This window comes from Mesocricetus auratus, unplaced genomic scaffold (assembly GCF_017639785.1).
Source record: "Mesocricetus auratus isolate SY011 unplaced genomic scaffold, BCM_Maur_2.0 Super-Scaffold_100004, whole genome shotgun sequence".
NCBI lineage: Eukaryota > Metazoa > Chordata > Mammalia > Rodentia > Cricetidae > Mesocricetus > Mesocricetus auratus.
Window position 1 is genome coordinate 49131612 of NW_024429189.1, and position 60948 is coordinate 49192559.

Sequence of the window (60948 nt, forward strand, 5' to 3'; positions counted from 1 at the left end):
GGTCAGGTAGAAACCTGGTTCAAGAGAAATTCCCAAGAATCGACAAGGATAACCACAGCTAAGACTCCTATCAATAGTAGATACATAGCCTGAACTGATCATTTCCTGTGACCGGGCAAGACTTCCAGTGGAAGGACTGGGACATCAACCCAATCACATGACCTTTGACACACAGTCTGTCCTGCCTATGGTATATGCTGAGGTAAGAGTGGCTCAGAGATTGTGGGAGTGGCCAACCAATGACTGGTCCAGCCTGAGACCCATGTGATGAGAGTGAGTCAACCCCTGACACCGCCTGGAGTGCCAGGACCCAGAGGCTGGGTGACCCAGAGGAGGATGGAACCAGACACAATTAGAGAAAGGAAAAAAAGTCAGTTTAATGATGCCTAGTGATATTCTGCTATGCTCATAGACCGGTGTCTACCCCAATTGTCATCAGAGAAGCTTTATCCAGTAACTGATGGAAACAGATGCAGAGGCTCACAGCCAAACATTAGGCTGAGCTCGGGGAATCCTGCTGAAGAGAGGGAACAAGGATTGTACAAGCCAGAGGGATCAAGGACATGACAAGAAAATCCCCAGAATCAACTAGCCTGGGATCACAGGGGCTTGAAGAGGCTGACCTGAAAACCAGGGAGTCTGCATGGGACTGACCCAGGCCCTCTAAATGTATGTGACAGTTGTGTAACTTGATCTTCTTGTGGGACTCTTAACAATGGGAGCAGGGGTCATCTCTGACTCTTTTACTGGCTTTTGGGAACCTATTCCACATACTGGGTTGCCTTGGCCAGCCTTAACACAAGGGGAGGTGCTTCATACTACAGTAACTTGATCTGCCATGGGAGGCCTGCCATTTTCTGAACAGAAATAGAGGAGAAGTGCTTGGGGGCATAGGGAATGGGAAGAAAGGAGGGAGGAGTAACTGTGGTCAGGATGTAAAATAAATAAATGAATTTTAAAATATACATTTATTGGGCACATGTAATATGCAAAACACTGTACTGCTTCTAGGGAAAAAAACAATGATAAACAATAGGTGTTTGTTCTTACTGACTACAGCCCAATGAGAGAGATGGGACAGGTACACAGATTCACCTCATGAAATGTGCACATTGAGTTAATACAAGGGTTCAGAACAAATAGGGACACATTGCCTGATTCATCTTAACTACCAAAGTCATGGAAACAACTTTTTATTAGGTAATTATAAGCAATAGATATTAAATTAAATTTTCTATTGATTTATAATTCATATGTCATCTTAATTTTCTGAAACAATTTAATATTACCTCTTTATTAAGAAAGTGACTAAATTCAAGCCTTTCATATCAGAAATAAGATTAGTATGTTAGTAACTTGGATTTGTGCAGATTATCCTGGCTCCCTTCTGATCTTTCAAAGAGGAAAATCACAGAGTACCTTCTGTAAGAACAACCATTATTTTTAAGGCTTTAGTTACAAAGGCAAATAGAGATGAAATTTAATGGCTTGAAATTGACCGTGTACATAAGCTGATTATCAAAGTGGAACGGAACCAGTCAAATTAATCTCAGGGACTTAATAATCAAGACTTCCTTTACAGAGAACTGTGGGACTATTACAAAGTGAGGTCCTGCTTTGTGGTTTAAGGACTCTCCCTGCCTATCATCCCAGCTTCATAAGAAGCATAATTTTTAATCTTTCTCTATTTTTATAAATGATCTGAATTGCAATCAGAGACAATTTAGCATGCAGAGTGCTGACCTTTTGAGACTAATGAAAATTAGTGAGAAAAATATGTCTGCAGCTTCAAAACTACAAACTGTATTTAGTATACCAGGAACATTAAGTGGAAATTTATGTAACAACTTTATGACTCCATTTTACAAAGGTATCAAACTCATGTCATGGTACTGTACTTGCCTCTGAAAAATCCAGAGGAGAAAATAAGGTCACAAAATGAATGGGAAGTCCCTTCTTGCTCACATAGATCCAGAACTAATCAAGCCAGCCTAGGGATCCCCACATTGATGAACTATGCTGTTTCACACAAAGTATTTCATATCTCTCAACCTAGGTTGCCTCATCCTTGATGTGGGGCAATGGTCTATACTTCTAAAGAACCTAAATAATAAACATAAAATGCCTAAGTACCAAACAGAAAGTCATACTTCAGAGTATGTATAAGTGATATATTTCTGCTTTGGGTCAATTTTTGCCCTGGTTGCATGAATACGGGTTTACAGAAATTATTGTTTCCTGAAATTAATATGCCATGCAAGCATGAGAACCTGAGTTTAAAGCCTCAGCTTGCATGTAGAAGCCAGCCAAAGCCCTTGGCTGGAGCAGGGCCAGGAGAGGGGTAGAAACAATCAGCTTCTGGAGGCTAGCTAGCCAGTCAGTCTATCTGAAACAGAGTGCAAAGCTCCCTGAAAGATCCTTCTCAAAATATAAGGTGGAGAGCAATATCGGCAAACACCGAAAATCTCCCCAAACAGCACCACCAACTAGGAACCAAGTGTTCAACTATCTGATGTTTCTCGTTCAAACCATTACATTCTACTCCCTGACCCCCACAAGCTCATAGTCCTACCAAAATGGAAAATACATTTAGCCCAATTTCAAAGTCCTCATGGTCTTTCACAATCTAATACTGTTTAAAAGTCAGAAAAGTCCCTATTTGAGGCTATCGTTAATGTGACCCCCTGTTATAATAAAAAAGCAAAGCACATACTTATAATGGCACAGAATACACATTAGTTGCAGCTTCCCTTTTGATCAAATAACCTTTATCATTCTTCTGCGTTTCTTATCATATAAATGTATGCATATTCAGTAGAGGACTAAGTTGTAAGAAGGTTGAGACACTTCTATGGAACTTGTATTGAGGTCAACAGGTTTTATCTCTAAACTTATTTTGAGACCCTGCTACTTCCTGGGCAGGCAGACACTACACAAAGGTCACCATGCTCCTTGTTGGCCCTCTGTTCTGTTGTTGCCTTCTGGGGTAGCTTTCCAAGTTTAGAGTGAGTTATGGTCAATCAGCGATCAGACAGGAGATCTTAGGAAGCTAGATGTGTAGTCAGTCAGAAGGCTTGTGGGGTCAGAAGAGGAAGGCCTACCTAGGATACCTGAGAAGCAAGATCCTAGCCAGATAGGAAGCTTATAGGTTGGGAAGGAGGAGGCCTAATCTGAGAGGTAGGGATCCTAGAGGAGCCAGGAGATCTGGAAGTACATAGAGGCTAGATCCTGACAGGGCTGGAAGGTGTACAGGGTGTGGATGAGCAATGTCTACCCATTCACTCAAAGAAGCAGTATCCAAGAGGGGACAGACTGTTAGTGGTGTGGGAAGAAGCAGAGACTAGCTGATGGTTCTAGGTCAGGGGACTTCAGACTGAGGAGGAGGTAAGGCTATGGGGTAGGGGAAAGCAGGGCTTTCTTATTGATTCAAGGAACGGCAGTCCAGGAAGAGCAACACCTTTTGGCCTTTGTGTGGTGATATTTTGTTTATGATCTAACATTGGATAAAAAGGGAAAATCGTTGACTCTACTCTGAAAAGAAAAAAGGGAGGATATAGATGAGATAAAAGGGTAGATTATTGAATCCATTTATAAAAAGCAACTAGCTTTAAATATTTTACATTGGATTGGACTTTTGAATATTATATACAAATTTGAAATTAATTTAGTTAAAATGTGCTGTGCATGCATTTCTAATTCTGTTCAAGGTATTGTGCCTACATAGCTCACTTAAGAATGTAAAGCAAATTTCTAGTCCTTGAAAGTTATTATTACCAACTATATAGGATAATAAGGATATGTAGGTTAGTAATTAGTCAGCTATTAAAATTGAACTTGTAATCATATTAGGCATATTTTCAAGGTCAAACAGAGATATATTTTAGAAAGACAGGTTGTCTTCAAATACTTCAGAGGTCTACAGAATATGGCAATTAAGATGTCTTAATAACATAGGTTCTTTTTTTTAATGACAATGAAATATGTCTGCTCCTGGCAGTACCGATTTACTTCAGAGAAGATGATAGGCACTGAAGAAACTCCATATTGAATTTGCTTTCTTTGTGGCAAAAGAAAGTCCCTGGGCAAGTAAGTTCCCTTACCTCAACTGCTGGCTGTATGCTGTCCAAACTAAACAAGCAGGACAAAAAGAGAGTGACTGCAAAACCTTACCAAGACAAGGTGAGACAGTCCTTCAAAAATCGTGTTTTGTAAAAAAAAAAAAGTCTGATGAATATTCTGGGCCTGTAGAATGAATATGAATGCCCCAATGTTACAGAAGACCCTTGGGTGACTGTCCAGGCAGTCAGTTGAAGACTAGATAGTTACATAGTTTTTCTTGTTTACCAGACTCAGAAAAGAAGCTCTTTAAAGACGAGCAAATTGTAAAAGATTGAGAGACAATAAAAGATAATTCGATAATGCAAATTAAAAGAGAAGATAAATTAAGTACAAACTTTTGGCCTCACCAAGATAACACAGGTAGCGGCGGTGGTGGTGCACACCTTTAATCCCAGCACTCGGGAGGCAGAGGCAGACAGATCTCTGTGAGTTCGAGGCTGGGCTGGACCGATAGCCTCCAAAACAATACAGAGAAACCCTGTCTCAAAAAACCAAAAAAAAAAAAAAAAAAAAGATAACACAGGTAATGGAGTATTTTCTCTGAATTTGTCAAATGCAAATACACCAGACATTGTTGATGTACTTATTGACTGCATATATTGTATATAGTTTTTGTACTTATTTTATATTGTTTTTCTTATATTAATTATAACTTGCTTTTCTATACTAGGCAAAAAAAGGGCAAATGTGATGTATTTTGTTTATGATCTAACAAATAAAGTTTGCTTGAAGATCAGGGTGTAAAGCCAGTCACACTAATCAGTCATACAGGCCAGGTAGTGGTGGTGCACACCTTAATCCCAGCACTAGAGAGTAATATAAGACAGGGGAAGACAGGAGCTCAGTCAGTCTAAGGATGCAGTCTGAAGACAGGATTGTCTCTTTGGTCTGAGCCTTGGTGGAGGTAAAAACTCTCTGGTGGCTGGCTGCTTTGCTCCTCTGCTCTTTCAGCTTTAACCCCAATATCTGTCTCTGGGTTTTTATTAATCATGCTACACCATGGAGATCTGAAAGGATAGAGCTGTCTGGCAGTATGGAAGAGGGAAGTCCCAGATGCATGGGGAAAGCCTACAGGATTAGAAGGAACAGGGATACCTAGCAGCATAGTAAAGATGAGCCTCCCCACACTGCTTTACTATTTTTAAAGCAAAATTATTCAATGTTAATATTGCTAATTAATAAACAGAAAACATTGATTAGAACATTTACAAGGAATAGAGTAGGTCTTTGGGTATAAATTCATCTTTATAGGGCTAAGTATTAAAGGAGAAATTCATGACAGTAGAAATAAGTTATATTTAAGAATATTAATGGTTTCATTATCATGAATACTTACTTTAAATAACCCACAGCTAATAACAAGAAACACCAACTTTCATGGTTACCTCCACAAAGAGAATTGTACATCTAAATATGAATAATATGTAAATTAAAACCTTTTGAAAAGTGAACAGGCTAGAAGCTTAGAGCAGAATGTGGGGTGTTGTGCAGTAGAACACGTTGGCTGTTAGATATGACAAGGCCAAAAGAAGCCATCATCAGGTTAGCATTGATGTCCAGGCAGGAACAGTGGGGCAGTGTTAAAGGCTGAAAGAGTCTTTCACATTTGGCTCCTTTGAAATCCCATCCTCTTCTCTATTGGTGGACAATTCTCTCCTTTTCAGGAAACATCTTTACTCAGCATTAAGAAGGATTTATCTGTGTGTTAGTCTATGCTTGAAATTTAAAACCGCTCATTTAATATTAGTTTTGGTTTTATTAATTTGGCAATAATACACTGAGTACTTCTTGATGTTTTATAACATTGAGGAAGGAGAGGGTGAGATTGGGAAGATGGCTCAACAGGTAAGATCATTTGCTGTACAATCATAAGGACCTAAGTTCAAATACCCAGTACCCATGTAAAAAGCCACACATTGTCATGCTTGCCTGTAACCCTAGTGCTGTACAGGGTTTATGGGGAAAAGAAGACCACAAAAACAGGCAGATCACTGAGGCCTGCTGGCCACCATCCTAGCTCCATGTTCAGTAAGAAGCCCTGTTTTCTCCTCTGGCTTCCAGTCACATGTCTGTACACATGCAAAATTAACAAAATAAAATGTCCAAGTTGGAAAGGCTCTCAGAAATGACACTTAAAAAGAAAATTACTTACAGGTAAAAGAGACTTACCAAGAAAGGAAGCCCATAATAGGACCTGACTGAGATGAGGAATGTGTTCCAAAGGAGCAAGAGTAAACTCTTCTGATAGAAAAGACAATCTCAGACGCAACCGGGGGCATTGGTTCAAATTTTATACCCTACCCATTTTCTTGTTCATCATCTTGCTCTGACCACACAGTATGAAACGGCATGACTGATGAAGCAAACAGAAGTTACAAAAGACAAATAGAGGCTCTCTCTTATGGGATGATTATGGAAAAGTATTTAGAAACATTGAACTAGAAAACAATGAGTGTCTCAATTTCTTAAACTCCTTATGTGGTAAAAAAAATTTTTTAAATCAGTTAAGCCAACAGAGTCAGAATCCTGCCAGTTTGTTTCCCTCTAGATAACGTTCAAGGCCCAAATTTCCTGGACTGCTTAATGACCACTAAGAACAGATCCTTAGCGAGACAGAGATACAGTATGTATTGCACTAGGCTGCTAAAGCCAGCCTGCCAATAGGGTGGTGAAGTTGACTTCCTCAGGGACCCTTTCCAGCATGCCCTCCATTCTGCAGATAGAAGGGAGCATGGAAAGCGTCTTAATACTAAGAGTCCCAGTCTACTATATTCTGGATTATTCTGTCCACAGGATGTCTGGACAACCCAGAAGTAAATTGCATTGTCTCTCCAATAGTTCTGTATAGGGAGCAGAGAAAGTCCTCAGTGAGTGAAGTCCTCAAAGAACACGCTGTTGAGACGTGCACAGCCGTGTCAAGGACCCCAGAGCCTCAAGACTTATCGAGGAAATGGTGAGGCCCAGGGACATGGCAAAGCCTTCCTCTGGCCCATGTGTGAGTGATGACAGAGTGTGCAGAAGATGTACACCACAAGTCCTCCAAGCCCTGTTTACAGGCTGAGGACTGCTCCCCTACAGAGACAGCTCTTACTGAGATGAACTAATACCCAGCTGTATACCATAATCCTTGTTGCCTTGTCAATCTGTGTGCCATAAGCCCCTCTTCCCCATTCAGTTGTATGTAATAACCCTGCCTCTGGGCTCAACTGTATGTAAGGATCACTCTGAGCTGCTTCCAGGGTGCTGCTGCTTCTCCATCAGAGAGCCCAGTCTATCCAACCCCAGTTTTTCTCTCTGTTTGTGTTTGCCAATTCTTTATTTCCTCACTGGCCCAGTAAAGTCTCAGACCCTGGATATAGAATGATGGATCCATGCATAGATTCAGCAAAGGGGGACACTTTCTCTGGGACATATTCCTCCAGAGAAGGGCTTATACAGGCAAAAGAAAAATTAAGGCAATAGGAAGAAACAAAAGTAACTAAAGAAATAAGGATAGAGGAACAAATAAAGAAATAAAACAGAGATGCAAGTTCAGTTAAGGTTAGTCTAATGTAAAACAATGGGACAATAGAATCCAGAGACAGTTGTTACATATTAAGCATTATAATCTAGGGATAGATTGTTATAATCCAGAAATAGCCAAAAGATGTAAAATGCAGCCAGGTGGTGGTGGCACACCTCTAATCCCAACACTCTGGAGGCAGGGGTAGGCAGATCTCTGTGAGTTTGAGGCCAGCCTGGTCTACGGAATGAGTGCCAGGACATCCAGGACTACACGGAGAAACCCTGTCACAAACTAATAAGCACACAAAGTAGAAGACTAGAGACAGGCAGTTAGGGTGGTAAATAAAACTTAAAGATGGTAGTTGTATGTTGATGCACTGGGAGAAAAGTTTGGGAACCTAGGAAGTGATGAGAAGGCATTGTAATTCAAAGTTTCTTGTGTGTTCAGGAGGACTGCCTTTGATTTCCAAGGAAGGGAGTGATGAATTTAGCTATTTGAAGTAAGTAATGAGTAGGAAGAGGACTGAGGGGTGGGTACCAGGCAGAGGAACTCGGGCATGTTGTCATTTTTTGCTTTGGATTTAACTGCTTCCATGTTATATTTGACAAAAGCAAGCAGCATTCAGATGACTGAGTGCAGAGGTAGCTGCTAGCTTTCCCAAACACAAAATCAAGTAACCCTGAGATGACACTTAACAGTTATTGCTACTGCTCCTGTCACTGCTGTGTTCACACATACACACTGCTTTTAGCTCATCAGCATGAACCTAAATGGATTAAGATTAAATACAGAATAGTACTTTTCACGAAGCAAGATTATTAATTCCATAGTGAGCAGAATGTGAACATACTAGCTGAAGAACCAAGAATTCATTCCTTGTTTAGTGACTTCTGGTGTCCATCAATACTGTAAAGATCATTTTTCATTTTTGAGAGAAATGTATGAAGTCTCCTTGATCAAACTTTTGCAGATGGTGCACTTTCTAAGGATGGGGCATATTCCTGGCATACTACCAGATGATCACCAGGGGTTAATAGAAACCTCTGTCCATATGCATCTTAAAAATTCATTCTCTCACAATATCTTGAACTGTTCTTCCAACAACACACCTGAAACATCTGTTAGAATTTACTTCATAGCCTTTTCCTCCATAACTTTTCATTTAATGTGGTCAGTTTCCTTCAGTTTTTGAAGATGTTGGCTGCAACATTTCCTTTAACTAAAATGGTGTCAATAGGTTCTCTTTTGTGCAAAGGTATGTTTTTCTATTTCACATCATTTTCCTGTTTAGCGATTACACTAACCTTTAGAATATTATGCATGAATGGAAGGACACATACCAGTTGTCGAAAGAGTGTCATTCTATTCTTCTGATTAGTGACAAGTCACTTTATGCCATTTTTCAGTCTGTCTTTCATCTTCAGCATTAAGGAGCTGACAACATTTCATTAACTGTTCTGTAGTTCTCTCCAGTAGTCAGGGTGAGACACTGCCCTATCCATATTGTCAGGCTTCTGTTGAAGCCCACTTCCAAAGCAGCTTTAACCACATGACTGCATCTTCTGAAGAACTTTCCCAAGACCAAATACACAATTGTAGGGTCAGCATTTTCTTCTTATGGAGTGTTTGAATTCGACAACAGTTGTTCAAGAAGAAGAGAATATCCAGTTTGAATCTTATCAACAAATTCCTGTCCTTCTGTGTATATCAAGAACTCACATCTTGAAAATTATTTGGCATGATCTACCGATGGGTCATGTCCAGATTCCCTACACCTCGAGCCACCATCATAACAAAAGCATTTGACATCATCAGTGTAATTCAGAAAATAAAATCTAGCACTCACAGCTTCTTGGGCTGAACTAGAACACTATATGGCCAATAGATGACATTCTCATTCAAGCTGCATGTGACTGCATACCCAGATCTGAAATTCAACCTGTTTCCTAGAAATAGAGAGTTGAGAAAATGTCTGCTGTGTTCTAAAACAGCATCACTTTTCATTTCTAGTTACAGAGCTCTCCACCACAGGTAAAACAGGCTACCCTGTCTCCAGGGTCTACATAACAGTCTCTAGCCAACTCTAAAGATGACTGAAAGCCTAACAGTCATATGCAGTGATTAAGAAATGTGGAATCTTCCATACTCATTGCATAGCTACAGGGTGTCCTTTGAACATTCTCATTCTCATACTAGATAGAAGACTAAATACCATGTTACGTGACAACATGCATTTCCTGGATTGGGAGAGTGAATTAAAGAAGTGGTAAGTTTATTTGACATTATCTAAAATTCCTTGATATTCTACTAAGTAGTTTTGCCTCTACTTTATTTCTAAGGCCTTGGTGATAGCATGAAAGACTGACAATCTATATATCACCAGGTCTTGATTTCTCAACAAGCTTATTACTTGGGAAATCTGAGGCATCTAAAGGGTAGTTCCTGCATCCTATAAGTAATTAACCCATCTCAACACTTGAATTTGACCATTCTTCCAAGCTTGAATTATCCCATTTCAGTATTGGTCTTTGATTTATGCTACCTGGTATACTGACTCAGACACCTAATCTGTGAGTTTTCCCACGTCAACATTGGCCTTTGATCTGCGCTGCCTGGTGTGCTGTCCCAGCACCTTCCAGGGCTTTAGTCGTGAATAATACTTTTTCTGAGCCTTTCTCTAGAATGTGGTATGCTCTCTTCAACTGTGATGGCATTGACATCGGAAACATCAAAATGTTCTTTTACCACCATAAATCCTAGAGGGAATGCAAATGTATTTGTTCTTGAGAAGGCAGTACAATCCCATCATTCGTTTGGACATCAGATCACAATTATATTAACAAGAACCTCATTTATTAGCTGCAAACTGATATAGACACTCTGAGAACTACTTACTGCTTTCTTTAAAAACTAATTCATTCATTTACCACATAATCAACAATAACAATCCTGGGCATTGCATTTATTGCAGAGAAATAGAAGTCTATACACACATAAACACACTCTGCAACCTACACACAAATGTTCAGAGCAACATTATTGTTATAGTCCTAAATTGCAAACAACTAAGATGTTACATAATAGGAGGCAAGTTAAACTATGACATGTACATGCTATGAAATGCTGTTTCAAAATGATGGGCCTGAGAGGGAGCTGGGTTTGACATGTGATGCAAACTTGTTTCTAATTTAAATTAAATTTAAAAAATTTAAAAATGATGGGCCTGCAAAAATGCAGATCAATTGCAAAGGTTTGCTGCTGAGTAAAAGGAAAACCTAAAAGGCCACATAGTAGTTTACATAACTCCATCAATGATGATATTGTAAAAATGGAAAAATATTCATTCTTCCAGAGATGGGGTTGGTGGGTCATATTTTGAGTAATCTATGACTGAAGGTTTGACATAGGGACCTGTGCCATGATGGTTCTGTATGGTGGCTGTAATGGTTGCACATATATACATGAGTGGTAAATGGCACAGAAAGACAGAAACTCTGAGACAATGTCAGTTTTCTGTTTTAATACGGAGTTATAGTTATGTAAAACACAACCATGGAAAAAACAGAAAGGGGCCTCAGGGAACTCTCTCTATTATTTCCCCCAAATTTCTCTCAATATATAATATTTTTAAATTTTTAAAAAGAAATAAATACATTTAGTGGCCCTGTATCTATTTTTAATTGAATTTTGACATTTAAAACTTATCATATCTTGGAATATAGTTTAGTGAATGAAGTCGGCCTAGGCTAAGAAGGTCCTGTCTCCAAAAAAAAAACTCTAATAAATTCTCTTTTTTTAACATTTACTAAACTCAATACCACTTTTCCTTTTACAGAGCAAGGTTGTTGTTCTCTTTTAATATAAATTTGTTCCTTGGATTCTATTCCTCTAGAGAACCCTGACTAGCTCAACACGTAAATAATATGTTGAGTTATTTCCAAGCAGCAGTCAAATATTGTCTATAATTAAGTATATACCACAGCCAAAGATATATGCTGCTCCTGTATCCTGGGCCTCTCTGATGTTCACAGAGAAGGGTATGCCTGTAATGAGTTCTCTGAGTCTAACATCTCCTACCTAGCAGACCAGAACTATTCTTTGACATCTCGGACAAAACTCATGTCATCCTTGAATCTGTGACTGAAGATACTAGCTCTGTATATCACCTAACTGGGAGGGGTTAGGGTTGGGTAACTCTGTGCACACAGTAAAGCATATCACAGCAAGTAGGACAGCTGCCCTTAGGAGCTGTTCTTGAAGAGTTAGTCTTTGGCTGGTATCTGGAAACTTAGCTGGTCAATAGTTCCCTCCCATGTTATAAAATTGTTCCTTAAATGATAAGGCTGGTCCATAGCTCCTGAAATCTGCAATGTGGCTTAAGCTGAATACCTACTTTCCTCTGGGAGCCAGGACTTTGCTAACTGCTAAGCAGAGAGTTCTTTTGTATCTAGCTCCAATCAAACCTCAGGCATTTGCTACACTATCCAGAATACAACACAGCACACTACAAGTTAAAGCTTTTTTTCTAGAGTGCTGAGCTCTACACCACTTCACTGGGCCAGGACCTTGGGAGCTAAGGCCTGATCTCCTTCAAACTGTGTCCAGACTTCTCTGCCTTCCAGATCTTGTCTTGTGTTACTTCTGTGTCATGAGTATTGGACACAGCAATGATGTTCTTAGTCCTGTGTGCCGTTCTAGTGAGTCAACAAACATGGACCTAGTCAAGGAGATAACCCACAGGAGCCAATCATAAAAGCTACCCTAGCTCCACTGCTGCTCTAAACATTGCCTCAGCATCCCCTTCTTAGTCTTTTTCTCTGTAGAGTATCATCCAGGGCCCTTCTCACAGTTTGCAGCATTCTTTTCCTTTTGCTTTGCTCACTGAGTATTTCTGTAAATTCGACACTTCTGTCAGCCCCATTTCAAGCAATTTTCAAAAGTCTCTAGCCTATTAAGGGCATTTCCTGTCCAACAGCCACAATGTAAAATTAATTTTTAAAACCATAAATGCTTGGACTGGGGAGATGGCTCAGTTCACAAAGTTTCTGGCACAAAACCTAAGTTTCATTCGCAGTAGTCAGGTTTTACAAAAAACTCCAGAGGTGTTTTGAACACTTATACCAGAGCTTGGAAGGTGGAGATAGGATGATTGCTAAGAAAAGTCAAGGTGCACAAGATATATAGATATACTCAAGTAATGTACATATACTTACACATGTGTGTATACACTCCAATGTCTGCTTCAATAGCTTTTATTAGATTACATGTTTAATTACCATATAACACTTTAACATGAAAAACTACAGTGTCAAATTATTTGAGACATAAATAAATGCCCAAAAGTGCTGTTAGTTATACCTAACAGTAGAACTGTTAACTGAAGGTGGAAAATGTGAAATTGCAGTTAAAGCAACACACACAATCCTGCAAACTGAACTGAAATCAGCACATGTATTAGATGCTGTATTGGTTATTTTTCTATTGCTGTGATAAAACATCATGACTGAGGCAACTTATAGAAGAAAGGGTTTGTTTGGAGCTTACAGTTCCAGAGGATGGGAGTCTGTCACTGTCATGGTGGGGATCCCAGAAGTGGGCAAATAGGCATGGCAACGATGATGCTGCAGCAACAGCTGAGAGCTCACTGGATATGCTGGAAAGTTTTTGAAACCTTAGGCCTGCCTCCAGCAACATACCTCTCTTCTAACAAGGCCACACCTCCTAATCCTTCCCAACTATCCACTAACTAGGGGCCAGAGTATTCAAATGCTCAAGACATATAGGAGGCATCTCATTCTGATCACCACAAATGCCATCTCCATTGGTAGGTGCTATGGGTGAATTCTACATACTGTAGTAGGACTTTCCTCTCTCCTGCCAGCTCCCAAATAATGACATGGGGACTTATTATTAATTATGAAAGGTTGGCCAATAGCTTACTTAAATTAATCCACTTATACTAGTCTACATTTTGCCTTGTGGCTTTTGACCTCTTTTCCATCTTGCACTTCCAGTTTCTTCTCCACATCTCCTGCACCCAGATGTATCTCCCCGTCCTCTCTCTCTGCCCAGAAGTCCGACCAATCCTCTCCTGCGAAGCTACTGGCCATTCAGCTCTTTATCAAGCAAAGACACATCTTCACAGTATACAAAACATTATTCCACAACAACATACCAGCAAATAATTTGCAATGCCTTTGCAAATAAGGTCTTACCTAATAAACCATTTCTAACATTCCCCAAGCCAACCATATATGATACTGGAAACAGTTTATGGAAAGAACACGTCATCTGAATTAAAAAGAAATCTATCAGATATATCTATCAATATTTCAGTTAGCTGTTGATATTCTCGTACTTCTGATTGAGACTACTTATGTTAGAATCCAAATTCTATTACTACCTGACTGTGATGAGGGTAAGAGACTTAACATTCTCTTTGCTTTGGTTTCCTCCTAAGCAGAATTGGCAGCAGTGCCTGGAGACAAGTTCAGCTAGTAAGCTCTCACAGAGGACTTGAGTCTGATTTTCATGAGCCATGTTGGGTGGTTCACATATAGGAGCTGCCTATAACTTCAGCAGCTCCAGGAAGATCTGACATCTCTGACCTCCAAAGTCACCTATGCATGTCCCAACACAGACACACATGCATACACATCATAATTGAAAACAAAAAGGGAAATATTTTTAAAGGAATTACCAATAACCGTTTGCCTCAAAGGACTGTTGTGATAATCAAGTGACTTAATGTAGGTAAAGTGTTTTAAGTAGTACCCAAGACATATAAAGGATATGTAAGCTTTAATTATAATTGTCATTTCACACAAGAATGCAGAGGATATAGGTTGTACACCCATTTCATCCCTTTGAGTGACTTTTGAAAGTTCAAATACTTTAAAGAATTCTTTTTATTAGAATCACCCATACTTTCCTCTAGCTCTCTGGGCACTTCACCCTAAAATTCCTATGTAGATCATATTGTTCATATCACTCATGTGTCATTTATTTTTGCCTTGTGACTGTGCTCTTTACCCAGCCCTAAGCAGTAACTTTAGGGACAAAGGTCTACTCTTTCCTCTTTGTACAAACCAAATATTGATTCTTCATTCCACCCTAATGCATGTGCTGAAGAGATGCCAAGCTTTCTCCTAATGAGGCATTGGGGAAAGAAATAAAGCCAAATGCCTGATCTCGAATAACTGGTTCAGAAAACCAACCAATAAAATGCTCTTGCAGTACGTTGTGATTAATGTAATAGTAAAAGGTGAAGTGGTAAAATATACTTTGGCAGTACACAGAAAATGTCTTCAGAAGAAATATATACTGGATCCTGAAAGCTAGTAGCTCCCCAGAAGGAACTAAAAACTAAAAGTAAGTATCCCTCTTATTATAATGTGTCTAATGCATAAATGATGGAGTTATGATATTGAAATTTGATACTTATACTCTCACAATAAAGGTTTTAGTCCCCCTAAAGTGGGTATCTTTGTTGTTAGTTAACTGACATAAATATATGTCTTCAAATATCTCTTTTCATCATGACCAACTCATTATCAAATCATCTATATTATTATTCTTTCATATATATAAAATTATGTTTATACCTTTACTATATACAATAATTAAATTAACATATTTTATATATTATATTCATATAATATACTAATTACTTTAGCTGAATCAATTAACATGTACATACATAAAATGTCCAATATATAAAATAAAATTTAAAGTTTTATATATATACATATATATAGTACACTAATTACTATAGCTGAGTAAATTAACATTAACATGTCTATAATTATCACCAGACACAGTTACTATACATATATATGTATGTGAAAACACAAAATCTACTCTCAAGTTTAAGGTAAACAACATAGTAACTATAGTCAACATTACATTATAGCCCTATAATATATTCATCTTATAACTGGAATTTGTTCCTCTTGCTCAGTATCTCCTCCTATCCTTTATGACTGAGATATTGGAAACCACTGTTCTTTTTCTTCGCTTCCATTAAGATCCTGTAGATAAGTATGACCGTACGGCAGGATTATTTCATTCAGTATAATGTCTTCATGAATGGCAGAATGTGAGTTCCACTTTTTTTTTAAATCTGTTCATTTCTCTTCATCTGCACTGACTCTACCCTAGTCCATTATCTACAACTTGGACCAGTTCATCATTCTCCTCCAGTTGTCCTTGATCAACCATTTCTCTCCTTAAATATGTCCTTCACACTGTAGTTAAAATGGTTAGTTTAAAACAAAAATGCCCTGATAACAGAGAGATGCCACAGTGGTTAAGAGCACTTGTTGCTCTTGCAAAGGATCTGGCTTTTATGCCCAGTACCCACAAGATGGCTCACATCAACTCATAATTCCAGTCCCAGAGGACCTGACCTCTATGAATATCAGATACCCACATGATGTACACACACCCAGGCAAAACAAATATACACACAAAATAAGACAAATAGATCTAATTTAAAAATTTTAAATAATATCATCTTAAATAATTTGAACTACTAAAATCCATTAAATGAGACACGTGCAGTGTCATAAATCAATGAAGATGAGACTTACCTTGATGGACAATGGGGAGAGTGTGTCACTCTATCTTGGGATTCTTTTTCACCTTAAAGAAAATGCCATTGTGAGAAGGCATCCTGGCACAGGTTAGACTTGAATGGATGAGTAAACCATCTGTCAAGTGAGCCATTCAAAATGTAATTTACATGGAAAAATCATAGAAAACTTTATAATCAAGTTATCTAAGGTCACACTACCAAAAATGGAAGAAATAAAAATTTCAGACCATCCAATAAGATGCAGTGAGAACATAATGTCAGTTGTTATATGTCTGTCAAATGTACACGACCCAATGTAATCATGAAGAACCTTCAGTCACTCCAAAACAGAAAAGTGTCTATAAAAGAACTTGCCTATATTCCTTACAAATGTAAGGCCTTGACATCTAGGAAAAACTTGAAAAACATGTTCCATTAAGGGAGTCTAAAACACTAGTGTGCTAGATGGGAATAAAAAAGCTCTTGACTACATTTGTCTACTGGGAAGACTTGTTGATGATTGGAACTAACAGAATTTGGTGTTTGTGGATTAGACAATAATAATGTGTTGACAGACACTAACTTCCTGGTTTTAAGGGTTGTGCTTATAAAGGAAAGTATCTCATCTATGAAAAAACACACACTAGTTTTGGAAAATAATGGGAAAAGACAACTTACTCCCAAACTAGAAAAACAAAGTTATTTGTGCTATACATTAAACTTTTTGTAACTTTGAGGACATTTCCAAGTTTAAGCAAGGTCTGTCTTCTCACTCTCCTAAACTATTCCCTTTGTATCCTCCAGAAGTTGATCTAAAATGCAACTTCAGTTCCTCACTTTGAAGTTTTAAGGAGCTTGCTTTTCTCCTAAAAGATAAAGTTTAAATGTATTCGCTACGGTAACAAAAACCTACTATCAAGCTTTTACTAAATTCTTCAGTTATCTGTTTTGCGTTAAATTTATTCTAAGCAGTTTGGGCTCACAGTGACATGATGATTACCATTACAGACAGTGGAACTAGGTTGCTTAGGTGTGATCCCCATTTTCCTCAAGTTTTACTTACCCACGCGCTCTCAACTTTTGAAAAGTGTATAATAATCAGCAGTATCTGATTGGAGGACTGAGTTAATGCCGTGTGTACTTAGGCCATTTCCTGGTTCATGTTAACAGCTGTCACTTCAAGCTGCTTCTAATATCTCTGCCTTTGTTCCTTACACTTCCTCCTCTTTCCTTTAACTTGCTGGCTTACAGCAGGCCCTTCAGTCATAAAATCATTAGCTGACATCTGGCTTACTATCCAAAGACTCATTACCAATTTCTACTTATTTCAAATTACAACCATCGTCTTCAGTCGTTTCCTCTTTCAGGGATCTTAAGAGTAGCTACTTCGATGGTCACGGCGCTACGACTCAAAAATGCAGTTTCTGTACCCAATGGAGTAGATGTAAACGAGAGGAGAAATACTGTCAGAACGATTAGAAACTTGGAAATCCTGGGGAATGCTCAATATTTGCTGATACACAAAACTGTAAACAATTTTATTTCTGGGAAGTTTTGAGGATTGGGGGATTATTTTTATTTTTTTGCAATTATTCTGTCCGGTTCCTTGTAAACGGGGTCAGTTGAGGCGAGTTCTCCACTTTAGGCTAAACCAGCCTTCCCCGCGTTACCCACCCTTTAACCAAACCTCCAGAAAGGATTAGCAAGCCGGATCTGTCGACCCAGGTTTCCCCGTCGCCCTGGCAACGGTACCGGAAGGGGCGGGCCCTCCAATCTTCCTTCCGCCCGCGGCTGCCTTCCGCCGCAGAACCGCTGTGGGCCTCTCTGCGGGTTGCTCCCCTATCTCCGGATAGGAGCGGGAGCCGCAGCCGCAGCCGCAGCCGCACAGAAAGCCACGTCAACCTAAAACCGTCCCGCCCGCCCCGCCCCGCCGGCCGCGGCCCTACCGACTCCCCCCACGCCTTTCCCACAATGCCGAGCGCCAGGCCCCGCCCTGCCGGCGCGACCCGAGCGGTGGTGCTGCTGCTGCGCGCGCTCCCAGCCGGCGTCCGGTCCTGCCGGGTTCGCAGCTCGGCGGCCTAAGGATGGGGCAGTAGCTGAGGACGCCGAGGTGGGCGCGGGCCGGCTCCACGCACCGCTGGGGCATCGGGGAGGGAGGGCGCCGGCCGCATCCCACCGCCTCCGCGCCGCCGCCCATTGTGTCGGGTCCTCGCCTCCCTCGCTGCCCCCTCCACCTCGCCTCTGCCGGCCACCCTCGGCTGGCACCTCTTACTCGGGTTTCTTCCTCCAGGTCCGAGCTGTGACCTCGGACGCACACTTGCCAGCCCCGTGCCCTCTGTCTTGCCCCTCTGTCCGATCCCGCTCTGGAGAGGTGGCAGCATCCTTCATTAACTTTGCCTTTACCTTCAGTATCCTCACTGGCCCCGGGCTGTTCTGTTATTCCCACGCTGCGGGAGAGCCACCCTAAGCCAAGGGATACCCTAACCCAAATTCCTGATTGAGATCTGCTCTTCATTGGTTTTTCCTTCCTGATAGTTGTCAGTCTGGATATTTCTGGTTTCCTCTGAGTGTATTTTACAAAAAGTGTCTGTGTGGGGGATGAAAAGGAGGGGTTAGAAGTGAGGTGAGGCCTGTTCACAGGTAAGGAATTTTTAGAAACATTTGGATTTAAATGAAGAGAACTGAAATTGAGGGTGCTAGGGAAGTTTGATCCCCCCCCCCCAGAGCATTTTAAGGTCTTAAAGTATACTAGTTCAGCTGTAAGGTGAAATCCTAGGGTTTTATTCTTCACAGGATTTTTCTTTATTCCAGACATAAACTTTACAGTGAAATTGCACCGATTTGCAACTATTGCTCTTTTTTATAAACTAATTTATTTTCTCATGGCAAGCACTTTAGAAAACTTGGGTGGCCTGCTTTGCAAGTTATCCATTTTTATACTGACATTATTGAATTGTTATGTTAAAGGTACAAACCCCTTGGAAAGGCTTTATGCTTCCTTTCACTTCCCGCAAAGGTATCCTCTACAAATGAGATTAGGTTAAAAAGAAAATTGAACAGTTTTTGAGTCGTAAAAGGAGCTAAAGGGAAGAAGTGCTAATTCCTATCCTGGTGGTATCACACTGATGAGAGTCTTTTGGTCTAAGAGTGTGTGTGTGTGTGTGTGTGTGTGTGTGTGTGTGTGTGTGTGTGTGTGTGTGTGTTTCTAGTTAGCTACCACCACTCTACCCTTTCCCTGCTACCTAGAGTGATTTTACATACATGCCTATCTGAATATAGAGGCAAGGGAGGGTTCTTGAGAGTAGGACTCAGGACCATTTACAACGATGTGACCTCAATGGAGATTGTATTGCTGACTGTGTCACTTGGCAAATTGTGTTATTGCTGCTTAGTTTGGAAAGTATTTGAACTGCCTGGTTTGCTCTCTTTAGGTTAACATTCCCGGGTTTGGTTCTGTGATGCTCGATTGACCCTTGAAGTAATGTGGACAGAAGTTCTCAAATGTATATCTTATAACCACTGGACCCAGCATTGTATCTTAATGTCACTTAAATAAGAACTTGCTAAGAAAGAGAATGGGAGTCTGGTTAAACAAAGATGACTTTATCAGAGACTTGAAGAGAATCAGTCTCTGTCTTCTGATACTATATGTGGTCATTGTAGTGGGCACAGATCAGAACTTTTACAGTTTACTTGGAGTATCCAAAACTGCAAGCAGTAGAGAAATAAGACAAGCCTTTAAGAAGTTAGCACTGAAGTTGCATCCTGATAAAAACCCGGTAGGTAAAATTTCTCTTTTAAATATCTGGTTATTTTTCTATGTCTCTTTTTGTTTTAATTATTTTTAAATAAGCATTTCAAATGCTTAATAATATCAAAAATTATAATTTGGCAACTGGAGTATGAAACAGAAGTAGGTAAAGCATTGCCTAGCATGCATGAGGTTCGGGGTTTGATTCCCCACCACCTAAAACCAGTAATTCGCCTGTCACACTAAAACCAGAAGAAGCAAATTGCAATGATTTTTGTCAGTATCAAATACAGTTACCTCTTCTGTAAACTGATTTCCAACAAGTAGTGAAAACGTTAAACCAAGCCATGTCTTTGAAGCAGTTTTCATACTAATGTGGGTTAAGAACGATAAAGACAGACATTCCCTCAGAACTCAAAAGAGTCTTACACAAGTGACAGTAGTAGCTAATCACAGCTTGGTTTAATTTTCACTATTGTTTTCCATACACAGTTCAAGCTATTAACTTACAAACTTACAAATAAAAGCCTAAGAGCTCCAAATGTATTTCCGTTTGTAAAGATTTGACTGTGTACCCAAGAATCTTTAAAAACAAATTTGTTTTGAATGTTATGGTATTCAATTTTTTTTCATTACTGTTTACCTTATCATGAATAAGGATATGATGGAGATAATTTTGTGGGCAGAAATTTATAAATGAGATTATTTTATCCCAGCTACATAAAGCTGAACATTATAAACTCTTGGTTGATTATCTTTCCCAGAGATGTATATTATATTTAGGGATTTGTTGTTTTTCAAGTTTTTGTTTTAAAATTTCCAAGTGTGATTTTTTAGAAGCCAATTCTATGAAACAGTAAAAAAGTAACATTTTTCAGTCCAGTTTTGAATTATTATTCTGGTATTATTTCTTACTTAATAAACTGGTGAATTGAAACATACACTTTACGATGAGCCTGATATGGGAAAATGGCATGCATACCTACTTATCATTGTTACAGAAATAACATATTTTAAAGTAAAGGCTTCAAGAGTCCATTAGTTTTTTTCTTAGTGACTTTTTTTTTCAGCATTTTTAGAAGGGAATTGTTGGTTTTTATCCATTGTTCATGTTTTGCATACTTTATAAAGTAATGAGAAACTGTTGCCAAAACTGTTGAACTTTTTGAATAGTACATTCTGGTTTCCCTTACTTAGGCTTCTTTTGAAAGTGCTTCCTTAGAAATACTTCCTGATTTCATTTGATGATTCATGTCGTACTGCCCTGTTTTTTCTGTTGCTATCTAGTATACAGATATCTGTGATCAGTTAAATCTGTATTTCTGAAGAGATTCAGATTGTATATTTGAAATAACTGTTGTACCTAATATTTTTAACAGAATAACCCAAATGCACATGGTGATTTTTTAAAAATAAATAGAGCATATGAAGTACTCAAAGATGAAGACCTACGGAAAAAGTATGACAAGTATGGAGAAAAGGGACTTGAAGATAATCAGGGAGGCCAATATGAGAGCTGGAGCTACTACCGTTATGATTTCGGTAAGGTGCATGTGAGGTCTGCCCTGTCTGTTCCCTCCCCTGGGCTGGTATTTGAGCCAAAGGCTTTATGTCCTCTACCACCAAGCTGTGTCTCCACAAGTAGAAAAAAAAGTTGGTTTTGTTCTGCTGTTTAATTTATATATTTCATGTATGTCACTTTGATTAACTTTCTAATTTACTCTGAAGTTGAGTTGAAAAGGTAAGTCAGTTGGTATTACAGAAATTATTGTACATATATAAAAGTATATTGGTCAGATTATGCTTAATACTTTTATGTATGGTTCCTGTTAACAATGGTTTTGTGCTATATTTTGTGTTAAATATTGACACCTGTCTCAAAACTGTAAAAAGCATGTTCCAACAAAAGCTAAACTTTCTTTTAAGTGCAATGGTAGATTGTCCTCCTCGCGTGGCACCTCTGTTGATCCTGGTTCTTTCTACGTGTTGGCAGGAACACGCAAGGCAAATGAGAGGAGAGGGAGACACAAAGGCAAAGGGGAGGAGGAAGCAAAGATCACAATCATATCTGGAGTGTGATCACACAATCAGTGTTTCCTATTGTCACTAGGAAACTCCCAATGCAGGCTGAGAACTGGCCTGTACTTTAATTAGACTAAGGAAAATATTTCTATAGTTTGCTCAAGACTGGATATTCTTTTGAAAATAATATTAAGATATATTCCCTACTGACTTTCACCAGCCAGGGCTCGCTTACTACTTGCTAAAAAGAAAATCTTATTAGAATACATTTCTGCTCATCTGTTAGATACTACCTTCTTTAAGACTCTTTATGTTTAAAAACAAAACCAAACATACCCCCACAAAAACTGTGCACTCTAATACCCTAAAAGGCCTAGATATTTGCAAGTGGCCTCTGTAGAAAAAGTTTGCTATCTGTTGGCACTATCCATTATTGTTAATTGTGTGTGTTTGGGTAGTAATGAGGAATTTTCTCACATTTAGTTTAAGCACAGTAAGTAAAATGTGTATTCACTACAAAATATGTGCCTGTGCAGATCTTATGGTCATGGGATTTTAAGCAGTATAACATATTTTAAAATGATACCATATAGTAAACCCTTAATCTAAATGAGTTCTGCAATATAATTAATAATCAAGTACATTCAATTTTGTGGTTTTGAAATTGTAGCATGTTATCTTTAGAAATTAGGTGAATAGGTATGTAAGAATTTGTGCTGCTTTTGCAACTTCTAATGTGTTTTGTAGTTATTTTTTAAAGTAACAAAGCAATATGGGCTGGAGAGATGACTTAGTGGTTAAGAATACTGGCTCCTTGGACCCTACCCTGAGTGAAATGACAGACTCTAGATATCCCCTATGTGGAAGAAATTGGCAATAGGGTGGGAGGCTGGGGGGATGGGGTAGTGTTGGAGGAGGGGAGGGAGAGGGAACTGGGATTGACATGTAAAACAAGCTATTTAAAATTAAAATAAAAAAATAAAAAGAATATTGGCTCTTCCAGAGGAGCTAGGTTTCAGCACCCACGTGGCAACTCACAACTGTCTGTAACTCCAGTTCCAGGGGATCTGACACCCTCATACAGGCATACATGCAGGTAAAGGACCAATGCACATGAAATAAAAGTACATAATTTATTAGAAAGGTAACAAAACACAGAGGTTTTGTATGAGGAATAAAGGAGGTGATAAACCCGATAGGCCTTATCAAGGCATTATCAGTCTTGAAAAGAGTCATCGGTAGTAATAATAACCGTTGGTTTTTCTCTTAATTTGATGTGGATTGTTCAAGTTTGAAATTCAGTATAGCTGTTTTTTTAACAGCTAAGGCAACAGTAAATAATGTTTTAATTGGTGATTCATTTTTATGAAGAATTAATTTTATGATTTTTATCCAATTTTTAAATTAGGTATTTATGATGATGACCCTGAAATCATAACATTGGAAAGAAGAGAATTTGGTAAGTTTCTGGGGTATGACTTTCTGAAAATAGTCAAAATAGTACAAATCACATCTCTTACCCAAAACTCAAAGGTCTAAATGTAATCAGAAGTTAGAAATTGTACAGATTTTTTTTTAAGGAATATGATGTATTTGGGATGTTTAACTCTCCAGAGAAGTGTGTGGGTCGGTGTTTCAATATAAAAATACCAGTATGGGGCTAGACCAGTTGTTTTCAACTTCTTAGTCAAAACTTAGCAAAATGCCTAACTATGAATAGCAAATAAAAATAATAATATGCCATTCAGGTTTAGAGTCCACATTGTTTTGCTACATACTTGCAACAACAGAAAAGTTGCAATTTCAGTCTTTTCCATAACTGTGTTTATTGTGGAAGCAGTTTTCATTTTTTTATGTGAAAATTCCCTACTCCATTCCCATTGCATTTTAGAAGATTAGGAAAATCAGATTAGAATCTTCTACCTTCACTTTTGTGTAGCTAGAATAATGTTTTTCTACTTCATATACGTGTAGTATGTTTATATGTGTGCATGTTGCTGGGATTTGGCGCGTGTGCGTGTGTGTGTGTGTGTACGGCTTTGAACCAACTAGGCAAGTACTCTACCTCTTCTCTTCTACTTCAAAACAATAAGTTGTACTCTGAAAAATTCCAGTTTTATTTTGCTAGGTTATGGTCACATTTAATTTAGAACACTAAAAATGCTAGTTGCAAAAACTAAGTAGATATGCTTCTTCTGTGTTATTATAAAAGATGTGGTAGTTACTAGTTTGTTTTGGGTTTTTTTGTTTTTGTTTTTGTTTTTTTCTGAGATAGGGTTTCTCTGTAGCTTTGGAGCCTGTCCTAGAACAAGCTCTGTAGACCAGGCTGGGCTTGAAATTACAGAGATCCACCTGTCTCTGCCAAGTGCTGGGATTAAAGATGTGTGCCACCACCACCTGGCCAGTTACTAGATTTTTGAGTAGAGTCCATTCTAAGCAAGGATTGCCTTTTGTTTTCTAACATTTTTTATAGGTAACTTCTGGTATAAAAGGTAGCTGTCTATTTAATCTAGTGCTATTATAAGTTGTGTATGTGAACACTTCAACATCTTTCCTACAAAAGAAATAGGGGAATTTCATTTATTGTTAAGTAACAGTAATAACTGTATCACAAACTGTATGTGGTTATGTAGCTCCGTAGCTTTTTCTGTGTGGTTGTTACCCTGACTGCTTGTGAACTGTTGTGGTTAGAAAACAGGAGACTTGAGTATAGAAACAGAGGAGCTGAACCAAACCTATAACTGGCTGCTCTGTGAGACCACCTAGAATGAGACTTTACTAAGTTTTATGTTGCAGATAAGTTTATATGTTTTCAGAAATCACTATGCAGAGAAGACTTCCTAATTAAGTCGCTTAGAACCCCAAGTGATAGTTTTAAATTCAGCCATGAATTTAAATGAGATAATTAGAAATAATTCATAGACAGTTAACTAAAACTAGCACTGTTCTTCATATGAGTAGACTAATATAAGATGATCCTGACACTTTAGTTCAAGAAGTGGAGAAAAGATGGCAAATGTGGGTTACAGAGCTAACTTGTATTTGGACAAATGTCACCAGTGGGCTGGCTTGTGAGTTTCTATTGCCATGGTGATGTGCATATTCTCAGTGACTTCTGGGAAGAGTCCCCAGCACTCAGATCAGCTCTATTCTGATTGAACAGAGTGATGTAGATGCTGTGGTCGTGCTCCAGCTCATCTCTACGTGCAGAACTCTCCTCTGTATCTTAAGTCCTTTCATCCTTCTAGCTGATCAGTCCTTTGAAATATCTGCCCACTTTCTTGCCCCTCAAGCATCTCTTCTTGTGGCCAACACTGATTCTGATTTCCACCTTCCCATATATTGTCAGTGGAGTGCTCTGAGGTTTTCAACATAGGTCTTTTACATTTGGTCCAGTTTTTCAGTTGTTACTTTTGGGAAATTTAGTCCAAATTACATAGTTTGCTTTTACCAGAAAAGGAACCCCAAGTGTCCGACTTCAGTAAAGAAGGGACAGAAGTAGTTATTAATCTCTAATTTCAAAGCTGTAAATGTTGTCATCTTTTCCTAAAAAGATGTCATGTTTCCCATTAAGCATAGCACGTTACGTTGTTTTTTATATATCACAGTACAGGACTATATCAGTTGTGATCAAGTTGTAGCTTGTATTGGAAAGGTAGAAAACACTTCACCAAATAAGGCCACAGTTGAAGCATCCTTTTGAAGATGTCTCAGGAAAGAGGAACTCAAGGCAGTGCTGCATTTTCTGTACTAATAAAAGCTATTGTATAGATATTAATAGATATTTTGGTTCTGTAATTTTAAAGAAATTTGCATTTTCAAATATTATACTCTGTTTTGGGTTACTGAGTTATATAAAAGCATTTCATTGTGCTGTTTTACTACACCACTAAAAATACTTTTAGTCTGGCACAGTGGCCTGCCCTGTGACCCCAGCTGCGTGGAAAGCTGAGGCAGAAGGACTGTGTGTTCCCACCCAGTCACAACAACATAGAAAAACCTTGTTTCTAAAACTGAGTAAATAAGTGAAATGAAATGTATTTTTAATCTTACTGGGCAAATACTCATTGCAAAGATTAGAAGTGTTTCTGACTCGAGGATACATACAGCATTATATACTACATCTCATGTGCTTATATATAACAAGTAAGATAATTTCTTATTTTAGTTTTCATTAACTTTGATGAAGATTTTCCCCTAAATTAATACCAGTTGGTCTAAGCCAACATGACATTTGTTAAGATCATCTAGATAGTGTTTAACACTTTCCAAACTTGGCCAAAGAATGGCTGATGAAAATCCCGTTATGCACTCTTGCCTGCAATGTGTAGATGCACTGTTTCTCCACAGAACTGCCTTGCCACTGAAATGTATTCCTGTGTTTCCAACTAGCCAGTCAGCTAAGCAAAATAAGAATAGTATACATGCCTTAGCAATTATAATAATTTATGAAAATTTCATTTAAAGTCACTGACAGCTGATTTTGGTATGGAACTATATGAAAACTCTTAAGCAAACTGCCCCCACATTTCTGTCAGAATATTAGAATAATCCTTGGTTAAAATTTTAAAGTTTGTCTTCATTGGATCATTTTACAGATATAAGCTGCTGGGTAGGTAGTACATGTTTTGTTTAAAGATGACAGAATTCTTTACATTACATCTTTAAGCAATATGATTTGCCAAAAGAACTTATTTATGAAAAAGATTTAGTTTTTTCACTGTAAACTTTACTCTGTATTGCAGGTCACTAGCACATACCTTTAATTGCAGTACTCCAGGCCAGAGGCAGGAGGATCTATGTGAGTTCAAGGCAAGCCTGGTCTTCATAGAAAGTTCCAGGCCACCAGGACTACACAGTGAGACCCTGTCTCAAAAATCAATTTCAGCATCTGTGACAGGCACTGGCCTCACACTGATCCTTGCTGCCAGTGGTAGAAGAGCTTTAGTCTCAACCCTGGTTCTCCCTGTTTCTCGTGTGCACAAACTGGCAGAAGCCCTGCTACCCCTTGTGTGGCTTCACGACTACAGTTACCCTGCAGGGCTGCTGCTTATTCAAGTTATTTGGGCTTGACATTTTAGAAGAAACACTGCTACTAACAGGGAAAAAAAAACAAAGGAAATAAGCTCACTATGCAATGTTTAGGACCAATTTTTTTTTATTCTGATCTTAACAAAATGATTTGTGATTAAAATGTGCATTAACCTTTAGTAAACGTTTTGTGTTGTGTGCTTTCAGATGCTGCTGTTAATTCTGGAGAGCTGTGGTTTGTAAACTTTTACTCCCCAGGATGTTCACATTGCCACGATTTAGCCCCCACTGTACGTACATTTAATACCCCGCTACTAAAGCCTTCTTCCTAGTTGATGTGTTATCTGGCCTTCCTTTTGTCTTATTCTAATTTTTGAAATTATTTTGTATTAATCACTGTGACTATCGGATCATTACAAATTACTTTTTCCTGTATGTTTTATTTAGTAAAACCTTTCCCCTTTTAGGGTTATATAGAGTGAAGTATGTTCAAGAGGAGAAATGTTATTAGAGATGCTTGTTTTCATTTTCTATCACAGTGGAGAGAATTTGCTAAAGAAGTGGATGGGTTACTGCGGATTGGAGCTGTCAACTGTGGTGATGATCGGATGCTTTGTCGAATGAAAGGAGTCAACAGTTACCCCAGCCTCTTCATCTTTAGGTCTGGAATGGTAAGGGATGTTTCCATTCTTAAGATCTGTGGAACTTTCCCCCCCTAGCATTTAAGAGGCAGAGGCAGGCAGATATCTGTGAGTTCCAGGACAGCCTGAGGTGTCATACAGAGAAACCCTGTGGAACTTTATAACAAGTGAAGTCCTAGAGAAAACAGTATGTAAATTTCAGACTTTTTCTTTTTCTAGGAGCTAATAAACATTTTGTATTTCTTTATGAACCTTTTCCAGACCGTCAGTGTCTGTTTTACAGGATATTTAACACACACTATAACATATTTTAGGTACTGTCTCATGGGATATATCTTTCTTTTTCCCAGTTTCTTGTGATGAAGCTAAAGCTAAAACTTACAAATGGTATTAAAAACAGCATGTACGATCTGTACTATCGGGGTTCCCAGGTGTCATTTGTAAATACACTGTGTTGTTAAGAAGTAGAACTTCCTGCATTATTCACCTTGTTAAAACAGTATTTGGGGGGCTTTTAAAATGACGAAGTAAAAGATGTTTATATAACTACAGGCTGCAGTGAAATACAATGGAGATCGATCAAAGGAGAGCTTGGTGAGCTTCGCCATGCAGCATGTCCAGAGCACAGTGACAGAGCTGTCAACAGGTAGTGATCTCTTCCCCATTGGCCCGCTTCTCAGGATATTTTGAAGTCAGTACTTTGAATTTACAATGATAGTTTTGCATTCGGGTCATGATGATGCTGGTTTGAGGTATTGTTTTCTGTGCTTCTTAGAAAGGAATTGTCATTGCTTTGGTTCCTGCTGACTTGTATGTTGAACAGGCTGATTCTGTTTGCATAGAGACTAATGCAGTTCAGGTGTAGAGGGGTGTGAGGTAAGGGCATCCTTTGAAAGTGCTGACTCTTAGCACTGCAGTGTTGGTGCTTCCACAGCTACAGGCAGAAGTGGTGTCAGCATGTGGGATTGAATTTCCACGTAGAATGACAACAGCTTTAAAGGAATTTTAGAAACAAGAACTGAGAAAAGCATGGGTTCTTGGTAGCAGCATTTTTCTCAGGTGGGCTCTGTTTTGCTAACGACAAGCAGAGACTTACGCGGCTTGCTTAAGGGAGTCTTCCTGACTCAGCATAAGCAAAAAAAAAAAAACAAAACAGCATAGCTGGAAGTGGCAGTGACCACATCTCCAAGCCTGCAGCTTTTGCTGGATGTCAGCATAGACTGAGACAGTGAGCTGGAGTCATGATGTAGCTGCCATAGGGGTAAGATATCCAGACCCTTTCTCTGGTAAGAGAAATACTTAGATTAACAATTATGGGGTAAATACTTAAGTCAGAGCTAGCCAGTAAGAAACAAGCAAGGCCAACAGCTTCATAATTAATACCGCATCTTGTGTGTTATTTGGGGACTACAACGTGGCAGAGCCCAGGCAACTGGTGGGGAAAAACCAAAGCGGCTGGCAAGGAAAAGGCTTCTCTCAACAGGCGGAAAGTTCATTTCAAGTTCAAAAATGCTTCCAATGTTATTAAAATCAGTCACCAAATGATTGTAGGATGGCCATTTGAAGTATCTGGGAGACAGAGTTCATGGCTAGAGGGATGTCTTAGTCATTCATTCAGCACCAACTGTGTGTTAAAAACTGTGTTCAGCACTGTATTTGCTGTAATAATCCCAGCCATCAGCAGTTTAGTGAGTAAGATACCAGTGAACAACTGAAATGCAGTCCAGTAACTTTTACGGCATGAAATTGAGCACACGGAAGCATAAAGGTATGAAGCAACCCATTTGAGGGAAAGAGGAAAGGTTAGAACAAACTTCTTTACAGAAAACGTACTGATTTCTCATATGGTCAAATAGGAAGGCGTCAGAGAGCACTGGGTATTTGGGAACTGGCAATTCACAAATCTAAAAGAAGCAGTGGACTAGAGTTGACTTGTGTAGAAGAATATGACTGGCCAGATAGATAGGCAAAGCCAGGTTATAAGGATATCACTTACCTGTTTGAGTTTTTCAAAATAATCAGTATATCTTTAAAATAATTGGTAATAAAGAGAATTGGAAATAGTTAAGTTTGGAAAGAAATAAAGTATAACTTTTGGAAGAGTATTTTTATTATTGAGCAAGACGTACTCAGAAATTTTATTTTCTTTAAAGGAAATTTTGTTAACGCCATAGAAACTGCTTTTGCTGCTGGTATCGGCTGGCTGATCACATTTTGTTCTAAAGGAGAAGGTAATTTATTGTTTTGTTAGATACAAAGACTGGTACCTAAATTTAGGGGATAGTTTATGCTACTGTACTTGATTTTTTTTTCCTGTCAGTAATCAATCAGTTACCTCAAAGTGCAATTTAAGCCCCAAATAACAAATGTTTACTAAATGTGTATGTCTTCGATCTTTTACACATAACAGGTAATGAAATTAGTGATGTGTAAATGTTTTTTATAATTTCATATTTAGTGGATGAGTTTTATTCTCAGGATAAATTGTATGTCATATAGCCAAAGATAAACTGGGCAGTATGCAAAAGAAAGTAATTGTATCAACTACAATTGCTTCCAAAATAATTTTTGGAAATTCAGTTTGAAACTTACATATATGAAAAATGTGCTCACCACATAAGATTGTGTGTGCCTTTAGAGATAATAATCTCGTTTTCTAGAGCACATCTCTTTGTAAGTTAAAGTTCAGTGTCCTGTAGGTCAAATTTTAAAATGCAAAGTGTGTTCAGTGAGATCAGTTTAAAATCGTTCCAAATATCCACCAGGCAGTGGTGGCACATGCTTTTAATCCCAGTACTCTGGAGGCAGAAGCAGATGGATCTCTGAGTTCAAGGCCAGCCCCGGTCTAGAAAACAAGTTCCAGGACAGCCTATTACACAGAGAAACCCTGTCTCAAAAAAAACAAACAAACAAAAAAAAACCCTATTGTTAAAACTTTTTGTGTCTGATCCCACTGGGGGTCTTTTTCTTTCTCCTTTTGCCTTTGTGCTCCTTTGCTAGGGATTTGTTGTTTTATGACTTTATGACTTAAAGCTCCATTCACCCATTCTCTGAGACCTGTGTTAGGAAAACACAGCCTTCAATTTAGTCTCTCACCAGTGAGTTTCGTGTCAGCCTAACCCGGTGGTTCTCACCCTTCCTAATGCTGGACCCTTTAATACAGTTCCTCGTGTTGTGGTGACCCCAACCATAAAATTATTTTCACTGTTACTTCATAACTGTAATTTTGCTACTGTTATGAATTACTTGCAGGATATCTGATATGAAACCCCTGTGAAGGGTCATTCAACACACGGCCCACCCCACCCTTGGTTGCGACCCACCAGTTGAGAACCAACCCAAGATAAATACTGATTTTTCTATCTACACCTAAGCTTTTGAAACTTTCTAACCTGTCATTTATCTCTAGCCTCTAAGATTTTTGGGATGCCTTTTCTTCCGGGTTTTACCTCATTGTATCCTATCATTTATATTTGACAAAATTTTGTTTAAAAAAAGGTGAAATTTCTATTTTAGGATTAAGATTTATAATACTTTGAGGATTCTGCATATACCTTTTCAAATAGATGTGTTAGAATATGTTTCTTCCAAACCCAGAGGTTTGAAAGGACAGGGTTGCTAAGAGGATAAGACCTAAAGAGATGCTTGCTGCTCTTCTCCATAGATAGAGACGCCAAGGGGAGGGAGTGAAGATGGGATTGAATGTGTGTGACGCAGAGATTGCTTGGTGGTCCCCAAACATAGCTGCTAAGCCTATCCATGTTTACCAGTACAGCTCAGTTACTTGCCTTAGAAACTACATGGGGCGGGGACGGGGGAGGATGATTTCAGAATTAACACTAAAACAGCCTCATAAAATTTTTCCCATCAGATTGTTTGACTTCACAGACACGACTCAGGCTTAGTGGCATGTTGGTAAGCATCCATCCTTTTTATAAAACTGTGTCACCATGTAAGAAATACAGCTAGAAATTGACAACAGATATCTTTTTTGTGGTTTCTTGAACGCTTTATTCTACGTACATGTGATCCTATTTTCTGATAGACATGATTTTTAGCTCTACACATCTTTCTAAATTAGTAGCCATGTTCAGTTAGGGTTAGCATGTGCTTTCGCTGTAACTCACCTATAGTCTTGAGTGTGTATTATTTTGTATAATACTGTATGTTAATGTTTTTGTCATTTCCAACTGTAGATGGTGTTTTCTCAGTTCTTAGCCTGCTGTTTCTTCTGCTAACTTCACATTGTTGTTGGGGAATGTGCTGGGAATGGTGCTTATCCTTTTGGTATTACTGAAACTCCCATTTGTCTGAAGATTGTCAGTTATGAAAGCTGGAAAAGTTCTAGAAAATACTGGTGTTTTTGTTTTGTTTTGTTTTGTTTTGTTTTACGAGACAGGGTTTCTCTGTATTGTTTTGGAGGCTATCAGTCCAGCCCGGCCTCGAACTCACAGAGATCCGCCTGCCTCCCGAGTGCTAGGATTAAAGGCGTGCGCCACCACCACCCGGCGAAAATACTGGTGTTAATTGGGTGTGCTTTTGGTTTTTTTGTTTGTTTGTTTTTTGTTTTTTGTTTTTTTTTATACTAGGTAGATCACTTTTGTAAGTTTTCTGTCTGCTTCACTTCTATACTGTATAGTTTGGAGAACAGGCATCTTAAAACAACTAAAATTGATTTGTATTTCCATTTTCTTGTATATGTATGTGTATACATAGCATAGTCATCTGTTGCTTAAGGATTAGATAATGCCCTGAGATATACCTTAGGCAATTTCATCATTATGAGACAACATAGAATTTACTATATAAGCCTAGTTTGTTCAGGATGCCTCATACCTAGCTGTTATATTATAGCCCATTGCTTCTAGACTTCAAAACTGTACAGCATATTACTGTGCTGGAAATATAGGAAGTGGCAGCACATCACTAAGTGTGTGTATGTAAACATAGAAAGAATATGATAAACAGTAGTATGAAAGCTAAGAATTGTTAGGCCTGTACAGAGCATGTAACATGAGTGTTGCTTATGTGGTTGAATGGTGCTCTTGGGGAGTGAGTGGCAAGTGACTTTGCAGGCCTGGACCCACATTATATTGTAGTATTTATGTACACTGTATGCTTGGGCTACACCAAGTTTGTAAATACATGTTTTTTCCTTCAGTAATTATCCTTAGCCTACTGTCTGTTACCTAAAGAGCAAATACATACGTTGGTCTACTCCCGTTCACGGCAAGGGTCCTCTGCACTGTCTTCCACCTCCTTATCCTGCCCCACTGGAAGGTCGTGATGGACAGCAGCATGCAGGGAGTCATCACCTCCTGTGAAAGCAATGCTGCCTTCAGATCCTTCCTTTTTTTTTGTTTTTTGTTTTTGTTTTTTGTTTTTTGTTTTACGAGACAGGGTTTCTCTGTATTGTTTTAGAGGCTATCGGTCCAGCCTGGCCTCAAACTCACAGAGATCCGCCTGCCTCTGCCTCCCGAGTGCTGGGATTAAAGGCGTGTGCCACCACCGCCCGGCCAGATCCTTCCTAAAGGGCCTGCCTTCGGCTCTTCTTAAAAGACTTGACCCCTTTTTCCGGAATTATGTTCATGGTGATCTGTTAATTGTGTTCCTGTATTCAGATAGTCTGTCATGAGCATCCCTTTCTATTAATGGAAGCCATTTGTGTTTGGAGTCCATGTTTTAATTTTTTTTTCACAGCACTTTCTAAAGTGTAAAGAAAGCTTGGCAAAACCTTTCACTGAATTGGAAGGTTTTGGTTTTTTTGGTTTTTGTTGTTTTTTTTTTAATGTTTTCTTTTTTTCAGCTGTGAATTCTCTAGGCCATAGAGCTCCTATTGCTCCTTTGCAATCTTCCAAGTCAGAGACCACTGGCCACCATGAGTATTTCTGCAGTACATGGCTGTACTTTGACATTGTTGGAAGCAACATGATCATTATAAGCATTTAATAGCAGTTCATCTTTGTATATTATGGGCTTTCCCTAAGAAATAGTTTTGTCTGATATTAAAATCACAAGTTTAATTTACTTGTTGTCTTAGGGTTTTTATTGCTCTGAGGAGATACCATAACCAAGGAGCACTGATAAGGGAAACCTTTTGTTGTGGTGGCTCACTTACAGTTTCAGAGGTTCAGTTCATTATCATCATGACAATTTTTAAGCTAAATTGAGATGTGTTTATGGCCTAATATGTATTTTATAAATACTCATGTACTTTTGAAAAGTGACTTGTACTTCCTAGATACATGCCTCCATAAGATGAATTTGTGTAAGTGTATGAATGTGTGTCATACATGAAATGATGACACTGATGGGTGTAATCAAGCCTAGATTTTAGTTTTCTTGCAAGAATATCGTACCACCTACTCTTATTGTGGACATTTCTATTTCTCTGTTTCATTTTGCTAACTTTTTCTTATGTTTTGAGCCTTGTATGAATACAGATAAAATTGTTAATTTTCTCTGTAATTTGTATACCATAAATATTACAAGTCTCTGACATCCATTTCCTTAGACAAGGCAAGAGTCCTTAAATGCAGAGTCCTTGCATTTAACACTTGCAACTTTGCTGTCATCTATGTTAGTCCTTTGTGGGTTTTCATAAGTCTTCCATGCAGTAAACTGATTATATCTTCACTACATATACTGTGTATATGTGTCTATATGTGATGCTAGTGTCTGAACCCAGGGTTTTGAGTACACTAGATATCACCCCAGCCCAAGTAAATAGTGTATTTTATGTGTACAATTTAATTTTTATCCTCAGATGCTCATATATAATACCATCTATTTTAAAGCATTTGTCTTTAATTTCCTAAAGTTTTGTTACCTCATAAGCACCATTTTCTTGTTTTGCTTTTACACTATTGAACTTTGTGAATATGTAGGTTAAGTTGGTTTTTTTTTTATATCTTAGCAGTCCTTTTTATTTATATTCCATTTTTTCCTCTGGAATCTCAATTAAATAGATGTCAGTTCTCCCTGTTTACCATCTTGCCTAGCCTGAAATTTTTTTTTAGTAAACTGACATTTCAAGAAATGTACTTTTTGTGAAGTGTTTTGGAGCGCTTTACAGGAGCCCGGCCAGCACAGGTGAGAGCTGGCTGGGTGCTGATTTAAGTGTAGGTCATATGCAGAAAACACCTGATGACGTGATCATGAAGGACAGTTGCAGGGACGGCTTACACAAGCCTTAGTTTAGGCTTTTTCAATCTGAGACTGTGGAACAGTGTAGTTTAAAATAATACACTTTTGTATAGGAAAAAATTATGAAAGTAGGCTGGGCAGTGGTGGTGCACCTTAATCCCAATGCTCAGAGGCAGAGGCAGGCAGATTTCTTGAGCTAGAGACCAGTCTAGTCTACAGAGAGAGTTCCAGGACAGCCAGCCCAATTTTGAAACTGCCCCCCACCCTCCCTCCAAAAAAAGGAAAGAAGATGTTTAATAGCATGTGTTTAATATTGAGAAAACTACATTTTACTGTTCAGAGTTATAGAATACTATGTAGAGTACTATTTTTTTACAAGTCTTAACTTTATAATGGGTAAAGTTTTTAAGTGAAGGTAATCTCATTGGCTTTTTCTTCTTACACCATGGCATTTTTATTTCTTTGCACTTTCCATTAGGATGGTCTTGTTAACGTGGGATGGGTGGACTGTGACACTCAGGACAGCCTCTGCAAGAGTTTGGATGTCACAGCAAGTTCCACTGCTTATTTTCCTCCCGGAGCCACTTTGAATAGCAGAGAAAAATCCAGTGTTTTGGTATGTATAACTTTAAGGAAATTTCTATTTACCTATAATTGGACACATGCACACATTGGAAGGTAGTAGCAATTTGTGAGCAATGTGGAAGGAAATTAATTAGTTTATATCATTTGGTTGTAGAACATTTCATTACTTGGCACAATTTCTGAGTGTTTCTTATTCAGTTTTAAAAATCTGTTATAAGGATTGTTTTCAAACCAGCATTTACATTATGTGTAAGACAACTATGCTTTGGAATGACAAAAGAATGTACTGTATTTTAAGTACAATGAAAGAAATTTTTGTTATGAATTTTCATTGGTTTCCATTTAATTGTAGTTTTTAATGTTGTATATATCAATCTTTAGATTTGTCTGAGGCTGAGATAACCTATTTTTTTCTTTTTCTGTTTATATTTAATATCCATACATGCAAGTTAATATGTTTGGATCATATCTCCTCTCCACCACCTTATCTCTGAATTTCATTTTCTCTCTTACGCCTTTTATATCTGGTACACTATAATTTATGTGTGTTGTCATTATAAGTTTGAGCCTACTTACTGATGAATGCCGAATATATACACTGCATGTTTATCTTCCCTGCAATTTACATACAAATAGATGATTGTGTATGTACATGTATATTCTATCAGTATGTACACATGAAATGGATAGGTGCAGATATGATTTTCTTTTCATAAATAGCATCAAATAGGGGATAGTTTTTACCACTGTATCAGAAAAAATTTTGTGACTATATTTGTATTATTTTAATTATTCATTTATATACTACTTTATTTTCAAATGTCCATATATCCTTTTAGAAATAATCTCTGAAGATGATCTATTGACTATGACATGTTCAAATTAATGCAGCCTGGTTTTTTGTTGGGTTGGTTGGTTTTTGTTTTTTGAGACAGGGTTTCTCTGTATTGTTTTGGAGGCTGTCCCAGAACTCACAGAGATCTGCCTGCCTCTGCCTCCCTAGTACTGGGATTCAAGACATGTGCCACCAATGCCTGGCTGCATCCTGTTTTTGAGACATTGATATACTTGCATGACTATAAGCAGGGTTGTACAATCCTGCATGTTCATCTTGGGTATTTCTTTAGTTACCTTTCGGAAGGGGATAGTTGCAGGAATTTTCCCGATTCATATTGTCGGATTCCTAAGCCTATACCCTAGCCAAAAAACTATTTTATATATGAATATTTATGTGAGGCTGGAGGGGTGACTCTGTGGTTAAGAGCACTGACTGCTCTTTCAGAGGACCTGAGTTTGATTCCCAGCACCCATGGCAGCTCACAACTGTCTGTAACTCCAGTCCCAGGGAATCTGATATTCTCTTCTGGCCTCCTCCAGGAACCGGCATGCATGTGGTATACATACATAGATTCAGGCAAACACATACATAAAGATAAATTTAAAAAATATTTATGCTATAAATTTTAACATAAAAGCACATTTAAGAAGTTGAGAAGAAAACTGGGTTTTCTGCTCTTAGTGTTATATTTAGTGTTTCTATCCATTCATGTCCATCACTAGTAAAGTGTAGATTCCAGGATAGTTCCTGCAGGTTTTTAAGGGAATTTTATTAAGTTAAGTAGTATCTGAATTGTTAAACATAAATGGTTGATAGCTGTAAAGATACATGCTAACTCTATGGTTAATACCCTGTATTTTGGGGTTTTTGTGCTACATTCTTTGCTACATATGCTTTGTTCATAGGATTGCATGGCACAGGGTTCTGGGATAACATATAGGCAGAGGTGAAGGAGGTGTGATGGGAGGTTTGTTTGCTTCTTGTCACCATTTTGTGCTCTAAAGAAATGACTTGGCAGCCGGACATTGGTGGCACACACCTTTAATCCCAGCACTGGGGAGGCAGACGCAGGTGGATCTCTGTGAGTTCGAGGCCAGCCTGGTCTACAGAGCAAGTTCCAGGACAGCCTCCAAAACAATACAGAGAAACCCTGTCTCGAAAAACCAAACCAAAAAAAGAAAAAAGAAAGAAAATTACTTGGTTATCAGACATGTTTGTTTGAAAAAATCTTTGTGTGTTTTACTTTTAAAAACTGCTACCTATGTGATTTGGTTTCCTAAAACATCATAATCATTTACTATCTCTAAGTCTTGTTTATAGAAATACTGTAATATTAGAAGTATTCTAATAGTAAGATTTTTTTTTTTTTTTTTTGGTTTTTCGAGACAGAGTTTCTCTGTATTGTTTTGGAGGCTGTCCTGGAACTCACTCTGTAGACCAGGATAGCCTCAAACTCATAGAGATCCGCCTGCCTCTGCCTCCCGAGTGCTGGGATTAAAGGCGTGCGCCACCAACACCCAGCTTTAATAGTAAGATCCTAAGAGACTGTGAAGCATGGCATTGTGTAAAATTACATAAGCACACTTTCCTGATGGCATAGAATTCACTTCAGATTACAGAAAGGATTACCACAGAAGCCCCCACTCACTGAATTAACATCTCATATTCCTTTACAGCATTATTTTGTTTAAAAAAGAGCAGCAGCAACAACAACAACAACAAAACAAAACAGCACATCAGTAGTGGTACTTGCTACACAAGCCTGGTGACCTAAGTTGCTGTGTAGAGCTGGCATAGAGATAATAGGACATAACTAGCTACACAGTGTCCTCTGTCCTCTCTATGCATGTGTGGTATGTGGGCATACTTACCACTTTTTACTTGAAAGAAAATCCAGTGATAAATACCTTTAGTAATTACAAAAATATGACACACATTAAAAACTGTCATTTGGAATAATTTTTAAAAACTGCTTAATGCTGGTCAGTGGTGCACGCCTTTAATTCTAACACTCAGGAGGCAGAAGCAGGCAGATTTTTGAGTTCAAGGCCAGCCTGGTCTACAGAGCATGTTCCAGGACAGCCTCCAAAGCTGCATAGAGAAACCCTGTCTTGCAACCACTCCCTACCCCTCAAAAAAACTACTTAACTTACAGGATTGTTAAAACTTAATCTATAGAAATTGAAATAAGATATCAAATATATATGAGTATTTACAGAGTTTACAGTATGGTTCATTTGTTCTAGTTTCTGAATTCTTTGGATGCTAAGGAAATATACATGGAAATCATACATAATCTTCCGGACTTCGAATTGCTTTCAGCAAATAAATTAGAGGTAATGTTTTACAGTAATAATGAATATTGCAGGCCTTAGTATGTTAGCAGTATATTGAATTTGTTGCTAGAAAGTTTCAAAAATAACAGTTTTGAAGGATTATATATTCGTTAATTCCAGGTTTAATTCTGATTACTGAAATTACAGTGTTTCTAATTCAAAAGACCTACGCATCCCTGAAAGTAAGCTTTGGAGAGGACTAGAAAGGCAGGATGTGGATGACAACACAACCTCTGATCTGATTACACAGCTCTGTTGTTCACTGGGATGTAGGAAGCGTCTATTGAGAGTATTTAAAGTGTTTACAACGCACAGTTAGTAATAGACTTAATCATTTTATTCCATTCATCACTTAGCTCTGCATTTAGTACTTTTACCAAATGTTTCATTAAACCTAAAAAAATCTGATTTCTCCAGCCCTACCACAAGTATTAAGTTATTAAAGTCATATTATCTTCCATTACTTTAAGATTTTTTTCTAACAGTGACTTATATGGCATACTGAATGCAAGAATACAATTCACTGAATTTAGATAAGACTTAGAATTAATGGGTAAGGTGGCTAAACTTTATTTTATGTCAAAGAAATAAATTTCGGATCCTTAGCCCCTTGCTAACATTGCTTTTTCTCGTCACTTCAAGGACCGTTTGGCACACCATCGTTGGCTTGTATTTTTTAATTTCGGAAAAAATGAGAATGTAAATGATCCTGAATTGAAAAAACTGAAAACTCTGCTTAAAAATGAACATATTCAAGTAAGGAAAACATATATACTTTGCCTAGCTAATGTGCATCCTTACTTTTCTCTTCTTGGTTAGTTCAACTAAGGGTTTGTCAATTTTTTTCTTTAAAAAAACAGCTTTAGTGTCTGGAGATGTAGTTGTTTGGTGGAATGCTTACACAGTGTGCATGAGGCTCTGAATTGGATTCCCCAATAGTGCAGAAACCTGGCAGTTGCACAAATTTGTATTCCCTGTTGAAGCAGGAGGGTCAAAAGTTCAAGGTCATCCTCAACTAGTTAGATACCAGCCTGGACCACACGAGAGTCTGTGGTCCTTGAAGTACATGTTTAGTTTTCTTACTGGTATCTTTTGGTATATAGACTTAGTTCTGTAGACTCTTACTGTTGCTTTATCCCCTTTGTTTTGGTCTGTTAACGTTTTCATTTGCTTTTTTCAAGGAAATAGGGCCTTGCTGTAGTAAAGCCTGTCCTGGAATGTGCCCCCACCTCTCTCTCCTGACTCCTGGAATTGTAGACGCTGCTACCATGCCCATGCAGAGCATTTTCATTTCCTTTTACATTCCTTAAGTGACCCCACTGATTATTTAGTTCATTGTCTATGTATTTGTTTGTTCTCCATTGTTGGTCTTGCTTCACACTTCTGTATGATATTGGTTGTTTTAAGCTGGAGTGACTTACATAGTCTGTTGTAGTGCTGACCTACAGGACACTTAGAGTAGCATCCACTAAATAGTAATGTGAATCTAGTTCTATATACAGACGTGGATGTGGAGACTAGAAGTCAACATTGTATGTCTTCTTCAGTCACTCTCAACCTAATTTCTGAAATGTTGTTTCTCACTGAACCTCAGATTTGCCAGCTGAGCTAGACCACCTGGCCTGCAAACCCCAGCAAACCTCTTGTCCCCATCTGTCCATCACTGGGATTGGAAGTGCAAATCACTGTTCCCAGGTCTTGCTGGTTTTTATCTATTTTGGGGATTATAATTACATTATTTCTTCTTTCTCTTTCTTCCTTCCAAACACTCCCATATACCTCTCCTTGCTGCTTGCAAGGAGAGTCTTTCAAACTCATGGCCACTTTGTTATTTTTAACACCATTAGGCTACTAAGCTCAGGTCCACATGATTGCACAACAAGCAGTTTACTGATTGAGAGTCTCCCCAGGTCCCTGGATGTAATTTTCGAGTCACAATTCTTCTCTACTTTTTGTTTGTAGTCCTGGATCATTTTTCTTCCTGGTCAGAAATATGTCTGATTGTTATTTTTAACAGATCTTTTGTCTTAAACACCACATTTCCCTCTTTGGTTTAGCATTTGCTTGTGTTGTTTGTGCTGTTTCCATTGACACTGGGAACATCATCCTTTCTCTACATTATTTTTGAAGTGCCTCACTTGTAAAATTACCTTTGCTCCACCGCAAGAAATAGCCCCTACATTCTTTTCAAAGATAATTTTCTTGAAGAAATTCACATTTTCTTGGAAATTCCTTGCAGTTTTCTAAACTGTCTAGGAAGCATTCTTAATTTAGTTCAGTAGTAAATGTAAGTGAACCATGTCTGTCCCTTCATTTTATAACCCATTGACTTCTAATGTCATTTGGAGATAGTTATCCTTATGGGTATTTGAAAATTGTATAGAATGCTTTTTATTCAGTTCAATGTTCTGCTTTCCAGGTTGGAAGGTTTGACTGCTCTTCTGCACTGGACATCTGTTCTGATCTCTATGTTTTCCAGCCCTGTCTAGCAGTGTTTAAAGGACAAGGAACCAAAGAATATGAAATTCATCATGGTAAGTGTATTAGTTAATTTTCTCCTGCTGTGATAAAACTCCATGACTAATGCAGCTTCTAGGAGGAAGGATTTATGTAAGCTTCTGTTCCAGAAGGATAAAGGGTCCATCACTACCACTGCAGGCGAACTTGGCATGGCAGCAGGAATAACTGAAAGTTATTTCCTGGTTAGCAGGAAACCTAGCTAGCAGTGGCATGACGCTGTGAACTCTCAAAGTCCATGCCATTGGCACATCTCCTCCAGGAAGGCCATTCCTCCTAACCCTCCCCAAACAGTACCACCCTCATCCATCACAGTGAGACTAGGAAAAATTATAGAAACTCAGACTTGACTTTCAAATACAAGTATTCTAATTGTGATTTGTATTTGGTGAATGCAATTATTGTCAAAAATTTGTTCTTACTAGCAAATATGAGGAGAGACGTTTTTAATCACATATAGTCATTTTATTGTGCTTATTCTTTTAAAGGTATTTTTATAACATTTTGATAACTATTTAAGCAGAAACTCTGAGGGTGGCACATCACCATGTGGGGATTTGTTTATTAGCAAAGGAGACAGTCCCTGTGGTCGCCATCTCACCATGCCTCATTCATCCTCAACTACCCAGCCTGCCTGCCCAAGGATTCAGGCTTTACTAACTGCTTTGTCTCTGATGTTCTGAAAGACATGAGTTCAGTGAGTAAGAGATACTGATTCAACGAGTGCATCTTTCTTGAGCATCCCTTATTATAGCACTGCATTAAGATGAGGTTATAAAGTTGCAAGACATGAAGTTATTATGTCTTAGATAATTCTATTGCTGTAAAGAGACATCATGATCAAGGCAACTAAGAAGAGAAAGCATTTCATTGCCTTGCTTACAGATTCAGAGTGTTAGTCCATGACCATCATTGGCAAGGAGCAGACGCAGTTGGCAGATGTTGTGGTGCTAGAGCATAATCCAAAGGTCCCATCTGATCCACAAGTTACAGGAAGAGTAAAACTGGGCCTGGCATGGGCTTTTGAAACCTCAAAGCCCACCCTTAGTGATGTGCCTCCTCCATAAGGCCACACCTCCTAATCCTTCCCAAATAGTTCATCAGTTGGAAAGTAAATATTCAAATATGTGAGCCTGTGGGGACCATTCTCATTCAAACGACAAAAACTGTGCACTCAAGAAGTTTGAATGGCAGGAGAAAGATTTCTAGGGAATACATGAAAAAGCTCCATGACCAATTTATGTAAATCTCAGTGGCAACATGGAAATTGAGCATGAACTGCTTAGCTACTTAAAACAAGTACAGCAGTGTAAGAAGTAGGGCCCTTCAGCCCTAAGCAGGGGGCCATGATCCCCTTGGCAAACTTCTATCTCCAAAAATAGATACGTTATGATTCATAACAGTAGCAAAATTACAGTTACGTAGTATCAACAAAATTAGTTTGATGGTCGGGGGTCACCACAAGATGAGGAATTGTACTAAAGGGTTGCAGTATTAGGAAGCTGAGAATCACTGTCCTAAAGGAACTGTGTGAATAAAGGTATGACAAGGTAACCCTGAGGCTGAGTGGTGGTGGCACACAACTTTAATTCCAGCACTCAGGAGGCAGAGGCAGGCGGATCTCTGAGTTCGAGGCCAGCCTGATCTACAGAGCTAGTTCCAGGTCAGCTAGGGCTGTTACACAGAGGAAACCCTGTCTCGGAAAAAAAAAAAAAAAAACCAAAACCCTGACTACAAGTACTATTTATGAGTCAGATAAGGGCAAGTGAATCATTGTCGTATTCACAGCTTCCAGTGAAGATGAAAACTGAAAGTGTTAAGTAACTTGTCCCCAATATAGACAAAGTAGATTTTGTTACAAGCACAAGTGTCTAGCTCTAAAACCAAGCTTAGAACTCTAAGCTATATTAGAGCCTCACAGCGAGATACTGTGAGCCTTGCTGGCCTGAACTCACTGTACCTCAAGCTCACACTGCCCTTGAACTTGCAGTCTTCATGCCTCGGCCTCCGTGGTGCTAAGATTATAGGTATTCACCACTGTGCCTGGGTTGGAGTTGCATCTGTTCCCTCTGACGTGTTCCTCATAGCTTCTCTGATCCGTTTGCCTTGTTTCTGGTCCATCATCACCTTTGTCTGCAGTTGCTTCTCTCTCATGTGCACTTAGTACCCAGTACATCATTTTCATTCCACTGCTCTGCACTTTGAGTATTCTGGAGAATGAACTCTGTGCTCCTTAGTAGAGCGGCAATGACATTGTCTGGTTTGTCCACTGTTCTGTCTCCAGCTCTGAGAATAATGTCAAACATGTCATGGCAACTCTGAAAAGAGTTGTTAAAGGAACAGGGTGCTTTTATACCTGTTTCTGCCTGTTTTCTTAACTTCATCACCCACCTTGCTCCTCCAAGTAATAGTAGTTCCAACTACTTTTGACTCCTTGAACATGCCATATTCTTCTACTCCTTTACACTGCCACGATGGTTCTACCTCCTGAATTATAACTATTCCTTCCTGTTCCTCCAGATATTTACCAAACCCCAAATTAATCTTCAAACTTACTCTTGTACCTTAGGAGGCACGCCAAATCTGAAAACACTTCCCTTTATGTTGCAAATAACTGTAATGCACCTTGCACTCAGCACCTCTGTGTCCCAAGTGAAATACACAAAATAGAAAATGATGTGAGCTGTACTTAACCTCTGCCCTATAGAGTTTTATAGACTTGGACAGAAAGCTGGCAGGTTAAGGACTGTTTTGAAATGTTCCAGTGTGAAGGAGTATCTTTTATTCAAATAACAACTATTTGAGTCTGAGAACAGCTTATCTGAGTTTCTTTATGATATCACAGTCAAGGTACATGAAGGTCATCTGAAGGTTAGGCTGTAGCCACTGTATCAGGGTTCAACATGGCATGTGGATGATCGAAAAGTTTCATATGGCAGGAGGCCTTGGTTCTTCACCATGTGGTGAACTCTAGATTGTTTACAGTGTGGTAGCTGACTAATCCCTGAATAAGTAATCTGAAAATGAGAAAGCAAGACAGAAGTAACACATGAGATCACAGCCCCATATTCTATTGGACACTTGTACATGAAGTAAATGTCACTGGAGCTGTCTTGGAAGGAAACTGACCTTCATTAAGTAAGCGTGAGTGTACTTACAGAGAAACCAAGGTACAACCAAATTCTGAGATTAGAGGAAGCCCGGAAAGAGCAATCTCCATGGTGAGATATAAAGGATACACAATGGGTACCCAGCAGAAGAGGTGATAAAACACATCCCAAGCACAAAGCCCAGTAGAGTTATTCACAGACCTGAGATAAGAGAGCCCTGTTAATCTTAGACCAGCAGGACATCACAGATAGAAAGGTCATTGTTGGGAAGAGACTAAGACAAAGATTATCTCTGACCTTCTAGAGAAAGGCATTGGAATTTCATCCTAAGGGAAAGCATGGAGTTACTTGGTTTTAGAGAAGTCACTGCCCAGGGTAGGTGGGAGGCAATGTTGGAAGGGACAGCTACTTAGTCACTTAGGGTAGGACTGCCATAGAAAAATGGTAGTAGCCAAGAGAATGACAAAGGTTAGTAGATTGGCTCAACCCTTTTAAAAACTCAGTGTAATTTGCTTTTTGTTAGGATGCAGGGGATTAGGAAAGGAGCCAGGTAACTCTCTTAATTTTATTTAGTGAATTGGGTTTCAAGTAATGGGATCTTTTAGTGAGGAAGAGTCGTTGACAAGAAGTAGAATGTGTAGTTCACAGTTGAATGTATGGTGTGGCTTCAATAAAGAAATTTAAGCCAAAAATAAAGATATCTGAATGTATACTAATTGTATATTGATGTAAATTTTGCTTAATTGTATATTCATGGTAAAGGCCTGAGTGAATATGAGTTAATGTGAGTAAAGAAAAGAAAATCAATGACCAGGACCACCACCTGTCAGCGGTGGTCAGAAAGAAAAATGTGTGAAGCAATTCAAGAAATAGCACTGAAGAAAACAGGCAGGAGAGTATGACATCACTTGTCATTCTTTATGTAAATAGTGGTCAGTTGTCTTTTCTGTTGTACCATGACATTAAAAGGAAGAGCTTTCTCTTTTTCTGTTTAACATGACAATATAACTGTATCTGACTCAGTGCTCGACTTAATTTTGCCCGTTGATAAGTCGGAAGGCAGTTGGAAATTGCCAAGTCAAGGAACATCTTCTTTATGTTGTGACAAATCGTTAAATGCATTCAAGTTTGGCTTTTGTTGTTTTTTAAAGGTGACTGTAGTAACAATAGGAAAACTGGGTTCATTCGGGAAGGCTGAGGCCAGGAATATGGATGTGGCTGTTGCAGTAGGCCAGCCTGAGCTGCAGCAGTAGCAGTGGACATGGTGCTAGGGCAAGAGATGGAGTGGACACCATCATATGAGCAAATAGACAAGAATCCTGTGGCTAGTCTCATTCAGGCAGCTGGTAACCATTATTCCAGGTCTGAGAATATGAAAAAAGAAACACATAGGGGTTGGGGAGAGGATGACCCATTCTAATTCAGATACGCTAAGTTTAAAATATCAAGTACATATTTCCACTGGACAGTTTGTAATACATACTTGAACTTCAAAAGAATACCAAAGGGATTATTGTACTTATGATGGTGAGAAAGCATTCCACAGATGTCTTGTCACTTAATGAGTCCAAGAAACAGAAGAATGTACAATAGAAGGGGCTTCCCAGCTCAGCACACCAAGGTGAAGGTAGAGCACAGAAACCTCACAGAGCCAGTGCATCCATAGGTCCCTGTTTCTTGACTGCTTTAAGTATTAACGTTGGAATGTTTCTGTAGATGAGAAGACAGCACATATTCTAATTTTTCCGAATTTATAGGAAAGAAGATTCTATACGATATACTTGCTTTTGCCAAAGAAAGTGTTAATTCCCATGTTACCACACTCGGACCTCAAAACTTCCCGGCAAATGACAAAGAACCATGGCTTGTTGACTTCTTTGCCCCGGTGAGTTTATTTTTATCTGTCATTTCAAAAAGCCATTTTCTCAACAACTTGAACATCAGTACTAGAACTGTGTGGGCTCTGTGCTCCTCATAGGCGCTCCAAGGACAGAAAGGATAGGCAGAATGTGCCACTGGATGGCCTTTGAGTCACTTAGAGACAGTGCAGTTCTTCTTTCTTTGTCTTTTTGCTCATGCTCATTCCTTTCCTCTCAGTGGTGCCCGCCGTGCCGAGCTCTTTTGCCAGAGTTACGGAAAGCATCAACGCTGCTCTATGGCCAGCTAAAAGTTGGTACGTTAGACTGCACGGTTCATGAAGGACTCTGCAACATGGTAAGACTTTGACCATCCAGTGTTAAAACTACTTTTCCCATGCACACCTATTTATGGTAGTAATAAAACAACTTCAACAAAATAGTAAATTATAATTGAATTGTATATAGATCTGTAGAAGGCTGACTTTATACAAAGCTTTATTTACCAAACTCAGGCATGTATTTATTTGGCTCATAAAATAGTTACATAAATTTCCATTTTACTTAAGTCTTTGTACTTTTTTAACATATTTTTAAGTTTTAGCAGTCTGCAAGTTTATTCTTAGATTTCTTTATACTTGTCAGCTTGAGTAGTTGATTTGAGCAGATAGAACATCCAATTTAAAAATTGCTAACTTTTAAGATGTGAAAGTGACAATATGATTATGTGGGTGACAACAATTTATAATTTAAATTTCTCTGAATGGGATATAAAACTGTCAATAAACCAGACATGAGAGAGTTATAGATGTTATAAGAGTAGCCATGAGTGGTTGGTGATCATAGCTATATGAATACATAGTTTATTTCCTTTCTATAATACAAATGCTTTAACTCAAAAACTAAAATATTAAAGAAAAAGAGGCAAGGAATTGAAAGCCTGTTTTTTAATACATAATAGAGGAATGTAAATATTTGACTTCACTAGTCAAGAAAATACAAACTACATCAAAATTTTGATATTTTCCCTATCCATTAAATTGACAAAAAATTTAGAAATGTAGCAATGTTCAGAAATGTTATAGTGAAATACTAGAGCATCAACAAATGGATAAGCCAGGCTAGGGATGTAGCTCAGTGATAACACTTGCCTCAAATGATTAATTCCTGTGTTCAAAACCCTAGCACTGAAAAAGAAATCTTTACCAGTTTGAGTAAATCCTAAAAAACTCAATATAAAATGAAAAAAACAGGTTACATAGCATCAGTTAAGTGTGATGAAAATCGGAGAACAGTCTTTAAAAATTCAGAACAGTACAGTGTGCTGGTAAGATAGTGTACATGTAGTGAAGTTGAAAACATCAACTAAGTGGACGTGCTAATGTCGGCAGATTAGGGAGGATTGGGGCTGCGGAAGACGGCGTCAACAACAAGCCAGGAGGTCCAAATACTAGTCATCATTAAAAACAAGAGGAAATATGTACGTGTTTATGAGGTTGTTCTCTTAGTTTCAGTATGTTTGAAACTAAGAGAATTAAATAAAGAGAGCTAGTGGTGTCTCATGTCCTTTACATGATTTGGAAAGTAGATGCCACCCAAAGGTACAAAATCATCATGGAGTAATAGTAGTTATTCTTTATCCCCTTGACAATGATCTCAACAATTAAGGAAAGTGTAAGAATTAAACATACAGCATCACACTCACCTGAAGTAAGCCAGGGTTCACTACGCACACCCATCCTCCACTTGGTTCTCATAAGCAAATACTTAGTCCCCAATGGCTCAGTGGCCTGGTCTGTAAAGTAGTTTGTAATGTTAACTGCTGAGTGTAATTGCTCTGAGGGACGAATGAGTTGTGTGTGGCTTGTAAAGTTTTAGCTAGTCTCTTAGTCTAATAAATGCTTTGAATTCACACATTTTCAAAACTTAATGTTGCTAATTTTTCTAGAATTATGAATCTTAAATTTTCTATTTACTAATGAGTTCTTATAAACTTTAGGACCCATAGATCAGCTACAACAGATCACACATTCATAAACAGGGAGTCACTTTGTAACTTTAAAAACTATACAGTGCTTCCAGGGCTGATACCCATGTTGACTATGAGGCGGGAATTAAACATTTTATAATATAAGAGCTACCTTGAGTAAGAATAAAAAGTGACTATTTTCTTGGTGCATGACTCGTAGTTCTTTTATATGAAATGCAGTTGTGTTCATTTTTCTTGCTACCTTATGTTGCTGCTCATGGCTCTCTAGGATGAGTACAGTGCTGTCATTTTAAAAAGTAACTGATATGTCTTCTCCCAGTTTGAAGAGAGCAAAAAGATGAAGTGCATATTCATCAATTACCCTGGCTCACTTCACTTCCTGAGTTGTGCCATTGGGCTATAATAAGTAGTGGTTAGCTATTCATCAGTACAAGCTTTAATGCATTGTCTTTGTTAAATTTGTCTGGCCCAACATTCTTCATTCACCAAGAAGATAGCAGAAGATTTTTACAGTCTTGTTAAAGGGTGCTAGAGACATGGCTTAGCAGTTAAGAGCATTTGTTGCCCTTGCAGAGGACCTAGGTTCTGTTCCCTGCACCCACACGGTGAAAACAGCTATCTGTAAATCCAGTTCCAAGGGAACAGACACCCCCTTCTGACTTCCTGAAGCACATGGTGCACATACATGCATTCCGGCAAAACAACTATACACATAAAAGAAAAGATAAACATATCTAAAAAAAATTGTACAAAATTGAAACAAATGGGTAAAATAAGTGAATTTCTTCTTTCTCGCAGTATAACATTCAAGCCTATCCAACAACAGTGGTATTCAACCAGTCCAGTATACATGAGTATGAAGGACACCACTCTGCGGAACAAATTCTGGAGTTCATAGAGGTATTTTAAATTAGAAACTCTGACTAGAAATCTTTCTGTTTATGTATATACTTTGCATGACTGTATTGAACTTATTCTTTTTGTGCCAGAAGGTTATTCTGAAAAGAATTCTTTTCTTAAGCCTTGGTCTTTGTTGTTGTTGTTGTTGTTACCTATTGTGGTGTCTTCTACATAGAGACCCTGCTATTAAATATATGAAATTATAATCTCCATGAAGCCTGTTACCCTTTGCCTGTTTTCTCCCAATGCAGAAGTCCTCATCCTCAGCATCAAGGCTATGCATCCTGCACAAAGCTTTCCCATTGTTAGCTTAAAGTGCTGCATCCACAGCATCTCCTTGGTTTTCATTCAGTGGTGACTGAATTATTACAGCAGCTTCCAGAGAAATGAAAACTTGTAGTGTATTGTCCACTAGTGTCCATTCTGCTCTGTCCTATTTCTCTGTCCTCCTCAAAAGTAATGTGTTGTGTTGTGTTGTTTTGATAGCTGTCCTAGCGAAGCTAAAATGTGTTAGTATAATACAGGCTGAGGCTCTGTTAAAACTGCATTTGGAATATACAGTCTCAAGAAAGGTATATAGCTCCTATATTTAAATATCAAAAATAATAATATTAGGCTTTATGTTAGTAATTAAATTGATATTTCTAAAGATATTTTTGATAACATGACATATGTGTGGCCTATATAGGTATATGGATTACTCCTAGAACTTGATTATATGATCTACCTATAATCTCCAAGATACCTCTTTTCTCAGTTTACAGTGATTTCCAGTGCTAATATGAAAATACGTCTTTTAAGAAAACTGATTGGCAAAATCCAAACTTAATAAATTTGGTAATTCACTTTTTAAAGCAATTCATGATAGATTTCTTTTTTTTTTTTTGATAGATTTCTTTTAAATATCCTTCAACGTCTTTTAGTTTCTCTAAAATAGGAACTTTCAAAATGACAAACTCCAACAGCTTGCCAGAAGTACATGAAAAGCTTGGTATGTATAATAATGGTCTCTTTATTTTTATTTTTTAGGATCTCAGAAACCCTTCAGTGGTCTCTCTTACACCCACCACTTTCAATGAACTAGTTAAACAAAGAAAGCATGATGAAGTCTGGATGGTTGATTTCTATTCTCCATGGTGTCATCCCTGTCAGGTCTTAATGCCAGAATGGAAACGAATGGCCCGGGTATAGTAAAATTACTTAAATTACTTCCTAAGAATGTTTGATCAACAGTTATTTTGAAACAGAGGTGATAAGCCTGTAACAGATTTATACAGACCTGACTGAATCATTAAGACCCCACCACTGTCCCTGCCTACTGAGTGAACCATCTAACACTTCTGACCCAAGGACTGCCAGTGTTAGCCGTAAGGTCATCTTCATTTCCTGTTTAAATTTTTCATTATTTTGTTTAGAGTTTACAAATGGCTGTTTGCTCACAATATTGTGGGTCTTAAAAATAGCAACCTTAGTCAGCAGGTAGGGTAGTGCATAGCAGTAATACAAACATTCAGAAGGCTGAGACCAGAGGATCACAGAGCTCCCGGCTCTGTCTTCAAAACAAACAAAAGCTAAAAACAGAAAATAAGCTAAAACAGTGAAACATTTATATAAATTTCCTACAAGCAGACAGTGTTAGAAAACACTGAATGAAAGTAAATTATTTAAATTCTAGAATTGAAAATGAAATTAATAGTTCATATTTATCCCTCGGATCAAAATAAACTCAGAAGTTAAAGGGAGTTATTGTATCCTAACATTTAAGACTATGTATTTTGAGTGTGAATCAGAGACAATGCTTACTTGAATTAGAAAAAAAGATATTTTAAAATTCTGGATTATGTTTTGGTTACCAACATTTTTGAAGTACATATTTTCCCACATAGCAAATGAGCCAGTTATTTCATCTTCAGTAACGATGGAAAGTTCGTAATTACAATATCATAGAGTTCAAATTTATTAGTTTAGATAGCATAATTTAAGTCTTTATTCATTGTTCCTGTGGCACTGACCAATAATAAAATACAATGACTATTTTTACAATGACTGTTTGACACATAAAATGTTGTGAGGGCTGTAGAGTTGCCTCAGCTGTTGGAAGCAGTGACTATCCTTGCAGAAAACTCAGCACTCTCATCCATCTTTAATTCCAGATCCAGTGCCCTCTTCTAGCCTCCAAGGGTAGTGTACACCCGTGGTACACAAAATACAGGCAAAACATTTCATATACATAATTTTTTTTTACTTTAAGTTATAGAGATAATTTTATTTCAATCATTGACCCATGTGTTTACTTTTGTTCTTTTGTAGACATTAACTGGACTGATCAATGTAGGCAGTGTGGACTGCCAACAGTATCATTCTTTTTGTACCCAAGAAAATGTTCAAAGATACCCTGAGATAAGATTTTATCCCCAAAAGTCAAATAAAGCTTATCAGTATCAGTAAGTATCCTCTCAGATCTGAAGACATCTATTACAGTGCCTTGCTTATACAATTAGCATTTAAGTCAGCTCAACATGTATGTGTTGGGAGGCCACCACTGGGTCAGCCCTCAGATGATGATGAGGGAACTGAATGGTAAAACTAGCTAAGTTCTAGTCAAGAAACTATGAGAGGAAGAATTGGTGTTTACTGAGACCTATTCTGTACTATCCTGCATGGTTTGCACTAGTCTTTACATTTGGTGGGGGAGGAATCGTGCCCTCCTACTGCTGCAGAGAAGGAACTAACCATGCCAGATTCTCTAGCTACCTGCTAGGGTTAGAGTCTGACACTTGAACCCAGAACTGCCCTAATGTCTACCCATTCTATACTATGTAGTTATTTAAAAAAAAAAAAAAACACAATCATGATTAAGAAGTGAAATTTGAGCCATGAGTTTCTCTTTGAAAAAATGAAAGATTTGGCTATAGAGAAATCACAAAAAGCACGTACACTCCTGGGTTAATTCTCAACAACTTGGGGCAGGGTGGGGAGGGGGGTGGATACAAAAACTCATACAAATCATATTTGAAGTCATGTAACTCTTAATTTACTTAGTGGAAAGAGACACTAAGTGATATTAACCAGTCAAGCTTTTTTTTTAGCTGCTACAGTAAGATTGATTCTTGACAATATCCAGTAACAGAATAATACTATTTACAACTTATATTTTTCCTTCTTTCAGTAGTTACAATGGCTGGAATAGGGATGCCTATTCCCTGAGAAGCTGGGGTCTCGGGTGAGTAACATTAAGGCATATTGTTGAATAACACTGACTCTAAGCTGTTTATCTTCTCAAATGTATAGTTTTCTATGACTTAGGATTCTGGCCTTTAATATACTTGGAAAGGTAACAGTCGTGAAAGTGGAAGCAAGTTTCCTCCCATCACTATCCTTTGAACCATCCTTAACTCAGGAATGCTTATGGTATTGCCATGGAATGCTTGCTTTGCTTTTATGTAATAAGAAATGATGTTTGTTCCCCTTACTACAGATTTTTACCCCAAGCGTCCGTAGATTTAACGCCTCAGACTTTCAACGAAAAAGTTTTAGAAGGGAAGACTCACTGGGTGGTTGATTTCTATGCTCCTTGGTGTGGACCTTGCCAAAATTTTGCTCCAGAGTTTGAACTCTTGGCTAGGGTAAGTATTGTTGTCTAGTCAGTTAAATAAATTTTACTCACATGCATGTTTTAGTAATAGGTTAAAATATTATAAACAAATTCTTAATTTAGCTCTTAAGATTTATCTCTCAGTTAAAAAAAAAAATCTGTCCCTATAACTGTAATCTTTCTTGAGACAGGTTTCTCTTTATAACGCTGGCTGACCTGGACTAGGCCAGCCTCAATCTCAGAGGTCTGCCTGCCCTTGCCTCCCGAGTACCAGTATTAAAAGCATTTAATGACAAACTACAAGTGTCCACGAGTATATGGGCTTATGTGTGTACACTCTGTCATCCTATAGTTGTACTGCTAACCTAAGTTGGTCTCCCTGCTTGTGTTTACTCCAGCAGCCATAGGCCTCAAACCAGAGACAGTGAGAGACACTGTCATTGTCCCAGGGCTGGAGAGGGTGACATATAAATCATATAGGAGAATGGTAATGGAAAGGAGGGAGAGGCATGATAGCTGTGAAGACAAGCAGAACTTTATGTGTGTGGTAGACAGGTAAAGCGACAGGAACTGAGGGCACGGCTAGCTTCCATCTTGAATGACCACAAAGGGAAAAATTTAGTTGCTGACAGCTTGTGTTTAAGGTACTTGGAGGCATTCATAAAGAGCAGTTCAGTAGAGTAGATTACCAAATCGAGGGAAGATTCATCTGCATTGATTATATAAGATCTCACTGAGGACTATTGATAGTGAAAATACCCAAAGATGGCGCTCTGGTCGCATGTTCTAACCTCAAGGTAAAGAAGGAGATCCCTGTGCTGGAAAAGGGTGGGGTTGGGGAACTGTAAGTAAAGTCAGGAAAGACAAGACGTAGTGTCGACAGCAGCTTAAAGCACACATGAAGAAGATGAAGAAGTCCAGAAAGTGTCTGTTGGTTGGATCAAGGAGGTCACTGTGTTCTTAAAGCTGTAGTATGAATAATACAAACCCAGAGACAGATACTATGGTTAAAGCTGAAGATCAGAGAAGCAAAGCAGGCAGCCACTAGCTCTCACCTCTACTTCACAGTGAAAGGTGATCCTGGCTCCACGAATCCTCAGCCTCCACTGCACTGAGCCTTATACTCCTCTCTAGGACTAAAGGCGTGCCATTCCAAGTGCTGGGATCAAAGAGATCTGTTTCTCTTTTAGACTGATCCACTCTCTTGTAGCCAGAGGTGGCCTTCAACTCACAGAGATCCATCTGCCTCTGTCTCCCAGGTGCTGGGATTAAAGGTGTGGCCACCACTGTCTGTCTTCTATGACTAACTAGTGGCTTAGTGTGTTTGTGTGGCTAACTAGTGGCTTAGCTCTGCATAGATTACAAACAATATATCACTACATAAAGCCATTTCAGTGTTGGGAATGATAATAACAGAATCAGTTGAGTGCACATCCCACGTAAATGATGGTGGAGGGACGAAAACCCAGATGGCAGTATGCATGCCAGTGCCAAGAGGAGACCCGTTTGTGCTCATCTGAATGTACGGAAAAGAGGAAGAGCTGACCTTGACAACATAGAAAGTGAAATGTGACCTGAGTGGTTTAGATGGTGTGGCGGCCATGCACTAGACAAAGAATGCCAGTGAGGATTGAAGACAGATGTTGTTTGGCTATGGTGGACTAAATGGGGTGGCTGGGTGGAGGTTAGGGGTCAGGGCTAACGCCTCGAGGTGCACCTGAGAAAAGACTGTTTATGTCAGACAGATGGCAACTAATGGGAAGCTTAAAGAGCTTGAGAAAGTAGAAACAATCCCATTTGAATGGGAAGAATTAAACTGAGTTTTAAACATAACAAATCCTTAAATATATAAAGATATGAAATATATTATGTTGGATATATAATTGCCAAAATAGTTTATGCCAAAGATAAAATGGTATATCCATGGGTATTTTCTGTTGTTTTTCAGATGATCAAAGGAAAAGTGAAAGCTGGGAAAGTGGACTGCCAGGCTTACCCCCAAACGTGCCAGAAAGCTGGTATCAAAGCCTACCCAAGTGTTAAATTTTACCGCTATGAAAGAACAAAGGTATGTACGGCTTTTGCTCCTCGCCTTGCTTTAACAAACTAAGCTCAGAACATTGTGTGGAAGACAATTTTTTTAGCGTCTAGTTCTCCAGTTTCTCCTATTATCTTGTAAAAGTACTTCTTACCGAGATGTCTTCTTTTGCGATGTATGGGGGGATCTTTCAGGGTTTGCTGGTCTGCGTGCTCTTGGTTGCCTTACAGACATGGTACTCTGGGAACAGAAACAAGCCCAACCAGACATTTGTATGTGTTGTCTCTGGGCTGTAGCATTCAGAGTCATTATTTTGTGAAGTTCTGTATTTCCAATTTTTTATATATTGGTTGGCATTTTGTTTTTTGTTTAAATGATCCCTTCCAAGAAAAATAGTTGAAAGAAATTATTTGATAATGCTTTTGAAATGCCTTAGTAACTGAGCCTTTTTTGAGGAATATTTACTAAGGATTTAGATTATACTTTTTTTTTTCTTTGTCAGTTTGGTTTAATTTTTGTGTTTGGTAACTCGCTTTGTAGGCCAGGCTGGCATTGGACTCAGAGATCCACCTGCCTCTGAGTATTGGGATCAAAGACATGCACCACAGTGCCTATCTGTGTTAGGTTTTCAGTCAAAGAAAGTAAAGCTCTACCAAAATCTCAACAAACCAAGTCTGTGATCACTGGCTCAAAAGTTGCATCTTTCAGCTGACAAAACTGAAACCACATACCACTGTTCCCAGCAACAGGAAGATGGGCTTAAGAGAACTCTGATATTTTAGCAAGAGTATTTATCCCTTTTAAGACAAGAAGTTTTTTTTTCTATTGTTATTGTGTAAGAAGTTAAATGAAAGAACTAGGATGCGAGCTTGATGGAACACTTGTCTTCGTGGTTTTTACTTTGTAGACCTGCATGCTAAGCAGTGCTCACCCTCCTCACGTCAGTCTTCTGTATACATACACCCACCAAATAAAAGTCTTTGAGATCAGTGATGCGTTTTTCCTAGAAATCGTTTTATGCTCCCATTCTGCTGCTCCTGTGAGCCTGGGCTAACGGCTTATGCAGCATTATGTACTTGGAGAAACTTGAATTTCAAACAGCTTTGGAACAAAATAACATTAAGGCATGAGCAGGCAAGCTTCTTCTGTGGAAATGTCATGTTTTGATTTAAGTACTTAAAAGATAACATGAGTGTCTTTAATTTTAGAAAAGTATTTGGGAAGAACAAATAAATTCCAGAGATGCAAAAACTATTGCTGCCTTAATTTATGGAAAATTGGAAACTCTCCAAAGCCAAGGAAAGAGAAATAAGGTAAGAGCCAGGCCTACAAATGACTGGCAGTTTGCCAAGGTGTTTTCTTAGTATGCATTCCATGAAAAAATGAATACTCAAAGACATTTCCACTTTGGAGAAATATGACAGCCAAGATTATATCCTCTAGATAATGAAATGCTTGGAAACTTGTATACCCACCATTTAACAAGAAAATGATCAAGTTTCTTCCATTAAAAAAACTTGGGCTCCAGTGTACATAGCAACATCACTCATACATCAAAATAGGGAAAGACGAGTCACCTACAAAGAGACTGAATAAGCAAAATATAGCATATCTGTGTAGTAGTCTTTTTAACATAAAAAATGAAGAATGCATCCATGCTACATGGTGAATTTTGAAAGCATACTTACTTGAATGAAGCCAGTCACAAAGGGCCACATATTAATATGTGAAATGTTCAAAAAGCAGGTTAGGGTTGGCACAGCAGGGTGAGAATAGAAATTGCAATGGCTTTCTTAAGAGTAAGGAGTTTCGTTTTGAAGTGCAGAAAATGTCCTGAAAATAGGGGTATAACTCCTGAGTATACCACTGAATTTTCATTGTGAAATATGCAAGATGGTCTTGGTGCACACCTTTAATCTCAGCACTTAGGAGACAGAGACAGGCCGATCTCTGAGTTTGAGGCCAGCCAATAGTAAAGTCCTGTCTCCAAAATATTTTTTTATAAAGGAAGTTATACAGTAATGTAATTAAAATAGTGACATGGCTAGTAGTTATTTAAATGTTGTTTAGTGTAAATAATATATTGGATTATTAGCAGTAGATAATCTAAGACTTCAATATATTTTAAATAGCAAAGTTTCTTTTGTGCTTGGTAGAAGGGCAATGTGTATTATACCATAATCCCTTGCTCCTAAGTTTGTGTCTGCCCGTTAGCACTGCAGTCTTGCCTGTTGCTCTCTTCTAACCAATTTGTTTGATCTCCTTTGAGTCTGCTCTGAGAAGCAGACTCTGTGAGTGTTGGGTGCTATGAGTAGGATCTAATATAGTCTAACACCGGAGGAAGAACAGACACATGCAGTCTCTGGAGAGGATCAGTCTTCGTGGCACCAAGTTGTGTGTGACAATGAACTGGAGACCTAAGTGGGGAAAGCCTTATAGAGCCTACTGTGTTATCCCCAATATGTTATCCACATCTAAGGGGAGAGGAGATGTGAATTCATGTCTTCTTAGTGTTTCGAGTAGACATTTCTAATGATTTGATTATTTTAATTATTTCAAGTTATATTAAGACAGTATTTTATCTTAAGTTAAATATTTTAGTTTTGGTTTTTTGAGACAAGGTTTCTCAGTAGCTTTAGAGCCTGTCCTGGAACTCACTCTGTAGACCAGGCTGACCTCATACTCACAGAGGTCTGCCTGCTTCTGTCTCCTGAGTCTGACCTCAGACTCACAGAAGTCTGCCTGCAGCTGTCTCCTGAGTGCTGGGATTAAAGGCATACACCACCAACACCCAGCAAGTTAAATATTTTAAAATTCGTTATTACTCATAAACCAAAATACCATAACTGAAATTAAGATAAAGAACATACCAGATATCACTTAGTGTCTTCGTTTATTCACTATTGCTGTGGTAAATTACTCTGACAAAAGCAGTTTTAAAAAAGTTACTCTGACTCACAGCACAGTGACTGTCCATCCACCCTAGTGGGAAAGTCCTGCAGGCAGGGTCTTGGAGCAGCTGGTCATGTCACACCAAGTCAGGGAACAATGATGAATGCACACTACTCCTCAGTGCCCTTCTCCACCTTACACAGTTCAGCATCCCTGCTAGGAAATGACACTGTCACAGTGGGACACTCTCCCCATCTCAGTCATGTAATCATGATAACCCCCATAGGCATTCACAGAATCACTCTCTGGGTAATTCTCGGTTCTGTCAAATTGACAGGATTAACCATCATGCCTACGGAGTATGACACTCTAGTTCTGATACCTACTGTATGCAGACGAGAACTGTGACATTTCCATTGTTAATTAAGCAGGGAGTATTTTATGTAAAACTCCATCCAATAAGAACATTGAGTATTCATAAGAAAGTAAAATATTGATTTGCTTGTAATACCTTTCTCTGTTAATCACCCTTACATTAATACAGGATGAGCTCTGATGATGTAGAAGAAAAAAATTTGTACTGAAAAAGAATCTGGAAAATGACATCAGAAGATCCGTTTTCCAAACATTAAGATGCTCTTGAGGAAGCAGATACACGTGACCTTGGCCTTGCAGTTGCCCTGCGCAGACTGAGCACCTGTGTGATGCTGCCTTCTGCAGACACTTCCTGTTGAGATCCGGGCATCGCCATCTGAGCCTGGAGGCCACATAGGGTTCCTTGTTGTTGTTAATCCCTTTAGAAACACAAACACCATTCTTAGCTCAGGGCCATACAGAAATATTCCCTAGGCCAAGTCCAGTCCAAGGACTAGTTTGCTGACTACCAGAATTGATGTTTGGACACCTGGCTCTACATGTGAATCTGTTAGCCTCATACTGTACAAAGTGGATTTGGGTTTTTGTAATTTTATGATGGACCTGAAAGAAAGTGACTTGGTTTTTAGTCACCCCTTCTAAAAATTCTGCCTCTGACCATATATCTTATTTTGACTACTTTCACAATATGGCAAATAAAAATGCACCCATTTTTCATACTATATATATATATATATATATATATATATATATATATACAAAGGTTCTCCTTTTGTTTTCTTGTAAGAGTTAAAGAGATGTTCTTAACTTATCACAGCAGTGAATGTAAAAATCTTGTAAACTATGATCTCTAGAACAAAGTTAGGAAAAATATTTTGCAACAATTAAATGGACAGTGTAAGAGATACAAATATAAGTCCCTAGAGCCCCATGTCTTAATGGGCACAGGTTTTTGTTTACTTTCGTAAGTATGTTCATATTGATGGTTTTGTTTGTTTTGTTTCAAGTGTCTTCCTGGTATTTACATATTTGCCTTCTGGGTTCTCTGTTTTAATCATTCACATTGTTTTGGTTTTTTTGGTTTTTGTTTTCCGTATAGCTATGGCTTTTATTCCTGTCTAGCCTTCACAATTCAAATAGAAACAATAATTTTAGGTTTATTTTAATGTGGCTCATGATGATACTGTTATCAACTATTCCTGTCAAACGCTATCTTTTTGTTAAAGTATTGCCATAACACCTGAAGTTGTTTTTACTAAAATCAAGCACATGATGGACTCTTCCCATTTCTCAGTTGTTTGGACTCAAAGGGTCACAGGGTTTCTCCTGCAACTCAAAACACAGAGTGACCTATAGTTTAATTCTCTTATAGTGTGTGAGATGGTCAAAGGACACCAGTGAATAAAGACAAATGATTTTTCTAAAATTCTTTTGAAGGCCATTGTTGTTCAGAAGATTTTTATCCCTTTACCATACTCCCTACTCTGTCTTCATAAAGGTTATGTCATAGGTATGATTTGTGAGAAAGCAGTGCCCCTACTTTTCAACTGTAACACATTTAGATTTTCCTGTGTTTTATTACTCAGTTCCCTCCCTGACTAGGATCCTGTTTTGTATATGTGAGCACACATGGCAGTTACCGTTCCTAACCAACTTTTTGAATCATGAATAATAATGGCAAAAAACCTTTGATATATTAAACCTTGAAAGCCTAGAATTTCTTTTTAAATGGCTTGTTTATGTGAAATTCCCCAAATGGATGCCCATTGAAGTCTTACTTAGTAAAAGTATACTAAGTTACTAGTCATGTGCATACTACTGTACTAGGCAACAGATGTACAAGGGAGTCTACAGGCTCCTCTCCTGTCACAAACTAAATCGTACATAGCTACTTAGATTACTGCCTGTAACTACTTCCTGTACTTGTTGGTAAACATTTTATAGGCAGTAAATTAAACAGCAACTATCTTACTTGCTTAAACTGTATACTTATGGCATGTATGCTCAAACTAGTACCTGCTGGCCATCACCTTGAGTTCATGTTGTACACTCATAACAGTGCTGCTGGATCTTCAAAACTGGCTGGCAGAGTGATGTTTAAGTGAGAACGCCTCTGAGGAGTACCACATGTAGAGTGCCGTTTCCCTCAGCATCACCATTCTCCCTCCTATGTGGCTCATCCTAGCGTACCAGAGCAAATTCTGAGAGGCAGGCTGTGAACAGCCAGTTAGAACTTGTGTTTGGGGCACTTGGGTTATTAATATCTTTTTATTCAAAACTATATTGCTATAGGGGCTGAGGAGACAGCTCATTGGGTAAAGACCTGAGAACCCTGCTAAAGCCACATTAGGTAGAAGTGTACTTAGGTATCCCAGCATTCCTGTGTGAGATTGGAAGGCAAGGGACTCTGTCTCAAAACAAAGCAGAAGGTGCAGACAAATGTTCAAGGCTCTTCTCTGACCTAAACAGGCATGCTGTGACTGTACATTTACACACAAGATCTTAAGACTGAATGCATAGAACAAACGAAGTGATGACTGTGTGATAATTATTCTGAAGTGTAAATTAGTTGTTTTCCCACAGTTCTCAGTAGGAATTTCTAGGACATACAGTCGTTTAAAAGATACACTGTTTCTTGGAACCGTCTTTGATGATACATAATGGCAAAGAATTTAATGAGAAGATAGTGCAGCAGTGTGCAGCAATCTACTCTTGGTCCTGTAAGTCTGCCAGCAAAGTCAGGTACCTGTCTAAATTAGGTCAGGTTCATCCCAGCCTCACCTGGAAACAGTACAAAGTGTGAGAGGATGCATCTTGAATTTTCCCAAATACCTACACAGCAATATTAATTCTGAAAGTGAGAAGCAACCCTTTCTGATAGCATCCGACAGTACACATTCTGAAAATACACCCAAGTTTGTTTAGTGAGTAAGCTTGTGTTTTGTAGTAGTAAAATTTAGACCAAGGTAAAAGCTAAGTATAAACACAGTTTTGAGTGTACATGAAACTTCACTGGCTTGAATCATTTTGTTTTGGTTTTTGTTTTTTTAAACACTGGATTTGGCCAGGCATAGTAGTGTTTGCCTGTAACCCCAGCACTCAGGAGGCAAGAGGATTATCATGACT

The 60948-nt window shown here is 38.4% G+C and overlaps 1 protein-coding gene and 1 pseudogene across 1 annotated transcript; one reads left to right on the plus strand and one right to left on the minus strand.

Annotated features, from left to right (window-relative positions):
* Nucleotides 1-8513: 8513 nt before the first annotated feature.
* On the minus strand, nucleotides 8514-13734 carry LOC101828953 (annotated as a pseudogene).
* A 4420-nt stretch (nucleotides 13735-18154) lies between these two features.
* Nucleotides 18155-59248, plus strand: Dnajc10 (DnaJ heat shock protein family (Hsp40) member C10). Its single transcript, XM_040745695.1, has 23 exons — nucleotides 18155-18309; nucleotides 19631-19978; nucleotides 21330-21492; nucleotides 23381-23431; nucleotides 27211-27293; nucleotides 27543-27674; nucleotides 28197-28290; nucleotides 29798-29875; nucleotides 31516-31559; nucleotides 35269-35406; nucleotides 38460-38549; nucleotides 39192-39305; nucleotides 40969-41083; nucleotides 45934-46061; nucleotides 46274-46390; nucleotides 48821-48922; nucleotides 49952-50107; nucleotides 51233-51366; nucleotides 52092-52145; nucleotides 52401-52548; nucleotides 54466-54585; nucleotides 55764-55868; nucleotides 57992-59248. The coding sequence occupies exons 2-23, from the start codon at nucleotides 19775-19777 to the stop codon at nucleotides 58001-58003; spliced, it is 2382 nt and encodes a 793-aa protein (XP_040601629.1). The 5' UTR covers nucleotides 18155-18309; nucleotides 19631-19774; the 3' UTR covers nucleotides 58004-59248.
* Nucleotides 59249-60948: the final 1700 nt, after the last annotated feature.

Bases quoted from the DNA above. Each gene is read 5' to 3' on its own strand.
- Dnajc10 (XM_040745695.1), top strand. From the start codon at position 19,775: ATGGGAGTCTGGTTAAACAAAGATGACTTTATCAGAGACTTGAAGAGA. The intron at 27,294-27,542 runs GTACGTACATTT...TTTCTATCACAG, and splicing joins GCCACGATTTAGCCCCCACT to TGGAGAGAATTTGCTAAAGA. The intron at 31,560-35,268 runs GTAAGCATCCAT...ACTTTCCATTAG, and splicing joins TCAGGCTTAGTGGCATGTTG to GATGGTCTTGTTAACGTGGG.